This window comes from Prionailurus bengalensis, chromosome C1, assembly GCF_016509475.1.
Source record: "Prionailurus bengalensis isolate Pbe53 chromosome C1, Fcat_Pben_1.1_paternal_pri, whole genome shotgun sequence".
In the NCBI taxonomy this organism is placed as follows: domain Eukaryota; kingdom Metazoa; phylum Chordata; class Mammalia; order Carnivora; family Felidae; genus Prionailurus; species Prionailurus bengalensis.
In genome coordinates this window covers 102645868-102716462 of record NC_057345.1, presented here as the reverse complement: position 1 = coordinate 102716462, position 70595 = coordinate 102645868, and the positions used below count along the sequence as shown (strand labels likewise).

The 70595-nt window shown below is 47.1% G+C and overlaps 2 protein-coding genes across 2 annotated transcripts; one reads left to right on the top strand and one right to left on the bottom strand.

The window, feature by feature from the left end:
• The first annotated feature begins 11330 nt into the window (after positions 1–11330).
• On the top strand, positions 11331–41459 carry ZNF697 (zinc finger protein 697). Its single transcript, XM_043575973.1, has 3 exons — positions 11331–11644; positions 35055–35335; positions 36716–41459. Exons 2-3 carry the CDS (start codon positions 35092–35094, stop codon positions 38140–38142), a joined length of 1671 nt encoding a protein of 556 aa, XP_043431908.1. The 5' UTR covers positions 11331–11644; positions 35055–35091; the 3' UTR covers positions 38143–41459.
• Positions 41460–54368: 12909 nt separating this feature from the next.
• Positions 54369–62547, bottom strand: LOC122481024 (3 beta-hydroxysteroid dehydrogenase/Delta 5-->4-isomerase). Its single transcript, XM_043575974.1, has 4 exons — positions 62396–62547; positions 62050–62269; positions 58037–58201; positions 54369–55548 (listed from the first exon to the last, which is right to left on the bottom strand). Exons 2-4 carry the CDS (start codon positions 62192–62194, stop codon positions 54737–54739), a joined length of 1122 nt encoding a protein of 373 aa, XP_043431909.1. The 5' UTR covers positions 62195–62269; positions 62396–62547; the 3' UTR covers positions 54369–54736.
• Between the last annotated feature and the right edge of the window lie 8048 nt (positions 62548–70595).

The window sequence follows — 70595 nt, the reverse complement described above, 5'->3', positions numbered from 1 at the left end:
GAATGCAGTCCATCAATAGATGAATGGATAAGAAGATGTGGTGCATGCATACGGATGGAATGTTACTCGGCCATAACAAGAATGAGGTCTTGCCATTTACAACAACGTGCAACACGGATGGAGCTAGAGGGCATTATGCTAAGCAAAAGAGGTCAGTAAGAGAAAGAAAAATACCATATGATTTCATCTTTATGTGGAATCTAAAAAACGAAACAAATCGGGGGCATCTGGGTGGCTCAGTCGGTTAAGCATCTGAGTTGGCTCAGGTCATGATCTCACAGTTCGTGGGTTCGAGCCCCGCATCAGGCCTGTGCTGACAGCTCAGAGCCTGGAGCCTGCTTCAGATTCTGTGTCTCCCTCTCTCTCTGCCCCTCCCCTGCTCACGCTCTGTCTCTCTCTCTCTCTCTCAAAAATAAATAAACATTAAAAGAAAGAAAAAACACGAAACAAACAAAAAACCAAACAAACTCTAAAATACAGAGAACAAACTGGTTGTTGCCAGAGGGGAAGTGGGTGGGGGGATGGGTGAAAAAGGTGAAGAGAATTAAGAAGAATGAACTTTGAGTTCTAAAATAAACAGGTAGCGGGGGATAAAAAGTCCAGCACAAGGAATATAGTCAATAATTTGTGATAACGTATGGTGACAGATGGCGACTACATTTGTCACGGTGAGCATCAAGCAATGTACAGAACTGTTGCATCAACATGTTGTGCACCTGAAACTAATACAACATTTTATGTTGGTTATACTTCGGTCTTAGAAAATCGGAATAAAATAGAGTTAGAATGTTCTGTGGCGCAATCTACCAGGACTCTAGGCGTTCGGGGTGGGAAATAGGATAGTGGAAGGAGCAAAAAATTTGGAGTGAAAAACAGACTGTAGGGTAAAAGAACTGAGCCTCAGTCAACAAATTGAGGCCTGGAGGGCAGATAGATGTGGCCCCGGGATCATTTGGCTTCCCTTCAAACTCATATTCTTTAATAAGGACGGCTGGTGATGATCAGTTCCATTAAGAAAAATCAAATCCCAGGGCTCCCTGGGTGGCTCAGTCGGTTAAGCATCGGACTCTTGATTTCATGATCATCAGGTCGTTATCTCATGGTTCGTGAGTTCGAGCACCACGTTAGGCTCTGCACCGGCAGTTCAGAGTCTACTTGGGATTCTCTTTCTCTCCGTCTCTCTCTGCCCCTCCCCGCTTGTTCGCTCTCTCTCAAAATAAACTTTTTAAAAAAATTTAAAAAAAAGAAAAATCAAATCTCTCTTTATGATCAAAGAAAGGGATTTATTTTATGTGCTATCGCAGAGTATTTTACTTATTTGGAATTATCTTTTGTTCGACAGTTTTTCCAGCACCCGTAACTGGAAAGCATTAGTCATTCACACTCACAAAGGCAGAGATAACTTACTTGGAGATAGCTGCAAATCTTGTTCAAGATATGTTTCCTAAGAAAATATTTTTCTTAAATCACTGGGAGAGTAGCAAGACCACTCATGGTATGTGCAAAGTGGCTTTTAATATTTAATCTAAATACCTTGTTGTTCTAATTCCTTAATAGCAATGTACTCACACTTCTCTTGTATAATGAGTATATTTTTTACGTGTCCTTTCTGTTGTTTACTTATTGGCCTCGATACCCATAAAACGGCACATTGCTACAATCTGTTCTCTCTTCAGTTTTCATTTCCCACTACATGCGTCCATGGGAACATGAAGGGATTAAAAATTATATTTGAAAAGATCTCTTATTCTCTGTGCTTTGTCTTACACTGGTTTCAGAATTCGGCTGCCAGCTTCGGGTCTTCTTGGGATTGGGACCAGACTCCAATTACACCAAGAAATGTGCATGTATGTATCACAGAAAAATCTCAACTAAGCTAAATCCACAGACCTAGGAGTCTGTGTTTTTTTTATTTTTTTATTTTATTTTATTTTTTTTTTTTTTTTTTTTTTTTTTTACGTTTCTAACGTTTATTTATTTATTTTTGGGACAGAGAGAGACAGAGCATGAATGGGGGAGGGGCAGAGAGAGAGGGAGACACAGAATCGGAAACAGGCTCCAGGCTCCGAGCCATCAGCCCAGAGCCCGCCGCGGGGCTCGAACTCCCGGACCGCGAGATCGTGACCTGGCTGAAGTCGGACGCTTAACCGACTGCGCCACCCAGGTGCCCCATGTGTTTTTTTTTATTTTTATCCAAGGACACTTACTTCTTGAGTGAAAATAGAAACAATTTACATTTCCTCACTTGTGTTGAGAGTGTTGGTGGAAATCTGATGTAAATGGCACTGAATCTCTGATGAATTCCTGGGGTGTTTCAGTGGCTCCATGGATTGCGGCCCTGGGGCAGCTGACCCTCCTCTCCTGGTCCTTATTTTGTCACCACGCTCATGTCGTGGAAACTCCAAAGCTCAGTTTCCTCCCCTGCATGGAGATAGTATCTATAGCGTCTACCTCATAGGGTCACTTGAAGCTTGGGTGAGGTAATGAATGTGAAAACATTTTTGTACATTGGACAATGTTGGCTTTTTCTAGGCTGTTATCTCGTGAGAGGGGGAGAATGCTAGATTGCTCAAGAAATACTCCAGGAGAATCCGGACCCACGGTACTTCTTGGCTTGTCTAACACTCCTCTTGAACCCATGGTTCAGAATACATAAGTGACTGGAATACTATTGGAAAGAGCAATGTCCTGGAAGGGTGTGAGTCTAGGTCACATCCCCAGTACCACACTGCAGGGGGTTGTATGAATGTGGGCAAATCGCTTACCTTCTTTAGTTTCTTCATCTGTAAGATGAGATGTTTGGACCAAAAAGACTTCGTATATTCTACAAATATGGAAAACCGTGGTTTCAGGCTTCTAAGATACTCAAGATTTGCTGAAATGTACATAGTGCAAGCTCATGGACACGTTTTCTTCACTGAGGGGTCCTCTGGTGTCATATACTAGGCCTGACATAATAGTAGGTGCTCAATAAATACATGTTGAATTTAAGAATGACAGTTCAATTGTAGTAGTAACTGATTTGTAGGGATTGTTTTATAGTTATTTTAATGCAATTCTATTTCTTTCAACAAAGATAAATGGTTAAATATGTAACTTCATGTAGTTAATAAGAAATACTTTCCTGGGGCGCCTGGCTGGCTCAGTCAGTTAAGCATCTGACGTTGGCTGAGGTCATGATCTCACGGCTAGTGAGATCCCCGTGTCAGGCTCTGGGCTGACAGCTCCGAACCTAGAGCCTGCTTCCGATTCTCTGTCTCCCTCTCTCTCTGCCCCTCCCCTGCTCGTGCTCTGTCTCTGTCTCTCTCAAAAAATAAATAAACATTAAAAAAAAAAAGAAATACTTTTCTAAGACATTAAATGAATCCACAAATCCCAAAAATGATTCCAATTTTGGCTTGGAAAAAAAGTCATCATGTCTTGAAAGGGATATAATATTTAAACTCAGGAGTTTCTGGAACCATTGCCTTGTTTATGTGCTTTCTTCTACCACTAAATGCTGAAATCTAAAATGGCTGACTTAACATTTATTCCTCCCCACCCCCACCTTCATTCCCTCATCCTGGCCTCTTTCGGCCTTCCAGGATATTCTGCAATGGGTGCCAAGTTCTTTCTGGGCTCTGCATCTTTGTGCTTAGGATATCTTTGACCCAGAATCACATCCCTCCTTTCCTCTGTCACCTGGCTAACTCCTACTGCCCCCTGTCAAGCTCGGCTTGAAGCTTTTCCAGGAAATGGTTCCTGACCCCTACAACTGGATTAGGTGAACATTTCTCTAATGCAGTGTGTCTGTATCATGTCATTTATCACACTAGATTGTCATTAGGCTGCTAAAGTGAATGGGATAAGTCACAGACACAGAAGCTGTGCTGCTGGGGCTCCAAGCCCAGTAGCAGGGTGAGATGGGGGTTGTCCAGATAATTAAATGATTGACGGATTCCTATATGGAAGAACAAGGCTTGTCACACAGTGTCATATAATGCTTGCTGATTCTAGTGTTAAATATTATTATCTGTTTGGTCAGCTCAAGCCCATAAACTTCAGAGTAGGAACCATATTTTGTTTACTGTGGTGTCCTAGCACCAGTAATGCTCTGTCAATATTTGTTGAATAAATGGATTTTTCTTTTCTGTTTCATTAAAGCCATATTGGGGGACCCTCTTGCCTGATCACAGATGTTAGACCTAGTAATGAAGCCACAAGGATCAAAGAGAAAAGGTGTTGTGTGGGTGGGGGTGTACTTGTCAAGTGGACTGAAGGTTTAATGCAATCATATTCAGAATAGGGAAAAGTTTTACTAACACTTTTGTAAAAGCTGTAACTGGTGGTAAATTACAGGAAAATGAGATGGTGAGGGAAGTGATCACTGATGTTGAGTGTAGACATGAAAAAATAAAGCGGTTAAACCCCACATCTTTGTTTTTTTTAATTATTATTATTTTTTTATTATTTTTTTTTTAATTTTTTTTTCAATGTTTATTTATTTTTGGGACAGAGAAAGACAGAGCATGAACGGGGGAGGGGCAGAGAGAGAGGGAGACACAGAATCGGAAACAGGCTCCAGGCTCTGAGCCATCAGCCCAGAGCCCGACGCGGGGCTCGAACTCCCGGACCGCGAGATCGTGACCTGGCTGAAGTCGGACGCTTAACCGACTGCGCCACCCAGGCGCCCCTATTATTATTTTTTTAAATGTTTTATTTATTTTTGAGACAGAGAGAGACAAAGCATGAGCAGGGGAGGGTCAGAGAGAGAGGGAGACATAGAATCCGGAGCAGGCTCCAGGGTCTGAGCTGTCGGCACAGAGCCCGTCGCGGGGCTTGAACTCAGGAACCGCGAGATCATGACCTGAGCCGAAGTCAGACGCTTAACCGACTGAGCCACCCAGGCGCCCCCACCCCCGTCCCCCCCACATCTTCATTCAACCTATAAGGACTGAGCCATTTTCTTTTCAATGTCTACCCTTTCAGATGTTCTCTTTTATCCAGTCTGTCTCATCCCCCCAGTGCTGTGTCCTGTCCACACTCTTTCATGTAGCTCATACTGTCATTCAGGACCCGGGCCCACAACTAATTAATTTTCTGGCCTGTGTCACTCTGCGGGACTCTCCTGGACCCCGCCCCCCCCCCCGCCCCCTTCCCCCCTCTCCTCTCCCCCCCTCCCTAATTTTTCTGGAGTACAGAAGTGACCGAAATCTATACCTTGGTCTATGTTAACCTAATTTTTCCTGTGACTCACAACTTATTTTCCTCCTCTCCCCACCCTTGAGGGGTAAGAGCTTCCAGGCTATTTGGAGCCCAGCAAGGAAACAAAGTCTTGTGCTCATGCTAGGGGAGACGCTTGTAGGAGGCAGACCATTTTAGAGCTAGCCCTCAGCCAAATTAATCCCCACAAAAGCATCTCCCTTCTCCTCCCTCTACTTCCTTTAATCCCTTAAACACTCTCACTTTTCCCATCCCCAAATTCTCCTCCAGGAAATAAGACAGTCTTCAACATTTGAATACTTTACTCTTTAATGAGATATTCATTTTTACACATTATACTTTAATAGAAAGTTTACTAAAAAAAAAAAAAAAGTATCTAAGAGAAGTTGCCCACAAGTGAACATTAAATGCTCCTCACAGATGCTTAAAACATATTTCTTTATTGGATGCATTCACCAAGCACCTTTTGAGCTCTTGCTGTAAAAGCTGAGTGCTGTGCTAGTCTCTTGGGACAAAACTGTGAATCAGACAGACACAGACTCTGTACTCCCAGAGTTTCCACTCTAGCTGTAGGAGAGAAACAAAACACAGAACAATGTTTATTAAAGTGGTTCAAACATGAAGGAAAACAAAGGACTGAGAGAAACAAGCGGAGTCCGCTGTAGATGGAAGGCTCTGAGAAGGTCTCCACGAGGAGGTGGCAGTTAGGTTTAGTGTGGGAAGTATCCATCCACAAAGAGATTGGGACTGAAGGTGGAAAGCTGGTTCCGAGAAGAGAAGGGAGATCGGCCCTGATGAGGGAATACAAGTTTTTAAACCTGACAAGAAGCAGCGAAAGGCCACCCGCAAACAAAACAAAAATCTAAGGACAAAAAACTAAGCTGCCTGTGACCTATTAGTAAATAAACCAGGTCCCACAAGAAGTGTGAGTGTTGAAAATCTTTTTTTTTTTTTTTCAGTTAATTGATTTTTCAGCAAAAGTACCAATACAAAGATGAGAACATGGCTGATCTCGCCCAAGTCAGGCATTGATGGATCCTTAACGTTCCGGGTCATTTCAACCCTAGAAGGTGGTTAGTTTCCCACACACAGTCCTAACCAGCCTGGATGATGGAATTAGAGAGCCATCAGGGGCAACTACAGGCATCTCCTGAGAAAAAGAACACACGTCACTGACGTGCTGTCCAGGTGAGTACATTCTTGTCTGCTGCTCACCTCCCTCTTTCTTGAAAAACACCAGGAGCCACACTGTAAAGCATTCAAAATCTCCGCGTTTAGTTACAACTATGTCTGTTGAAGAGGTAGACGTCCAATTCAATTAGATAAATAAACAAACACAGGGATGGTTGGGGCTATTTAATCGTTCATATGACTGACAAGTGGGATAGGTTAGGAATGGCTGGATTTAAGAATTCAGATAAACTTCTTTTACTTTCTCTGTCTTTCCCTCCACTCCGCTCTTTTCTCTGTTTTGATGCCACATTCAGGCTACAGCTTCCGGCCTCCAACAGCTTCAGATTTATGTGGTCGTTTCAATTAGCGGCTCCAATGGAGAAAGAGGGCTTCTTCTACCCTAGCTTCAGGCTCAGTTGCCCATCCTGAACCCATCACTGGTCTATGAGATGTGGGAGCACAGCTGGGCCCGCCCCCCCCCCCCCCGCCCCCACCGGGAGCCGAAAGACAAAGAGGTAGAGGTGGGGAAGGTGAAAGGCTCTTCCAGGCAAGACTAAAGTTGAGGGAGGGACAGCTTCTCAGAAGTCAAATGAGGGCATTGTTATAAGTGGAAATGCAAGCTGAGCCATCAAAAAATAATAGCCATGCCTTGGCTTCTCTTCTTCCATACACATGATTTTTAAAATGTCCCCACCTAATAGCATGTAATTGTTATGCACACGCATGAAAATGTACTCGCCCACACTCCAGAGGAGAGAACTTGACTTTAGGTCTGGCTCCTGGTCCCTGACCTTTAAGTGATTTCTATTCTTTCTCATAGCTCATGGTGAAACTACAAATTTGATGATTCCCCACACAGTCGCTGTAAAGTGGCAGAAGGAAAAACAGGCTAACTTCTACCGGAAAACAAAGGCAAGGGGAAAATAATAAGCAGGGAGATTGTCCTATAGGATGCATTCAATTCTGCTAATTAGAAGTAGCAAGGATTACCTGCCAGGAAAGGAATGGAGTTCTTGAAACAACGTAGCTATCGCCACTTTAACTCTCCCAGAAAGATTCTCATGATTTTCATCCATGACCACAACTGTGATGGCAACTGAGGACGGTTTCCATTCTCAGGACTGAACCGCTTTGGCCACCGACTTGTTGGTGTCCCTCAGCAGTGTGGAGCTCATCTATACTCTGAACCCTGGCCTGGAGCTGTCTGTCTTTTAAGGAAACACCTTAGGGTTGATTCACTTTCCAGGCCAACTTGACCTCTGCCTAGGGGCGATTGGAAACAATTAACTGGGATTGAAGACGACTGACAGGTTGGCCTCTCCGTACAAGGCCGTATCCTAGCGGTGAGCTCTTTTAATGGGGGTGACCTGCTTTAGAGCTGTCATTCAGCTGTAATTATTAATAGCACCCCTCACCACATTCCAAACTGTCCCATTTTGGATGATAAATTATACAGTCACCCTACTTAAAATGAGGTTAAGCCTTTCCTTCCTCAGGCAGGGAGGGAACAGCAGGAAGAGTTTGATGCGGACCCTGTACAGTCTTTTTACCATGATCTGAGTTTTTTGCCCTCCTGCCTTTGCTGTTACTCTGGAAAGGGCAGAGAATTTCATGTTTCCAACCTGGCATGGCTTGATATATCTGACTCTTGACCATTTGGGTTTGCCGGCTAGAGTCAGAAAGAACGTCTTTACCCAGGCTCTAATTTCTTCCTCCCTGCTTCCACTGAGGCCAGTTTCAACACTAGCATATCTGGTTCTTCAGAATATTTATAAACACTGCAAACAGTCCAAACCTTCTAAAATGCTGACATATGTCAATCAAGACCTCTACAAGCCCGCCCTTGAAATGCTGAGGGCTGGAGACCTTTGCATTCAGCGTTTTGGCTACCGTATCACAAGGATTTCCAATTCCCCAACCTGGTACCGAGGGTCCTTTCAAGTGTCACCCTTCCTCAATTTAGCCAGGTGCACATTTAATGATCTGCACTGCAACACTCCACACTCAATGGTATAGACCTCTCTTGCCTGCAAGAGATAGAACTTCACTCAAAATAGCTTAAGCCCAAAAGGGAATGTTTTGGCTCATCTAACAAAAAGAAAATCTAGGGTTATCTTGGCTTCAGGCATGATCAAACAGTATCACAAGGATTTGCTTGTGCATGCGTTCTCTCTGTCTCTCTCTGTCTCTGTCTCTGTCTCTCTCGCACACCACCCCTCCCTCTTTCTCAACTCTGCATCCCCTAGTAGCTTATCCTCTATACAGCAATGGAGCAGATTAGCTGGTAGGTGTTGATTACGTACCCATCACTGGAGTGCAGGAGGAGATGGGCTCTGCCCTTCTCTAAACCATAAGGATTAAGATGAAAAGGGGATTATTTCCCCAAAGGGGCTGTTACCAAAAAAAAAAAAAAGAAGGCGGGGGGGGGGTGGGTAGGGAATGGATGCTTGTGAGGGTAAGAAAACAACAGATGTCCACCTTATACTTGAAAGCTTAAAATGTGTAGGCAAATGTCTCCTGGTTCAACTCCCCCTTTGAAAGGTGAGGCTGAGAATAGTTATTCTATCTTAAAGTGAAGGAGGGGGGGAAGGCAAGGGTAAAATATTTGCTTAATTAAAAATTTAAATCCACACACTTAAAAGTTTAGACTTTTCTGAAGCCGCTGCATGCCTTTGGAACCCTTGGTGGAGTCAGAAACTTTGACATCCAGCCTGTAGCAGTGGGGAGCCCTGGTTTCCCTCCCCTCACTCCCTATTACCTCCCCAGAGGGCTAGAAGGGCGGGGGAGGATGCATGACGAGGGAGAAAGGAATGTCATTTCTGCCTGGTCTCAGACTTTGCTGATCTTAGCTGGGAATGTGCAATTTATTAATTTCCATCTCAACATCTTCAGCAATGATATGTAACAGGAATTAGTTAATTCAGCAAGTATTTGCTGAATGCCTGATCTCTTATCCTTTCTCCCTCCTGTCTTCACCCTCTGCCTTCTCTCCTAGTCCTTTCCCATCAGCACTTAAACATCCCCAAGGAGCTCTCATCTTAAAAGCTAAACAGAGCCCACAAACAGAAACTGCCTTCCCCTTAGATCCTTCTCCCTTCCCAGCTACCACTTCTTTATAACCAGATTTCACACACTGAGAGTCCCTAGGTACTATTTGCATTTCCTGGCCTCTCTTGTTCCCTCCTCTGGCCACTGCTGTCCCACTCATGATCTTGCCGGAACAAGAGAGTTTATGGAAAGAGCACCACTCTCTGAGAACAAAACCTCGGCGTTATGGCTTTGTCATAGCACTAGAATACTAGATGGTAATTGTCTGTGTGATGTCAACTGGAGTATGAACTTCCCGAGAGTTAAGACAGAGTTTGCAGTTAGTCAATATCTTACGGCTGAATGTTCACATACGTCTATTGTAGGTATGGTGACTGGCATGTAGGGAGCATTACACAGATCTCTTTTGAAGCAACTAATTAACCTGGGTTGGCAACAAAAGAGAAGGGCAGGTTTGATATGGGATGGAGAGGAGCAAAATTTTAGGGATCTTGAGCTAACTTAGAAATGTAGGAGGAGAATGAGGAGAGTGTGCTATATTAGAAGGAAGGCAGAAAATAGCTTCACCGAGGGCGTAGCAGCAACGTTAAATGCCACGGGGAAGTTTCATCTTTTCAAGTTGAACACTACGAGGGGTCGCTGGATTTGCCAAATGATGATCAATTATCTGTTTTTCCCCTTAGTGGTAGTGGAGGGGGCAATTTCAGGGGGATGTTACCAGATTGCAAACCTTTAGGAAGCTGTAATTTGTAGGGCCTGGCAAATGCGAGGATTGCAGTGAATGCAGCAGGAACCTTGGGGAGGTAGGTGATCCTATCTGCACACTTGTCACAATTTCTACACCTGAAATGGATTCAGCCCATCTTATTATCCCTGTGGTCAAGTGTTCCGAGAGAAAGAGAACGACAGCAGAAAAGAAAAGCGAATGCACTTTTCTTAAAAGTACACGGAGACCCCGGTGCAGTTGTTGTAATTCGTGTGCATTTGAAATGTGAAAGGCCAAGAGGATACACAGGGTGATTATGACCTTCTGATTACCTTTCAAACACACTTCAGAGCATGCTAGAACTCTTCCTTTCCTAGCTCGGTTCATCCCATGCTTCTCACTCCCCTGAAGAGAGAACACAACTTTTCATCATTTAGTCTCCAAGTGGCCCTTCCTTGATTTTTCCCACGAGGTCCCGGATATACAGTTCCAGAACTGGACAGGACTTTATGGAGGATGTTGTAGACTCTGGATAGGCTGCAGGTGGAGTTCTCCGTCCCGAAGCCCCCTCCACAGACGGCCATAGTGGGCACTGCGTCTGTTTGTAGGACCCAGGATACTGACTCCTAAAGGTGAACGAGTAGAAATTCCAGCAACACACGGGGTTTTTACTTGTCTTGGGGCTAATTCACATAATTTGTTTTCAATCGCTTAACTTAATTACTTTTCTTGAAAAGATGCCCGGGACAACGCCAACGTCGGAGGGAGCAAAGTCACCGGGTCAGGATCTGGAAACAATCAGCTCTCACGGTCCGAGGAATGAAGCGCCAAGATTTTAAGGAACCTGCATTCCTGGTGAGCAGTCAAGTTCTTTTAATCCGCTCCCAGCAGGATTCCAGCGGTTTAAAAGACACAAGGAAAAGGAAAAAGAAAATCTGTTGCAAACACAAGTCAACCCGCAGCGAACCCACCCGAAACTTCCTCCTCTCCGAAGAAAAGGCCGCTCCCGCCGCAGAGCGCTCCCGCGTGTACCGCGACGGCTAGGCGGCGGACCACCGCTTAGGGGACCGCAGCCTTGCCGGCGAGCGCGGACCGGGGCGCGCGGACGGGCGCCCCGCGGGGTCGGACGGGGCGGGGCGCGGGGCGCAGGGCGGGGCGGGGCTCAGGGAGCTACGGCCCCGCCGCTCCCTGTCCCGGAGCGCCGCGGGAAGGAGCGAGCGCCGGCGCTCGCGTACCGGGTCCCCCTCCGGCCGGGGCAGCCTCCCGGGCGCCCGCCGCCGTGGTGGCAGGAAGTCCCCGGGAACTACAAATCGAGGCATGCTGGGAACATTCCCCTGCTCCTCCCAGGAAATGTCCTTTGTCCAGCCCTACAGGAAGCCCCAGTGAGGAGTCAGCCGGGCGGGCGGCCAGTCTGCCAGCCAAGCCCGCGGCCGCCGCCGCCGCAGCACAAGGGCAGACGCGCCGCGCGCGGGGCTCCGGCCGGGGCGCGCGCTGCCCTCGCTCCTCGCCGCGCAGGTAGGAGCGTGGCCGCGGCTGGGCTCACGGCCGCCTGGGGATGGGGCTGACCGGGACCCGAGCCGGTCGCCGCGGGGATGGGCTGTGCGCCGGTGAGCGGGTGGCGGAGCGGCTGGGCGAAGTTGTGCCGCGCGCACCGGACCGCTGTCCGCTCCCCCGGGGCGAAGAGGCCCCGCGCGCGTGGCGGGGTGGGGGGAGGCTCTGTCCCCCCCCCCCCCCTCCCGCCCCCGAGCCCAAGCTGAGCTAGCTCCGGGATCTGTGGCGAGGGGCGGGGAGGAGGCGGCCGAGACGCGAGGGAGGAGGCAGCGCTGCGAGAGCTGGTGGGACCGTCCCGCCGACCACCGAAGGGGGCATCCGAGACCCTCGGAAAAACGAAGCCCGGGGAGGAGCTTGGAAGGCAAGGAGAAGGTGAAGGGCTTTGTGTGCAGCTGCGGACAGGGACCGAGTGTGCTTCCCTCCCCTTGTCTGTCTGCGCCCCCAGCCCCACTCGAGGCCGGAGGGGTGGGGGTGGGGCACTCCAAGGAGGGGCAGCGGGTCATCTTGGGTCCTTGCGAAACGCGTTCCTCCTCTTCCCTCTCCGATCAGCCGACTCCCATCAGCGGCTTGGGCTGCCATCAGACTGGGCAGATGGCACAATAAGGATGAGTGGGTGGGGAGATGGGCAGCAGCTCGCCGTCCCGGAGAGTCGCCGTTTAGCTCGGGTGGGCTTCCCAACCCCCGATGTCCATGTGTGCCCGCGGGACGAAGCTGACGCGCTCACCCGAGGATAATGGTGTGAGTGGAGCCATGGGGTGAGTCGCGTGTTGGGAGGACAGGGCGAGTAGGAGGTGGAGGGGGCGCTGGGTGTACCTAACGGCCAGTGCACATTACGGCCAGGCTTCCAGAATCGGGTTACCACTTCCTCTGGGACTTTCCACGATTTTCCTTTTTCCTAACTGTCCCCCTCCCCCCCAGTAATGAATCACCCACCCCTTACTACAAGAGCGCCGGGCTGGATTCAATTTGGTCGTGTGTGCCTCCCTGCCTTTATAGCGGGCCTATGCGACCTTTACCTGTGGGGTGACGCGGGTACGCTGCATCCCCTCTGGCGTTATCCTCGTCCCCGGGGGACTGCGGGTGTGGTGAAGGCGGTTGAATGGTGGCTAGCAAGTTAATAGTCTTCGGGGAGCAAGTTAATAGTCATCCATCCACAGTGATGGATGAGGTGGGCAACTTTGAACGCGGCCCAAGTGCTACTGCTGTATCGGAGCTCGCTTGCCTAAGGGACCTCGGTTTCTCCTTTTCCCCCTTCCCGTCTTTTTTTTTTTTTTTTTTTTTTTTTTGTAAATTCTGTATCCAAATGGTTCCCTCCTCTCTTAACAAACCAACATATGGATATTAGTTAACGTGGAATGTATTTTAAGAGCCAAATGAACCTGTAAAAATGCCACTTGGTGGTGAGACAGGAGCAGCCAAGGCTCCTGGTGAGAAAGATGTGTCGAGGCACAGAGCGCAGCACACTGTTTATAGAGGGTTTGTAGGGGGAACAGACTCTTCACGCTGGTGTCTGTAGGAGAGGTGAACCGTCTGAAGGGAAGAATGGAGCTGGGAAAAACCCAGTTGTCCAGGCTGAGGGCATGGGGATGGCGGATAAAGCGGAAAGGTATGTTTCCGATAAAGCGGAAAGGTATGTTCGTTTGGAAGACGATTTCGAGTTAGAACATTTTGGCAGTGTGTGTGTGTATGTGTGCATGTGCACGTGTATGTGTGTGTTGGCGGTAGAGGCTGTTGTTGGCGGAGAATTTGATGTCAGAAGTTCAGCCGGGCCCCCAGCAGAATAAGGTGGCGCCAGAGTGAACCAAAGTCATAAATGGGAAGCCAGGCCACCCTTTGCCTTACGCACAAAGTAAAACATTGATGGCCTTCAAAAACCACTGGGATCGAGGAGGGGAATGGAGACAAATCAGACTGAGGCAAAGCGGCTGATGTAGCTGCAGTGGGGTGGGAAGGCTGACCTCACTGGAGGCTGTGTGACTAAGGCTGATAAAGTTGCACCACATTTCCTCTCCCTCCCCCCAGAAAGCTTTGGATTTCCTCAAAATCTACATGTTTGCCTAATTTCTAGCATCCATTTAAGGGAAGGAGGAAGGGTAAAAGTTGAGTATAAAGATGATAAATTAAGACAAAGATACTCCCAGCTCATGTGGAGTGGGGAAAAAACCCTCACAAAACTGCAGTGCCATTTAAGAGGTCTGGAGCCTGAAGCTATGCCAGTGTTATGTGGGCTTTTTTTTTTTTTTTTTCCAAACATAGGCTTCACACCCAGTGTGGAGCCCAGTGCCGGGCTTGAACTCACAACCCTGAGATCAAGACCTGAGCTAAGAGTCCAAGGCTTAACCGACTGAGCCACCCTGGCGCCTTTGTGGGCTTTTCTTTGTATCTAAGATGCTGCTTCTTTTCCTTCTTTTTTGCCTTTTTTTTTTTTTAAACCCCCCTTATCAGGTTTCTTAGCACCACATACTATGTAGTGGTAATGTGATCAATAAAGGTATGTCCTTAGTTTGGCATTCAAAACCCGTCACAGTGCTGTGCCCACTTACCTTGATCCTCCACTGGATCCAGAGCACCCCAAATTACCTACCCATCTTGCGGCCAACAGTGCCGGTTCCCAGATGCCACAGATATCCTTCCACCAGTGTGTCTCCACCGGATTAAACTCCATGCTTGTTAGGCATCCCGGCACTGCCTCTGATTATTTTCTGCAAATCCTAGCCCAACTGATAGAGCACCCTTCTGGAAGTCTTCCCAGACTTCCCAGTCAGAATTCATCTCATCCCCGTGGTACTTTGTATCGTTTGGATGACTCACACCTCTGGTCTGTCTTGTGATAGCTGGATGTTCATATTTCTCCCCATCAAACTGTAACCCCCTTGAGGGCAGTGGTCACTCTACCCTGTGCTTTACCTAGCAGTGCAAAACAGGTGTTTATTTGAAAAGCATGAGTAAATGAGGAGTGAGTGAAAGAATGCATATGTCTTTGTTTTAAATATCTATGTATTTGAGAGAAAGAGAGAGGGAGATAGTGGGGGAGGGGGAGAAACAGAAAGAGGGAGACAGAGCATCTGAAGCAGGCTCTGCAGAGTCCAGTTTGGGACTTGAACTCAGAACCAGGAGATCATGACCTGAGCTGAAATCAAGAGCCAGTCGCTTAACCGGCTGAGCCACCTAGGGGTCCCAAGAATGCATATGTCTTAATTTATCTCTTTTCTTCCAAAAAGGGGATGAAGCCTTTCCCATAGACCTGTGAGGATTCATTGCAATTGTGAACCTAAAGCATCTGGTGCATAATAGTCTGGAACTTTTCCTTTTGCTCCTGGATTAAGAGGCCCTAGAAGGATCTATCACCAAGTCTAGTACAAAGACATTCATTAGAAGTTTGTTGAGTAGGTTGTTTGCCAGCCTACGTTTTCAGACTCTTATAGACAGGGTGCAGAATGGATTAATCCCAGGTGAATAATCAGTGACTTTTTGGCTGGCTCCTGGACGGAAGGAAGTAACTGTTCCCTCTCAATTTTGTGAGGGTGAGATGTGCTTTCTAGAAAGCAGCACCACAGAGGCTCTCCTGCTGTTTGGAGTGAAGCCACTGACGTCTGTCATGTTGCTTTGATTTTTTTTTTTTCTAACTTTTTAATGTTTATTTATTTTTGAGAGAGAGAGAGAGACAGAGTGTGAGTGGGGGAGGAGCAGAGAAAGAGGGAGACACAGAAACCGAAGCAGGCTCCAGGCTCTGAGCTGTCAGCACAGAACCTGACACAGGGTTTGAACCCACAAACCGCGAGATCATGACCTGAACCGAAGTCGGACGCTTAACCCACTGAGCCACCCAGGCGCCCCATGTTGCTTTGGTTTTTACAGCCCAAGCTGTCTGCCAGGATTAAAACGTAGTATATACAAGTTACAAGGCAGATCAGACTCTCAGATTTTCCTCCAAGACACTGCAATTTTGTCACCCCTCACTTAGCTCTAACTGGACAGCTTTTCATGCTTGCTTTTCCCTTGATCACAGCAACAGTTACAGTTATTGAACACCTGTGTAGCAACTATCGCACTAGATAATTTCCATGCATTGCCTCCGTCTGATGACTTACCTATTATGATTTCCATTCAAAAACGGAGGAAATGGGAGCTCAGAGGGAAGTTAAAGTAACTTGCTTCAAGTCCCAGATTCCGATCTGGAGGTAGACGGAATTTGGCTCTCTAACTCCCAACCCTGGTCAGAAAGGGTGGATCTTTCCTCACTCTGGGAGAAAACTGCCAGATCTCTCTTCCTTCTTCCTTCACTTCCCAAATTTCCTGCCAGCAACACTGGGTTTTAAGTTCATGCTAGTGGATCTCATTCTGAGAGGTACTGGTTTTTCATAAATTCATTATTCTTATGCCCTTAAACTCCCAGGGCCATCAGCTGGAAAGCTCAGGTTCAGAATCCCTAATAAGACCCTGTAGCACAGAACGGTGCCTCGAATCCTTTTCCCCTCTCTCCCAGCCTATCTGAATTCTTTCTATTCCTCCCTCCGGGCCAAGTCTTACCCCTTCCAAGCAGCCTTTCTTGACACTCCAGGTTACACTCAGCCTCTCCTCTAATTTTCTGCATTGTCTGAAATACCTGAAGGTCAGCGTCTTCCTAATGAAAGCAAACCTGAATAAGCCCCACAGTGGAGGGAATATTTGCGTATTCCCTGCGCATGGCAGGAACCGTGTGTCCAGAACACAACCCAGCGTGGGGTGGCCCTTCAGGAACTGAGCTGAGTCGACCGTAAATTGGTAATGACTGAAAATGCAACAATGCAGGCATGAAACATTATTTGCATGTTGACAGTTTGGAAGAGAGGTCACTGGGATCATGTTCTTGGTTAATTTTCATCCCTTTCACATGACTGCCGCAAGAAATAAACACCTTCTGGAAATATGCCAGAGCCGACCCCTGTATTGCTGAGTTTCATGAGCTTGACTGACATCACTGATAAATGATTATGGTGTTTTATGGATAATGGGGTAGCATGGGCGGGGCCATTGCTTCAGTACCTCCCCCCTTGATGTCATGCCCACCTTCTCCCGTAATCTTATAGGAAGGGCCTTTTTATTGCACATCTGAGAAAATCAGAAGTTTCCCTGCTCCTACAGATATGTTTGGGCTGGGGAAGGTAAGGCTGGGGTGAGGAAGGAAGAGCGTTTGTTTGTTTTTACCTCTGAGAGCAGCATCACTTGTGTGGGGTATAGATTTGGACTTTATTGCGTCCTGTATTGATGGGGATGGTAAAAAAGATCAGCGGCCTCTCCTCTTCGGGTGGAAAAGGCTTTTACTCACCACAAGATCGCATTCATCCCCGAGACCCACTGTGCCTCCTTTTTCCCTGACCTCAAGGCTGTGCAGCACTTTGGAAGCCTGGGTATAAACACAGTGTGCTGTGGGGTGTTTTTAAGCACATGAATCATTTTTTTTTAAATTTTTTTTCAACGTTTTTTATTTATTTTGGGACAGAGAGAGACAGAGCATGAACGGGGGAGGGGCAGAGAGAGAGGGAGACACAGAATCGGAAACAGGATCCAGGCTCCGAGCCATCAGCCCAGAGCCCGACGCGGGGCTCGAACTCACGGACGGCGAGATCGTGACCTGGCTGAAGTCGGACGCTTAACCGACTGTGCCACCCAGGCGCCCCAAGCACATGAATCATTTTAAGGCAACTAGTATAGTTCTTGGGATGCCTGCCTTCGTTCGGCAGTCACTCACTGCGCATCTGTAGGCCAGCAAGTTTTCCAGCGAGGTGTGTGGCTGGGCCACATGTGAGTCCTCAAGTTTCCCTTCCTGCAAAGGGTAAAGTATGCATCCTGTACGTGCTGTAAGTTGCTAAACTACGTGTAGTTAGGGGGAAAGATCCTACCTGTTTCAGAGAGGCATTTTAGGTATATATTGTCTCCTGAGAACTTTATTAGAATCTTACCATGAGTTAGAAAACAGGAGCCATTCTTTCTGGTTTTTATTAATCAGAAATGTGTCACTTTTATCTCAGTGCTGTGCACATTCATGTGGTTAGCATGTCTTTGGTGCTTGAAACACTAAGGCAAAGCACTATTGGAATAACCCATTTCCAGTTGTTGACCACCCCCCCCCCCGTCCTCCCGCCTGCCCCCACCCCTCCCAACACCTAGGAACCTTTGTGTATTTCAAAGAATCACTCTTTTTTCTAGTCTTTTTTATTTTTTTTAATTTATTTTGAGAGAGAGAGAGCAAGCAGAGAAAGAGGGAGCCAGAGAATCCCAAGCAGGCTCCACACTGTCAGTGCAGAGCCTGATGCGGGGCTCGAACTCACGTACCATGAGATCATGACCTCAGCTCAAGTCAACAGTTGGGCGTTTAACTGACTGAGCTACCAGGCGCCCCTTTTTTCTCTTTTTAAAGTAATCTCTCAGGCAGGTATTGACAATAATTTCTGGTAGTAGTAGGTGGTTTTGAAAGCAGTGATTATTTCATTAGAATGTAACCTCCACAAAGCAGAACCCAGTACAGTGGTACCACATGGTAAGTGTTCAGTGACGATTTGTTGAGTGAATGAATGTGTTATCTTTTAAAGTATTTCATTTTGATTCTTTCCTAATATGATGGCATTGCCAATTTCCTACTGTGTGATGTGGCAAAGCATCCATGCTTAAATGTTATATAAGCAAAGGAAATATAGATTGTTTTTTACAAGATGGCCTTTATTTTTTAGAGCGGTTTTATGTTCACAGCAAGGTTGGGCACAAGGTAGAGAGTTCCAGAGTGGCCTCCTGCCCCTACATATGCACAGCCTCCCCATTATCAGCATCGCATACCAGAGCAGTATGTTTGTTAAAAATCCATGAACCTGTATTGACACATCATTATCACCCAAAGTCCACAGTACACGTTAGCATTTGCTCTTGGTGTTGTACATTCCAGGAGTTTTGGCAAATGTATAATGTCATGTATCCACCGTTTTAACATCATGCTGAGTAGTTTCACTGCCCTAGAACGTCCTCTGTGTCTGCCTGTTCATCCCTTTCTCCCCTCTAACTCCTGGCAAACACTGATCTTTTCACCGTCTCCATAGTTCGCTTTTTCAAGAATGTCATAGAGTATGTAGCCTTTTCAGATTGACTTCTTTCACTTAGTAATAGGCACTTAGTTCCCCCCATGGCTTTTCATGACTTTATAGCTCATTTCTTATTACCTCTGAATAATATTCTGTTTTCTGGATGTGCCACAGTTTATCCATCTGTTGAAGGATACCTTGGTTGTTTCCAAGTTTTGGTGATTATGATTAAAGCTGCTGTAAACCTCCATATGCAGGGTTTTATGTGTGGATGTTAAGTTTTCAACTCATTTGCATAAACACCAAGGAGTGAGAATGTTGGACTGTGTGGTATGAAAGGCTCAGTTTTATAAAAAGTTACCCATCTCTCTTCCCAAGTGGCTGTACCATTTCTCATTCCTATCAGCGCTAAGAGAGAGTTCTTGTTCCTCTGCATCATCACCAGCATTTGATGTTGTCAGTGTTCTGAATTTTTTGCCATTCTAATAAATGTGTAGTAGTGTGTTGTTGTTTTAAACTGTAGATCCCTGGTGACGTATCATGTTGAACACCTTTTCATAGGCTTATTTGCCATCTATAGATCTTTGGTAAGGTGTCTGTTTAGAACTGTTGCCCATTTTTATTTTATTTTAAATTTTTTAAAAGAATTTTTTTTTTAATTTTTTTTTTCCAACGTTTATTTATTTTTGGGACAGAGAGAGACAGAGCATGAACGGGGGAGGGGCAGAGAGAGAGGGAGACACAGAATCGGAAACAGGCTCCAGGCTCTGAGCCATCAGCCCAGAGCCCGACGCGGGGCTCGAACTCACAGACCGCGAGATCGTGACCTGGCTGAAGTCGGACGCTTAACTGACTGCGCCACCCAGGCACCCCTAAAAGAATTTTTAAAAAGTTTTTATTTATTTTGAGAGAGAAAGCTCAAATGGGGGAGGAACAGAGAGAGAGAGAGAGAGAGCGAGAGAGAATCCCAAGCAGGCTCTGTATTGTCAGCGCCGACCCCAATGGGAGGCTCGAACTCAGGAATCGCAAGATCATGACCTGAGCTGAAGTTGGACACTTAATGGACTGAGCCACCCAGGTGCCCCTGTTGCCCATTTTTAAATCAAGTAGTTCATTTTCTTGTTGTTAAAAGTTTTAAGGGTTCTTTGTGTGTTTTGGATAACAGGCCTATATGTGATGTGTCTTTTGCAAATATTTGCTCCCAGTCTGTGGCTTGCCTTCTCATTCTCTTGATATATTTTTATATACATGAACTTTTCTTGTTTTTCTCCTTTTGGTGAGTGTACGTGTGCCATATCTATTTTAATGCAAACCCAGCTTACCCCAGAAGTGAGAAATCTCATGTAAAATAAACCTGCAGAAATGTTCCCTCACTTCTTTTTTTTTTTTTTTTTTTTAATAAGGTGAATGTAAATTGAATTTTACTAGACTGTGACCTCAGCCTGGACTAGCTCAGAAGCAGTTGCTGTAAGAACTCCCTTTATTTCTTCCCTGCTCCCAACTAGGTACTTGTATGTATTGATCGAACTGGTAGTTTGGTAAATATTTCTGGTCACCTACTTCCTGTAGAGCATGGACCTTTTTACACACTTCTTGAAGAGCCTCTGTTTGTCCATAGCTTAATTCTGGACTCTTGAGGAAAAGGGGTTTCTAGGCTGATGATTGTATGTAGGTGAGAGAGATAACAAGACTGTAGTAGAAAATGAAAAAACACAAACCCCCTGAAAACGGCCACAGAAGCAGCTTTGGTCTGAACACTTACAATGTTAAATAGACGTTTTCCCCCGTATTTGATTGTGTTTCCTGATGTGCCTCCCCGCTGACCCCCTCCCCAACCAAGCAACTTCTAATGGATGATTGTTAGTCTTTTTCATTCATCATTTAACTTCTGTTCATTCTGGTCCTGCTTTTCCTCCAGGGGTGAGCAGAGAAGCAGCTGTCCCGTCACATTGGCAAGAGTCTAGTAGCATTTCCCACCACGAACACAGACACAGCTGTGTGCCACCTCTGTCCTTTGCAGAGCTGAACTGAGTGTTAAAAGCTTAGAGCGGAGGGGAGGACTCCAACAGGACAATCGGATGCAAACAAGGGTGCTGGCATTTGGCCAAGGGATGAGGGTTCTTTTTCTAGAACATTCTAACTTCTGAAGCTAATCGCTACTTTCTATCATGTCTACTTATTTAGCAGGATAATTAAGCAGGTTTGGCTCTTGGTGCTGACAGGTTATTGGATCCTGTTCGGAGAGCTAGGTAGTTTCCATGGCTCTGCCTTACCTGATGTGATCTTGGCCACATGACTAGATTTCCTGGTCTTGTTAGTCCTTCCTTTTGGGACTGAGGGAGAGAAATAAGGACACCTAATTTTATGCATTTTAAGAAATAATTTGAGGGGTCATTATTGGGGGGGGGGGCGTGGACAACCAAAGTGAGTAAATCAACGTGTTCCCTGTAGGAGCTGGCAGTCGGGAGCTGGTAGGGAGGGAGAGAAAACGAATACGATACAAATTATTGTAATTTTAAAACCGACAGTATTTTAAAAACTAACAGGAGACAGAATAAGATAAGGAAAAGTACCTTAAAGAGTCATACAAAATGAAACAATAGTAATTCTCTCTGAGCATTTAACAATAATCCTATAGGGTACATATACTTGTACCCATTTTGTAGATGATGAAGCCAAGGCTCCAAGAGATAGAGCAACTTGTTTAAGGTTCTAGAGCTAGAGGCTGGATTCATACAGGTGGCGTGGCTCCAGCATCTGAGCTTTTATTACTTCCTACCAGGAAATGCATCATGCTGTTTCTTGAGGAATAGCATGGCAAGAGAGGAAAAACACAGGGTGCCTTCTGGGAGGCTTAAAGCATCAGGGTTTTGCCTGGGGTTAGCCGATTAGAGGTCAGGGAGGGGTAAGAGAATCTTAGGCTACATTGTTGAAGACTTGGAGTTTATGCTTCTCTGAAGACTATGGCAGAGTCTGTCAGGGTTCTGAGCTCCAAATGGAGTGGTAACTATGTTTTAAGATCAATCCAGCAGGTGGTATGTAGGTGCGTGTAACTGGTAAGAGTGTCTATTGCAGTGATCTCGGCCACAGAAAAAAAAGAGGAAAGAAATAAAAGGAAGGGCTCCGAAACTGATTTGATCGAAAGGGGTGAGGAAGGGTCAGACTCCAGGGTTTTGAGCCTGATGAGTAAGAACAGAGAGGCATGGACAGAAATGGGTACTGTGAGGAACTGATTTGTAACAAAGATTTGGGAGAAGAGCTACTGTTTTTTGGTGGAAATTCATTTAGTCTTCACAACAGCCTTTCAAGGTCACTTGTTTTTCTCATTGCAAAGACGAGGAAACTCTGTCTCAAGGAGGTAAGTAACTGTCCTGGGGGATACACTATGTAAGAGGCAAACCGCCGTTTGAAACCAGGTCTGTTGATGCCTCCTGTCCTGTGTCCCGTGTGATGTTCAGGGCAGTGGTATTAATGCTCCTCGGTGTGATGCTTGGTGCATCATTAGAAACGTGGACCTGGAGTGCACATCAGGGGTTGGGGTAAGAGGTTCAAATACTGAGGTCTCTGGGCAGAGGTGTTTCTCTAAAATTAGGGAAAGGGGCTAGATGATTGAGAGGTGAGAGAGAAGAAAGTGTAGACAAGAACCTTGAAGGCTGACTTGTTTGAGGAGTTCAGAAGAGGAGACAAGGTGGGGCACCTGGGTGGCTCAGTCGGTTAAGCGCCCGACTCTTGACCTCAGCTCAGGTCCTGCTTGATCTTATGGTTGGTGAGATAGAGTCCAGGGTTGGGCTCTGCACTGACAGCCAGAGCCTGCTTGCGATCCTTCTCTCCCTTTCTCTGCCCCTCCCCTGCTTTCTCTCTCTCAAAATAAATAAACTTAAAAAAATTAAAAAAATAAAGAGAAGCCAAGGTGGTAAGTGCTCAGGAGGACGGGGACAGTGTAATATGAAACTCAGGAAGGAGAGAATTTCCACGGGACGTGTCTCAGCAGGATTTCTGCAGTCATTTACTGAATCCCTGTTACATATACAAGCACTTTGCGGTGTTGATGGTGTTAACCTTAAACATAAAGGTCAGTTACTTTACCGGTAAAATGGGTTTATTTGGGAAAAACAGAACTGTAACTTGAGACATGCAAGCTTTGGCAAAAGCATAGGTGTGTCCAGCAAGCAAAGGAGAGGAACATTATTTTATGGAGAAGAAGGAGGAAGTGGAAAGAGGTTGTTTTTAATGCAAGTCCAGTGGAGACAAGCCCAAGTCTGGGCTGCTGACCTTCCCATTGGCTGAGTTGCAGGGTAGTTGATTTCTTGCAGGAGATGTAATGTACATCTTTTCCTATTGGGGTCTGTGATTGGAGGTTCTTGCTTTAATTGACTTGAGTAGTAAAGGCCGTTTCTCTTAGCCTCTCCTTCTACCATCCAGACTCCACTTTAGTGAGGTTTCCTTTTATTAATTTGCACAATGGCAAGATCATAGGAGAAGAGACCACTGGATTTGGAAGCTCAGAAATTATAGCTGGTACTGATGTGAGCCTGACTCTCTAAATGTTAGCCATTAATACTATCTGCTGGGATGGCTCACACCTGGGAAGCCTGTGGTTCCCTGGGGAACTGATGTGTGTGGTGATGAAGCACTTTATCAGGTCTCACTGGCCCGGACCCCTCCTTTTCCCAGGAGGCACTGCAGAAGGGAATGTAATATAGTTTGATCGTTGGTTTGGGGCATTTAAAAAACTGTAATGTGAAGAAAAAGTGCCCCTTCTTAGAGTTTCATAATTTGGTAGAAAAATATCTTTTAAAATTCTTGTTAGAATGGAGTGAAGGGCACCTGGGTGGCTCAGTCAGTTGAGTGTCCGACTTCGGCTCAGGTCATGATCTCGCGGTCCGTGAGTTCGAGCCCCGAGCCGGGCTCTGTGCTGACAGCTCAGAGCCTGGAGCCTGCTTTGGATTCTGCATCTCCCTCTCTCTGCCCCTCTCCTGCCCCCCCCCCCCCCATGATGACTTTTCTTTCAGATGCTGTACCAAAGACTTGGAATTATTAACTGTTTACCATAACACTCCATTAACCCAAAGCTAACTCAAATGATTGCTTTCTTTCCTAGCCAACAAGATGTCTGTTTTCTCTAAGAAAAACAGTTAAATCAGAGACCCTTTTTAAGCATCGCACGAAGATAAGTTTGAAGAACACTGTCTGAGGGAAAAATAATTAAATAGAAAAGAAGCAATTAGCAGGAGTCTGGAAGAGAACAGGAAAAATAGGAGGAAGGTAGCATCCGTGATGTGCTGTGTCTGTAAAGCCAGAGCAGTCACCCCACAAATACGACTGAGCCGGCTGGGGAGTGCACTGCAGGGCACATGGAGCTTGAAAGGAATCCCATAACCTGGAGGGCGGTCCCATTTCTACCACCAGCTCCCCACCTTTGTGAATTCAAACAAGCCACTTATTTTCCCTAGTCCTCATTTTCCTCATCAGTAAAAGGAGGGATCCTTTAAAGACATTTTCAGCCAAAAAAATCGTGCTACTGGCTCGTCATCTGTGGATATTGTCTCTTCGGCACAATTTAGCTTGTGGTTGGTCTGTTTCTGCATCGCCTCCCACACAGAGCATGCCAAGCTATTACAGCAGGAGCAAGAAGACGTAAGAGGAAGGAGGGTGAATCTGAGAAACCGTATTGGTGGTGATGGGTCATGTTGGATGAGCGTGCCTGGAACACTTTTTTACTCGCCATGAAGTGTGAGCCAGGATTCCTTATACTGCGGAGTTTTGTGTTCCTCCTAGAATCCTTTTTTTTCACCTGGGTATTTCCAAGTTATTATTTGCAGGCAGGATGACTCTGTGAGCACTTTGAAGATTTGTTAGGAATGAGTTGGCGACTTTGGCCAGATTTTTAGTTCTTTTTCCTTGGAGAAAAGGAGGATTAGCTAACAAAGCACTTTGCGTCCTGGGTAGGTAATGGCTTGATTAATGTGCTTTGACTCACTGCCCAAGTAAGCAGCTGATGGGAGCTATAAACCCAGGGTCAAACTTGTATACATTAGCTACATCCCAGAGAGGCAGTGTGTTGGAGTCTTGAAGAGCAACTTAAGTCCCTCTTAGTGCACCTGCCGTGTAACACAAGTGATTAGGAAGTGAGAAGCAGGCGAGCTAAGTGAGATCCAGGGAGGCCCAGATCATCAGCGTGTTTCAGCCAAGCACTGTCGGCTGCGTGGGGTAGAGTAGAAGGGGGATTAGAACAAAAGTTGCGATGTCAGTGATTGAAGCTCGTGTCTGCCCTTAACTCATGGGTAATTCACTGAACCTTTCTGAGTCCCAAGGCTCATGCTTCTGTAAAATGGTGCTGGACGAGACCAGCAGATTCCCGTCTTGCCAGGTGCCTCGTTCTGCTCTGTCTTCAGCTGACGTTTGTGTCTGTGCTGCCGCCTGATTTGGGATCTGCTGTCAGCACCTTCTCTTCTCCACCAACCCACCAAAACATCCCATGGCGTGTGGGGGTGCAGCGGGCTCTTACACCTCTTCCCCCAGACCACTGTGGACTTCTGAAACACTGTGATAGGCAATGTATCATGGGTCCTCCGTAGTAGTGGTTGATAACAGGGTTTGGTTTTGTTTGCCATAAATTCTTTCAGAGTCCAAGGGAAAGCCATGGGCCTTCTCAGCAGAAGAAAGTTTCTACAGACACATTCACATAAGACTGCAGGGAGGTCATGGACTCCGAAGGCTCTCAGGCTAAGAACCCACGCCCAAGAAAAATACCATTATTCTGCTTCCAAGCTTGTATAGGATGCTGTTCTCTCCAGGAAATGCTAGGGGCCGAAGGTAAAGGGGACATTAGGAAACCCTGAGCCTCACGACTGGCTTGGGGACTGTGGTATTGAAGCAGTGAATGAGCTTGGATGCTACAGTCTCCTTGTTGAGACAAATGCACCACTTCCTGGATGACAGCTGTGTCCTGTGACCAGTTCTGTGTCCCCTTCGCTAAAACGGACAATGTCTGTGAGCTTTTGGTTTCCAGCCTGAAGTGGGAACGTAATACCGTCTAGCTGCTCTCTTTGTGATACAGTGTGAGTAAATTTGCATGGCATTTCTCCGAGAAGGACACTTTCTAAATGTAACAGTTCTCAGCTTGAGCTAGTAAAGTAATTCTGTCCCTGCCAGAGTTCATCTCCTGGAGATCACATTTTCATACGTCACGAGTGTATTAGCTTCCTTTTCACCGACACACACCCTGACCTTTTTCATCCCCTCAGAAGATCGTTCTGGGGACGACCAGTTACCAATGTACTCAGTCTGTTGGATGCTCGTGTCATTTTGTCATTTTGGCTTTTCCGGGGATAAAGCATTCCTCTGGCCGAGTTGTCAGGACCGTGTCCCCTGTCAGGTTTGTCTCCCCTTGGTCTTGGGTGTAAAGTGGCTGGACTAACAATAAGCACCAGCTATGGCAAGATTGTTTTTTGAGTTCCTTGGAAATATAAAAGGTGATGAAAGTGGAAACAGTTTTCTGATGCTATTTTGTATAGAACAGCTATTCTATCATAAGAAGAAAAAAAAAAGCTCAAAATATCAAAGTTAAGTTCCTTTCGTCTCTCCCCTACTGCCTGTCTCCCCAATTCTCAGGGGCTCTATTCAATATTGAGCATCGTAATCAGTCCTGATTTGGCATACTTCGTAAAAGCAGGCTAATCCGTTTGTGGAAGTCACTGATTTTTTTATTACAGTCGGTTCAGCGTTTGAATGAATATAATCAGCCTTAAATTTCAGAAACAAAACGTATGTTTTCCATTTTACAACTTTTTATTAGTAGCTTTCCTGGCAGACACAAAGTAAGCAGAGCGGTGTGATAAAACCACATAGACCGCTCTGCTTCAGCAGTCAGCTGTGATCACTGAAAGGGCGTCTTATTTTTTCTGCATCTCTGCCCACTCCCCTGTATCCTGGACATTTCAAGTGAAGCAAATTCCAGACATACCATTTCACCTGTAAATACTCCAGTATGAATATATTAAAGCTGTAAGAGCTCTTTGTAAATTTATTCCCAATACCAGCACCTTAAAAAAAAAAACAACAAAAAAAGAGAGTAAGTTTCTTGCTATCAAATATCTAATCAGCATTCATGAGTTCCCAGTTGTGTTATAATTTGTTTCTGTACCTTAGTTGACTTGGGATTCAAGTAAGGTCTGAACACTGGTGTTGGTTGAGACATCTCAAGTCTTTTGACTTGGAGGTTTCCTTCTTGTGTATCATTCTTGCTATTTTTGTCATTGTTGGTAAAGAAGCTGGATCATATGTCTCCCATAGTTCCTATGATCTGGGCTTTGCTGATAATGTTATTCTTATTTTTTTAATATTATTTGTTTTTGAGAGAAAGAGAACAGAGCGCAAGTGGGGGAGGGGCAGAGAGAGAGGGAGACACAGAATCCCAAGCAGGCTCCAGGCTTCGAGCTGTCAGCACAGAGTCTGATGCGGGGCTGGAACTCACGAACCGCGAGATCATGACCTGAGCCGAAGTCGGATGCCCAACTGACTGAGCCACCCAGGCGCCACTGATAATGTTATTTTTAAGGAAATAGGAGTCATGCAAGTATGTGATTTTTAAAAACATGTTTTTCAGCCTATGTAACATCTCACTCTGTGCTGAAGACCGTGCAGCTCTAGAGTTTGCAGTTTAATTAGGCAGGAAAATTGAAGCATCAGGAGATGTCTCTACATTTTTCTTCTTGCTTTCTCTGTTGGAAGACGCCTTGGCAAATTGTATGCAGTGGTGTCACTTGCCCACTGCTGAAACGAATGGGGCTGGAACACGCCAGCCCGTCTTCATCGGCAACGCCAAACAGTTATTTTGGGCAGAGAATGGGGAGAGCAGTTTTTCCTGTTGAATCTGTAAGTGGGAAACCGGGGTGATTGAATGTATACATCAAACCCCTTGGTCCCAGTGCTCCTCTCTCGCTGTCTGCATTCTCTTGAGGACTGTTCATTCCAGTGGAAATAGGATCACAGAATCATCTGCGGCGGGGGGGGGGGGGGGGGGGGGGGGGGGAGACTTCCTGGAGTCACCTGGCCCCATCTGGTAACCTTAACCAGGATTCTAGCATCAGCTCTCCAGAACAAAGCTGTTTGTTAACAATTTCCACAGCCCACATTCGCCCACCGTGCCTTCTAAGTCTGCTTTCTCCCTCGTCCTTCAGCGAAACAGATTATTAAATTGTGTCTCTCTCTGCAGTGGGAGTGTGTGCCTGTAAACATATGTGTGTGTCTGTGTAGCTTTTCGGTTAAGATTAATGTTGATTCTTCCCTGCTGTCCTGTATGGTGCCTACACCCAGAGACCCTGTTCAACTATCTGCATATAGGAATATAGGAATGATTTTTTATAAAAAAGAACATGTTTTTAATGGGTGAATTTTGACTTACAATGGGATTATTGTGGACTTTTTTTTTTTAAAGCTGTCGTGTGTTACGATTAATTTTATGCATCAACTTGGCTGAACCAATAGGTACACAGATACTTGATCTAACATTCTGAGTGTTTCTGTGACAGAATTTTGGGATGAGATTAACATTTAAATTGGTAGATTTCAAGCGCCTGGGTGGCTCAGTTAGTTAGGCATCTGATTTCGGCTCAGGTCATGATCTCACAGTTTGTGAGTTCAAGCCCCATGTCGGGCTCTGTGCTGACAGCTCAGAGCCTGGAACCTGCTGCAGATTCTGTGCCTCATTCTCTCTATGCCCCTCCCCTGCTCACTCTCTCTACCTCTCTATCAAAAATAAAATAAACATTAAAAAAAAAACCAAACAAACCTAAAGGCTTATACCTTTAAATGGGTAGATTTTGAGTAAAGCAGATTGCCCTCCATAATATGGATGGGCCTCATCCAATCAGCTGAAGGCCTGAACAGATTTCCCTAAGGAGGACTTCTCCAGCAGACGTGCCTTTGGACTGGAACTGTAGCATCATCTTTTCTGGATCTCCAGTGTGCTGACCCACCCTGTAGATTTTGGACTTACTAGTCTCCAAAATGGGTCAATCCCTTATAGTAACTCTCTTTCTATATACACATCCTGTTGGTTTTGTTTCTCTGGAGAATGCTGACAAATGGTGTGGTGGGGGTGGCGGAGTGGGAGGAGGACAAGTAAGTATATGCCCTGGGTTTATCTGGCTGGCTGTATTTGAAGTGGTGTTTTCTATTAAAGAGATGGGAAGGTCATTGGAGAGGCCATCAGAAAAAATTGAGATTCTCCTGGCCATAACCCTTCTAGCAAACTTTCGATTTTTGACCTCGTCTGTTTCCCTGTCTGAGCCTCACTTTCCTGTCTGTAAAGGAGTTTGAGCTAAGGGGTTTCCAGCTCTAGGATTCCATGAAATACAGGTGTGGAGCATTTGAGCCAGCTGTTGACGAGGTATCCGAAGACAGTTCTGAGGACTTACCAAGTGCAAGATAAGAAAAGAGGCTGAGGCTGTGTACCAGGTAGTGGTCGTGGTACAATGCCAAGCAGAGTGGAGGAAAAATATGAACAGAGGGGATACTCTGTGCATCAGGTAGGACATTCGAATCGGTTAAACGTAAACCATGGACGAGTAAATGCCTGCCTGAGAATCTAGCTTTTGCGACTTCTCGTCTGATGGCGGATGGTCTAATTTTGAGGGCGCTTAGGATCTGTCTCTGAATTGCAGTCATCCTTATTTTTTGCAGCAGGAGTAGGGTGTTGGTGAAGGCTTGACAGCTGTGACAAGCTGAGGCCCCTCTGGCCAAACTGAGGGGCCCCAGCACAACCAACAGACAGGAAATGCCTGACCCCGAGGACATTCATGCTATTCTTGACTAAAGAGATTGGAAGGCGTCTCAGACTAGCTCTGACCACTGGGGTTGTGAATTGATTTCTCTGTGGCCTTGGTGTAAGCCTTTCTCTTTTTTTCAACCCGGGCTTCCCCCTCCAGGTTAAAAAAAAAAAAAAAAAAGCAGTAACCACAAGGAGGAAACCGTATTATTTTAGCTTCTCCTGTCTGGACAGTACTTAGCTGCAGTCATCTTCTGGCTTTCTGTGGGAAATGAATGTTCACCTCATGTGGCAGCCTGCCACTCAGGAGGGTTGGCGTTTTGGGTTGGACAGTCTGGGTGTGTAACTGGGGAAGTCAGCTGCACCCTTTGGATACGGACACCTTGTCCCGCATCACCGGAGGCATCTGTGCAAATGTGGTGGGGTGGATTTCTTTGCCCTTGCCTTCTTGCTGACCGCAGGCTCTCCCGCAAGGCAGCAGGACCCTGCTGGCCATATCCCCTGAGAGGCTGGTGCTAGTTGACTGTTTACTCAGTTGGTGCTGAGGACTGACAAATGATTAACCCCCTGGAATCCCTGGTTAGACCCCAGTTATAGTCATGAGTTCAGCCTTTTGGACCGCAGACTTCAGATTGTTTTTCCAGCATTCTCCCCCCCCCGTCGTCGGGGTGTCTTGGCCCTGCCTCTGCTATGGAAACCCTCCCCAGGGAGCGAGTGGTGTGCAGGGGGCGTGGGAAGTGAAGGCTGGAGGCCTCGGACTGCCGCGGGGGAGGCGGGGAGGCCGGCCAGCCCGCAGGGAGGTAAGGAAGGCACCCTCTAGAGGACTGGGGGACAGGAAAGGCGCTGCAGCCTGGAGGAGGCGGAGTGGGAGCCGCTCCTGGCCCTCCGCCCAGCCGCTTCCTTCCCCTGACATGACAGTCCCGCTGCCCTGGCTCCTGGCCACCTGGCAATGGCCGTGGCACATGACTCCCCCGCCCACTGGACCTGGGAGGGGGAGGTCTGTGCGCAGGCCAGCCCCCTCCGCCTGCCCAGGGCCCCTGGGGGGCCGCGCGCACTCCCCCAGGTTCCTGGGGCTCAGGGCTCAGCACCTGCCAGCACTCCTCCCCCCCCCCATTGGGGCCCCCCCCAAGGCAGGGGGCCAGTCCGAGTCGTTACTCCACCTAGGAGCTACGTCACCTGGAGCTCATCTGCTGAGCCTCGGCATTCTTGACGCATAGAACAGGGTGGGTGACCCTCCATGTCTGCCTCACGGGATCATGGGATTATTGGAGTCAAATGAGCTGCATCGCCCAGCAGGAGACGTCTCACCGCAGGTGCCTGGGAGCACCTCACTCCGCTCCACCCCACCTGCCCTGGCCAGCGGTGGCATGACCCTGTGCCATCCGTGCCAGATGCCCTGGAGAAAGACAGCCAGTGCTTGATCTTTCAGGAAGGTGAGGGAGAGGGGTGTGCTTGTCTGCGCCCCCACCCCCTGCTCCCGGGAAGTTCCCTCAACTCTGTGAAGTGGTGGGCCTCTTGCTTTTGGAGAGGGCTAGGTTTGCATAGAGCCCCAGAGGGGGCCTCTGGGAAAATGTGCCAGTAAACTCCGGGTAAATTCTAATTTCTGTCTGTGCTACTGGCCTCACTTCCTCTTCCCCCAGCTCTTTCCCTCCTTTCCCCCCTTTCCCTCCTTTCCTTCCTTCCCAACATCCTTTATCCCATTTACTTCTACTCTGTAGCATTATCCTCAAATTGATGTGATCAGTCTTTGAAATGGGGTCGAATTTGTGTGGAAGGCACGTGAGCATTTTCGTAGTGATTTTATAGGATAACGAACATTCCCCTTTTTTGAGTGGGGAGGTCTGGGGTAGGAGTAGAGGACATGAAAATATTGCAAGTTCTAAAAGCTAGGATTTGAGCAGCCTTGGCCAAGTTGACTGATCCCATCCTGAAGTGATCTGCACCCAAGAGAAAGGTGTGGGGGGAGGGGGTGGGCATTTGGTGAGTTAACCGCTTGCTGTGCTAGGTGAGGAAACAGGCTGCAGCTGAAAATGTCTAACGAAGCTGACAGGGGTGCCTCGTTGGATTAACTCTCCCGTGTACCGTATGGCAAGCCAGAAGAGGACTCAGGTACATTCAGACCCAGCCTGGCTCCAGAGGGGGCAGATACTTAAAGTCACACAGCACAGTGGCTGTGCTGGCCAAAAACCTGGGCTCTTCCCCATTGCTGCTAGTGCAATGATTAGAAATAGATGCAGAATTAATCTTGTCTGCCTGACTGCTCCCACCATTGCCTGTTTGGTTCCCCCCCCCCCCCCCACCCTACCCTTAAACTTCTAACTCTTCTGCCTGGGAGGAGGCTGTCCCTTACACACAGTGGAAGTCAGGGTTTACTGAGCCATGCACCTCATTCAGCTTGCTTATACATTCTGAATACAGGATCCCTTCTTAACATCCCCAAACCAATATGGAACTGAATCTGCTTCCCTCACCCCTGCTCCCCCAAGCAGCTGGCCCCTCCCTGGTGGTCGTGTCCATAGGGTGGGCTGTTCATTAATAGAGCCTTTAGTTGCCAGGCCAAAGGAAGCTCTGCTTGTAAGACTATACCATTTATTACGTCTCTATGCCTACGGCTTTTACAAATCTTATAGGATATAAGGAACAAATCTAACAGGCCAGGCGGTACCATGCTTGTTCTTACGGGTGCAGAATCTGAGGATGAGCAAGGTTAAGTAACTTGCACTAGCAGAGTAGTGGAGAGGAGAGGATTTGAACCTCGGGCAGTCTAGCCGCACATCTGTCACGGGGCCCTGCTACCCATTCGTTATCCACCCCTTGGCCTTACCCAAGAAAACATGTTGCTAGCTTTTATTTTGAGAATGAATGGGAAAGGAGTTGGAACAAAAAGTGCTTACAGCACTATTGACGGACACTTCAGTTATACTGCAGTGTTTAGATAACGGGTCTAAAGATGAAGTCCTCTCTAGATGGAGACAGACACAACTTCTGTCCTTGTCTTTTTGTGGTTTTTAAAATAACTGTAGTCTTTCCTTTAATGTATTTTGTCACATTAGAGACAAAGTTGGCTTTTTTGCTGATAAAAAAAAATGTATCTTTATTGTACAAAATACAGATGTTCACAAAAAGGAAGAGTGACCCCAAGTGACACACTAGGCTTCTGGCTAAGAAGATGGGCCCTGGAATTCTCTACTGAGGGGCTCAAATCTCTGTGGTGCCCCTGATGACTTATATGACCTTGAGCTAGTCACAGTTTCTGTGCCTGTATCTTTGTCTCCGGAGTTGAAGATCATACCCTTCATCATTGGGTTAAGATTAAATGATGCACAACCCTTACAAGTGGCCAAGAGATGGCTGATTAGCAGCTCAATAAATAATGGTCTGGTTTTCCCCTCTGAACCTGTATATGTGTGTGTAGATATACATATCCTAGTATGCATATACTAATAAAAAATGAGTTTTTTTAAAAGAGCAGCTAGTTTTCACCTAACAATATATCATGACTGCTTTTCCTTACTTCTAAATAGCCTTCTCTGTTATTTGATGGCTGCCTGGGACCCCATGATGTGAGGGCATGAATGGAACTGAATCCATGCAGATTTCCAGGTCTGCTCTAACATTCATGCACTTGCAAATAAATCTGAGTAGATGTTGCACCATGAGTGGTGTTGCTCTAGGTGCCAGGAGCTTCCCACCCTTTTTAGAGCATACCTAATCTTCCCTGTCCTGGTGCAAATGAGGATCTGGGCATGTTCCCTTCAGGAGCTCAGAACTTTCTTCATTCTGAGTGTGGCAGCTGTGAACTTCTATATTCCAGCTCCATCTGGGGAACTCAGCCTCTGCCTCTTTTCCTTTCTCCCGCTTAAATCTATACAAACTATGTTTCTTTGCTTAGTATCTCTGGTATGAATTATCTCTTGGTTCCTGAGAAATCACAAATCAGAAAGTACTCTCATTCTGTGTTTGCTCTGAGGTACTCAGAAGGTCTTGTGTCCTTTTTAAAAGGGTTTAGAGGTGAAATGCTAAACTTCAGCTCAGCAGGGAGCCTGATGTGGGGCTCGATCCCATAACCCTGGGGGCTGAAATCAAGAGTCAGATGCTCAACTGAGCCACCCAGGCGTCCCAGAACCTGCATTTTGAACTGTATATATTCTAAAGGAGCTCAGCAACATTCCTGGACACTGCTGACTGAACATCCTCAGACAAAGCCATTTTCTTATGATGTTTAAGGGACAGGCATGAGTTTTCACTCTAATCTAGGGAGTATATCCTCACCTTTGAGAAAGGATAGAATTTGCTACTTAGGGCAGCGAATCTGCCAAAATTATGGTGGTGCCCCTGTGTCTGAGGTATGCTGGAAACGGCATCAGGACTTCAAGAGAAATAATCTGTGTATTTCATATTAAAAATAGAAATGACAGGTATATTCCCGTGAGGATCAATTTGTAAAAAACTCAAGAGTTATCAATTCCTCTCTACAGTGTTTTCCAAAGCACTTTTGTTAATGTTTCCTTTGGACATCCTCCCTGGGAGAAAGGCTAAGTAGCATTGTCCTCCTTGCACTGATGAGGACACTAAGACACTAAGACAGGTGAACTGACTTGCCTTGGGCCTTGGAGTAAGGCTGGCAAGAGCCTACAAGAACCAGGGTTGCCTTGGGGAAGTCCTCTCAATAGAGGCAGGAAAAGCTCCCAGCCAAGGAAAGAGCCTCTTGCTAGTTCAGATGCTGCTGAGGCATGGAAAGAGCTGGACACTTCAGAGTCTCAGTTTAAGATCTTTGCTGCCTTGAGCTGAGCTGTAGGAGTGATGGATGGCAGGAGCCCATTAGTTTTGGCTCAACTGCTCAGTCTTGGCAAGGGGCCTTTAAACCTGATGTCTAACAAAAGGTTTAGGAATCCGATGTCATTTTCTTCCTGCAGTTCACATGTTGGCCTGTTCTGTGGAGGGGTTACCAACTATGTGAGGGTCATGTTCCTGTTAAGGGCTTTCTACAATTAAAGTATATTATATAAGGCAAAAGATGTAATGAGGCTATAGAGATGGCTTCTGATATAGAGGGTCCCTGCATCTGCCTCCACCCCTAGCTGACCTGCTACAGCTTGAATTATCTTGACTCACTGCTCGTAGGAGAGCGGTAGGTCCTCATTGGTTTAATGAGGTTTTCCTGCTTAGAAGTTAGTCTAAGGCTAACAGGGCCTTCTTTTTGAGCTTTGTTTTCTCAGCTGAAAACTGGGTGCAGCCACCATGAAGGCTAAAAAGCCATGTTGATAGAATAATCTACTTCAGATATGGAAGCAGATTAACCTGTATCCAGCGGGAGTCGGCATGTTAGCCTCAGAGTGCCACTGTTCCTACGCCACCCAGACCAGCCTCTTTTGCACTCAGTTCTGTGCGTCTTAAAATGAGAGGCGGAGCAGAGATTTGCCATCTGGGGCATGGAACTCTACACGTTTTCTTGGACTGTGCCACTGATTTTCATGGAAATCCAAGCCAGATATGGTGAGGGCAGGAGGCCAGACTGACGTGACCTTTATCTGTGTTTTGTCTGGAACAGGGGTCCCTGGTCCCGTCCCTTGTCCTGTTCTTCCCGGATGGAACAAGAAGATAAACAGGGTGTGTGTGAAGCCCAGGACTCAGAAGACGAGGGGATGGGCTCTGATTTTGAGAACTCTGAAGACAGGGAACGGGACCCAGAAGAAACGGGAATGGGCTCTAATCCACAGGATGCACTCAAGAGACAAGACCACCCAGAGCCAAAGATGGGCTCCAACCCACAGGACGCAGCTCTAGGAAGGGACCCAGAGGAGAGGGAACTGGTGTCTGACATCTGCCCAGGTGAGGACGAAGCTGGCATTTCCTTGGAAGTTGTCCCACTCACCATCATTTCTAGCTCCTCTAGAGTTAGAACCAGGGGTGGCATTCGTTGCGGGAGAGTCCTTTAGTGGACACCATTAAACAGATTCGGTGCCACTGAAAGCCTGAGGAACAGCCTCTTCTTGAGTCCAGCCTGAGGTGGGATGTAACTGGTTAACACGGGTGAAGAGGGTAACTCACTGACGCGGCATTTTACAGTATGCAGAACACTGCTATAAATGAACACCTGGAACCACACGAGAGGGAACACAGCTAGGATCAGAACCTACCTCATCAGGGTGTTGGGAGAGTTCAGATGAGTTGTGCATAAAAACTTAGCACAGCACTGAGCAAACAAAGCATGCAGGTGTTTACAGTTACAGTCATCATCTTTGTTTGCAGATAAGTAAACTCAGTGGTAAGTGACTACCCAGGTGCATGTGGATAATGCCCAGAGGGCTCAAGGCCTCTGCTAAGTCCCTTGCTACTCCTGACCTGGAAAGAGTAAGTGCTGGCCCTCCATCCACCCCCTTGGTTCCACCTTTGGGCATTCGTTGCTTCATACTGCCCTGTGCGTGCCTGGGGGACAGAAGTGAACTCAAATACCTTATGGCCAAGACTGTGGAGTTACATTCCTTCCCCTGTGACACATCCTGGACTTCCTGCTGCCCTCCCCTGCAGTGTGCACAAGCACGTGGTCTTTTCATATCCTAGTAAGCTTCCGGAGTGCCCTCTGCTTAGAGATGGCCACCAGAGACGGACAGGTGTACGTTTTGAGTCAGTCTCTAAGCTCTAGGCCCTGCGCTCACTCCCCCTGCCCGGCCTACATAGTAAAGCCCTTAAGTTGGGGTTGGTTGGTGTTCCACCCCAACAAATTATAAAAATCAGCCCATTACCTGGTTAGGACAGGTGGTCTTTTCTTGTGGTTGGCTGGACTGGTCTTGTCTTTGGAGGCCAGGGCCTGGAAACGCATTGGGAGCTGCTAGAGTGAGCCAATCTGTCCCTAGATCCCACAGAGCCCCACCTGCTCAGACTTGACCATTTCAAGCCGACTGTCAGGCCTTCAGATGTGTACCGTGGGTGGGGCCTGGGCCCAGAGACAGCTGCTGGGAGAACTGGCCCCCCAAGGGAACAGGTGAGTGAGCCTTTCCCAGGTTTCAGAGTCCACTCTCAGGTAGGCCTTCCCCAGGAGGTACCAGGTGGGAAAGAGGCTGGAATCGTGGGGGCCCTGGAGAGACAGGCTTGAGAGTACCTGGGGAAGGGGATCACTCCGTGGCCCACACTCTAAGAGGCTGGCCTCCTCTAGGTTTACCTTTGAGTGCCAAGTATGGTCACCCCCCACTGCCACCTTTTCTGTTGCAGAGGGGCTGCTGAGTGAGGAAGAAGGGGCTGCTCTCCGCGAGGAAGAAGATTACCCATCTGGTGTAGCTGAGATGGCGATGTTCCCGGGACTGTCTGAGTCGGACAGCATTTCCCGCAGCCCCCGGGAAGAGGAGGAGGAGGAGGAGAGCGCTGGGGAGAACCCGCTAGACGAGGAGGAGCAGCCGCCCCCTCCCATGCTTCCCTGGCGGCGGCACCTCTCCCTGGGGAGTCGGCACCGGAGCGACAAGCCTGCCCACCGCCGCTTCCGCCGGCTCCACCATCCCATGGCCATGGACCTCGGGGAGCTCGACAGCCTGATGGCCAGCATCATGGACGCGCCCACCATCTGCCCCGACTGCGGGGAGAGCTTCAGCCCCGGCGCCGCCTTCCTGCAGCACCAGCGCATCCACCGCCTGGCCGAGGCCGCCGCCGCCGCCAGCCTGGAGCCCTTCGGCTTCGCGGGCGAGTGCGGCGCGGTAGTGGGGATGGTGGGCGTGGGCGTGGGTGTGGGCGTGGCGGGGGGCTTTGGGGCGGGGCCCGCGCTGGCCCGGCCCCCGCGCGAGAAGCCCTTCCGCTGCGGGGAGTGCGGCAAGGGCTTCAGCCGCAACACCTACCTGACCAATCACCTGCGCCTGCACACGGGCGAGCGGCCCAACCTGTGCGCCGACTGCGGCAAGAGCTTCAGCTGGCGCGCCGACCTGCTCAAGCACCGGCGCCTGCACACGGGCGAGAAGCCCTACCCCTGCCCCGAGTGCGGCGAGGCCTTCAGCCTCAGCTCGCACCTGCTGAGCCACCGGCGCGCGCACGCGGCGGCCAGCGGCGCGGGGGCGGCGGCGCTGCGGCCCTTCGCCTGCGGCGAGTGCGGCAAGGGCTTCGTGCGCCGCTCGCACCTGGCCAACCACCAGCGCATCCACACGGGCGAGAAGCCGCACGGCTGCGGCGAGTGCGGCAAGCGCTTCAGCTGGCGCTCGGACCTGGTGAAGCACCAGCGCGTGCACACGGGCGAGAAGCCCTACATGTGCTCCGAATGCGGCGAGACCTTCAGCGTCAGCTCGCACCTCTTCACGCACAAGCGCACGCACTCGGGCGAGCGGCCCTACGTGTGCCGCGAGTGCGGGAAGGGCTTCGGGCGCAACTCGCACCTGGTGAACCACCTGCGCGTGCACACGGGCGAGAAGCCCTTCCGCTGCGGCCAGTGCGAGAAGCGATTCAGCGACTTCTCGACGCTCACGCAGCACCAGCGCACGCACACGGGCGAGAAGCCCTACACGTGCATCGAGTGCGGCAAGAGCTTCATCCAGAGCTCGCACCTGATCCGCCACCGCCGCATCCACACCGGCAACAAGCCGCACAAGTGTGCCGGCTGCGGCAAGGGCTTCCGCTACAAAACGCACCTCGCGCAACACCAGAAGCTGCACCTGTGTTAGGGCTGGGCCGCAGGGAGGCTGCCCTGGGGATGGGGTGGGGGGAGCATGCAGGGGAATAGATGTTCTGGGGATAGGCCATGTAGAAAGAAATGGGAAGGGGCGGGAGGGGCAATCGGAGAGTGACGGGGGAGTCTTTTGGTTTAGGGAGTCTTGAAGGGGAGGGTTGACTAAGCGTTGTTTGGGGGTGTTATATTTTGCCTGCCTCCTCCCCCAGGAGGGCACGCCTGGGGGAGATGTGCTTGAGCGCGAAGACTTCTTCAGGTGCACGCAGTAGGGGGTGAAGAGCACCGGGGCGGGGTGGGGGGGAGCAGGCGCTTTGAGGACCTTGAAGAAGAGGGGGCGGGGTGGGGGAGTGAACAGGATGGCAGGCAATAGGGTAGGTAGGGTGGTGATGGCCTGTGAAAATCGGGAGAGGGCGTGGTTAGAGTGAGGATTATGGGATAAAATAAAAGGAAGGTATGAATAATTCTATCCTGGTCTCACCGGGCGTTAAGTCAGTGTTGGAACCCTGCCCCCCCAACAGCTGTAGTCCCATGAAAAGTAGACGAAACCTTGTCGATCCTATGGGGGAGGATATTTTATATATTCTTCCCTTCTTTTCTCTGAGCCACAGTTAGCTGCTATTTTGAGGCATCCAGGGGAAACTGGGCAGGAAAGCTACACACTCTGTTTTCAAACGCAACACTGAGGTTTAGAAATGCGTTCGTAACTGGTTTTAAGATGACCTGGGTAAGCTTGGTCCTGCCCCTGGCTCTTTATTACTTCCTTTAAAATAATCTAGCTCCATGCTAGGTCAAGGTGGTCCATGTGGAAGTCCGGTGTGTGCCAAGCCGGGTATTTGAGGTCTCACTTGTGAGATTCTAAGTGCAGGAAAATGAAACAGTCCTGGCTGTGTGTGACTTTTCCTTTCCCAGGTCAACATGATGCTTGTTTCAGACCAGTGACCTGCTACAGAAGTCAACCAGCTCAGAGTTCTGCTAGCCTTACGTGAGAAATCCGGGAAAGCAAATGGTCACATGTTGGGGTGCAAGGCTTCTTTGTCTCATTTGCCTTCACTCTGTATCCAGTGCACCCCTCCCACCTTGGTAGTAATGGAGGAGGGAATAGAACAGCCACCTCTATCCATTTTGATATGGGCTTTTGGTCTGAGTAGAAATTTCTTTTTGTTACACAGGGAGGCACAGTAGAAAGCTTAAGGCTTTACACCAGGAGGGCACAAGCAGGGAGAGGTGTAAATGCAACATTGCCAAATAGCACAAGCAATGAATGTTTTCTGGTTGTTATATGAATGCCAAAACAGCACTTTTATATTTGTAAAGTGCTTTATGCTTTTTAATGATTGTTAGTTGTTTCTCACATCTTTGTGAGGTAGATCAGTATTATGATCGTAGGGAAGGCCTGGGGACAAGAGTACAGCAGGCTGTTCTGAAGAGAGGCTGATGACCGTGGGGATAGGTACGGCCTGACCTTTTGTGCTCTCCAGCTCAGCTGCTAGAAGACAACCTATCATGATTTATGTAATAAAGACACTGAAAATTTTTCTGCTTTATGGAAAACTTAAGGCTAGTCTAGAAGGGCCAAAGATGTCCTTGTTGACAAAGCTGGTCTTTGTCACACAATTAGGGTGTCTTAGGTTTGTTGTATTTCTAGTAGGGCTGTAGTTAGATGACTGTTGAACAGATTTCGGTTACCTGTGCTGAAAATCCCACCCCTGGTTTAGCCTCTAGAAGTTAGAGTTGTGGAAAGCAGTGTTGTTTTCCTCACCAGTGATCGTGAGTTGTCCTGTACCTTTCATGGAAGCATCTTCACAAGCTGTTGGACACACTTGAAGGAGAAGAAGAAAAATTGCAAGATTGTTTTTATGGTTTTAGCAAAGTTTCTGTGGATGCTGGTATTTTATACTTGATCAGTTGTGTTTTAGCCAAGAACCTCTTTGGGTACTGTAGGAAAGCATGTTTCTGTCCTTATGACACTTTCTTAAAAAAGTCTTGAGACTTCTGGGCTTAATGTAATGCCTGTCGATCTTGCCCTCTTAATCAGTTTATTGTCACTTACAAATGCAAATAATACAGATTTTCAAAAGATAGATAATTTTGGAAGACACTAATTCTTTATTTTCTTTTAGTACTCGACAGCACTATGAGCAAAGTAAATGTGCATTATTTATTCTGACTCTTTACTCTGAATACTAAGTGTGTAGGACTCCTCTGAAAAGAATATAGCCAATTTGTAGGTAATCTCATTCCTTTGGGTGTGTGGTTTTTGTTTTTGTTTTTGTTTTCATGTACATCTACCTCTTCCAGCCGTTTTAAGTTCTCTCAAGTTCGTGCCTATGAAATCTCATCTAACTTTTGATTATTCGGGGATTGATTCTCCACTTTATGGGTTATTTGGTGTTTTGCTGCCACTGCACAGTCATCTATATTAGCTAGGTTATGTATGGATGGCTTTCAAGAAAGAGGTCAACAGGGAAAGGAGACTGAAGCTAATATAAAATAACTTAGTGGCAGTGGAAATCTTTGGATTTCATCGACCTCTCTTGGGTACCATGGATAAGAGAGTCAGCTACTCCTTCTGTATCCCTTTTGTGAGCAAATCCCTTAGCAGAAGAAAACAGTCCAGCCACCAACACCCCCACTCTCATGGTGCATTTAAAATGTGATTCCACTCTTAAATTCTTCAGGGAACAGAGCTGCATTAGGTGACTGGAAACGCAGTCAGGAGATTGTTTCTCGTATTTAGTTTGAGAATTGTTTTTCTTCAGCCAGCGCTTGTTAACTGTGGTTCACCCTTAAAAGTGTTACTTTGAAGATTCCTTCCATCAACACATTAATGATGGCGGAGGCAAGTGTATCATTTGTTTCCTGTGGGGAGTTTGGTCAAGTACAGGCTGCTCTTTACTTGGCGAAGCCAGGAGCAGTTTAAATAGGTTAAATGGCTTGACGAAATCTTGAGTTCTGAGTTGGAAAGAGAAGATGAAAAGTTAACCCCTTGAGCCGTGTGGTCTCTTCAGGATCAAGAGCCTTGTACATATGTGAAAAGTACAGATTAAGAACCTGTGTTCATAGACAATCTGAACTGTGTTTCTGAAGTTTGTGCACATTTTCCTTCACTGTAATGTTATTTTACAGCTGTTTGTTAAAATAGTGAATAATTTAATGATCCTGAAAATAACAGTTTTTGTGTGTGTGCTTGTATATGTGAGAACTGCCTTATTTTCAGGTTGTTTTATTTAATGATGGTTCCTTGGACAGCATTCTGGTGTTCAGCCACCAATATGGAGTATTTGTCATTAAATCCATATCAGTCTTTCCCCATGTCATTCTTTTCTTCTTTGTCATCCATTGAATGTCACTCAGATCAGTATATGGAAACTATGTTGGTAGAACAGGGGTCAGCAAACTACCAAACCTAGGCTGCCTCTTTTTGCAAGTAAAAATTTTTGGGTGACAGTCATATCCATACAACCTTGATTACAGATTGTCTGTGGCTGCTTTTGCTCTACAACAGCAAGGTTGAGTCTTTGTCACAGAGGCTGCGTGGCCCACAGTCCTAAAATATTTACTCTCTGGATCTTTACAAACAAACTTTGCTGACTCCTGTGTTATTAGAATGTTCAGGTGGATCCTAGATCATCCTGGAACTGGCTGACGTCTAAATACTCTGCCCATTTTAACCAATAATTCAGCGGGGCACTTCTGTACTAATGGGACTTTGGGGTGTTGGGAGGATGTTAATGCAATGCCACTGGTATCGATATCCAAAGATTTGTGTGTTCATTCCTTGTATGAACCAATCTGGGGCATTTAGGCAGCGGGCAGGGGAAAGTCGGGGTGGGGAGGGGAAGCAGCCTTAGGTCTCACCTCTAATCTATTAAAAGAATATATTCCTGAATCACCTAAGAAAGTATTTTCTTTCCCTCAGCTCTCAGAAATGTAACTTAATGGCTACTGATAATTCAGAATGGAACTTATCAGCTAGACTGGACTCCTACTTAAAATCTTTTTTAGCTGGTTTCTGCCCAACCTCATGGAAACAATGAGACAGCTGTTTGTAAGAAAGGGATTCGCAAGAACTAGAAAAGAGGAAGCGTGAAAAATACCTTACTTTCTTGTAATGATCACAACTACCTCCTTGTGTGTCTGCCGGTCCTTTGCCTGACAGGTCCAGTGAACGCTGGGTCCTAGTTGTGGAGGGGGCTCTCCCTTCTGAGATTGCAACATTCCTCCCTAGGCCTGACTGTTCTGGCTTGAAGCAACCAGTCTAGCTCCTGGTTCCTAGGAACGGGTATTTGAAGTATTTGTCTGGTGCTCTGTGGGGACATAGCAGTGAACCTGGCCTTCTGGGCTATGCCACGAAAGGATGCTCAGCCTGAACTTGCTGTTAGAGCAGGGTTCAGTCTGAGGTCCAGGTGGAGAAAATGTTATCCGGTCAATTTGGAATTCTTTAGGCTTAATTAGTTTAAGATCAGGATTTTCTGAATTTAACCTTAACTACACAGTAGAATTACCTGGAGAGCTTTAAAAACAAACAACCTCCTCCCCCTTCCCCCCCCCGCCCACAAAAACAAACAAACAAACAAACAAACAAACAAAAACCACCAAAAAAACTGGTCCGGAGATTGATTGATTGATTGATTGGTCTGGAGTAAAGTCCAAGGACCTGTAATTTTATAAAGGCTCCCTAGACAACTTTAATGTGCAACCAGGATTGAGCAATCTGTAGGACCATTTAGGCATCTCCTTTCTTTCTTGGCGGTTACAGTAAGTAAAACTGGTAAGCCTCCCATCTCTCCTCTGCCAAGGGGGTATAGAGGCATAGGGCATTGTCAGATGCTGCTGGCTTTGCTGCCTGTCATTCCTGCTAGGCCTGCCTTTCACATGCACCTTCCCCAAATAGATAATAAGTAAGGGCCAGGGGAGTGCCCACATTCACCCTTCATCAGGTAGTGCCAGATAGGCATCACAGGCAGCTGCTGGCCTTCCTTTGTCTTTGCCTGTCATAGACTGCCTGCCTTCCCTTCTTTCCGACCTTCATTCCGCCTCAGCTCACTTAACAAAGCAAAATTCCATTCATTACTCCTTTTCTGAGCTGCCCTTGGCAATCCAGCCGTTTTCTGAATTTTGCTCCTGGAGAGAAAGGGGAGGAGCTCACCCATCGAGTCTCCAGCTTGAACAGACTAGTGCTGGGCTCTTCTTTTTCCTGGTTGGAGCCTCAAGTGTCTGCAGATTACAGTCCCCTGCTGGCCGCCTGTGCTTTCAAGGTCAGCTCTGCTCATGCGAAGCACACTCCAGCGGTTTTCAATTTCCAACCGCCCCACTGGGGTCCAGGCGACTGTTCACAGACTTGTCTGTATCCACCTGCATTGCAGCAGCTGCAGATGCTCAGCTCTGGAAACCAAAGAGCTGGGTTGCAAGGTGTTTCATGTACCAAGCTTCCCTGTGCTTAGGAAAGATTTAAGAAGTGTATCCGTTTATTGGCAGGGCTCCAGCTGGCCTTCCCGTGCAGATATTTGAAGGGGTGTCATGCCCAGCGAAAGGGCTGAACGGTTCCAGACTTCACCAGTTGCTGGAAACTAGGGTAGTCATTTATTCACAGAAGATGCTCCCCTGAGATGCCTTCCCTGACCCACGAGGGCTGGAGTGGTTCTTCCGCAGAGACGTTCCCATAATGTCCGTATTATACACATTTCCTATGGATGGGTGGCTTCCCTGGTGCCCCAAGGCTGTGGCTCATTAAGAGCAGAGACCCTGAGAAGCTCAGTCCATAAGCCTGCTGAGTGCCCTTGTGCTGGAGTAGCGCTTGATGCTGGGGGTATAGGTATGAAAGAGAGAAGCTCACGTGTTGTAACCCTCCAGAACGGTGAAGGAGAAGGCTGGTTTTGTTCACTGCCTAACATCAAACCAGCTTCCTGGTGGAGAATTATTTTGCAAACTGTAAGTGTGACTTGGGATTTGGCCCCTTGTGGGGGAAGGAAGAACTCCATAATGTGGAGTATGGCTTCAGGTATGATGCCTGGGTAAGGTGGTACCTCCAGCAAAGGCTCAGGGTGAAACGGACTCTGCCAAGGACTTGTGCCAGGGTCACTGCCGCTGCAGAGCAGGCAGTGATCCACTTTATCTGGCTTTGGTGGGTGGGAGAAAGAGGCAGTGTGATCTTGGAGAGGCTAATGAAGCAAGGGGCTGCCAAGGGACCTGGCTAGACACTTCTTTTGTCAAGTCTGGTGTTAGAAAGTGGTGAGGAAAGCCAGAATTTTGATACACAAGGACCACCTCCAGGCTTCCTCTGAAGTAGCTCTACTGCTCTCGATTAATGTCAGTGGGCGTAGGAGGGGTCATGGAGTTGACCACTGGCCTGTCTCCTCTCCGATTTCCAGCTCCAGAGGCAGAGGGATGAGGGGATGGGAGGCCATGGCCTTCACTCCTTTCCTGAGGACAGAGGAAGAGAGGAGGAACCGGTCTATCATCCCTTTGAGGGACGGGCAAAGGACGGAGCTCTGGCGTTCGCCAGCTGTGGTCTTGAGGAAGGCTTGGGCTTTTCTGGGCCAGTTTCCTCTTCAAGAGACACCATCTCTATGGACTCTGCCCACTCTAGTGTCTAGTGATTGTAAGAAAGCTTGAACCCTGCTTGGGAAACATCCAAAGCTCAACACAAGAATGGCGTGGGAGCTTGTCTCAGTCCATGTTAGCTTCTGTGGCTCAGGAGGGAGGGGACTCTCCGGTGGGCTCCTGCTCGGTTGGGCCTTGGTCGTCTACATCGGGAAGGGGAGTGTGTCCTGTGCAGATGAGGAACCAGATGCCAATAGGGCTGGGGCAGGGCCAGGGAGCCACTCTCACCTTTGGCTTTGCCCAAGTAAATGTACAGCTGGACGACTGTGTTCTGGTGAAGGTTGGCTGCAGAAGTATGGTGGTGCTGGAAGCCACTTACGATTGCCCAATATCACTGGGATGGACGTGAGAAATGGGCCACGACCTTCATTTTGCAGCTAAAGAAACAGACCGAGAGAAGTAAAGAGAGTTGCCTAATTCTGAAAAGGGCCAAAACGAAAGAGAGCCCAGGTGTTCACCCTTGTTTGCAGAAATGGAAGCTTCTTTTTTTTTTTTTTTTAATGTTTATTTTTGAGAGAGAGAGAGAGCAGGGGAGGGGCAGAAAGAGAAGGAGACACAGAATCCGAAGCAGGCTCCAGGCTCTGAGTTGTCAGCGCAGAGCCTGATGCAGGCTCAAACTCACAAACTGTGAGATCATGACCTGAACTGAGATCAGACGCTCAACCGACTGAGCCACCCAGGCGCCCCTGGAGATAGAAGCTTCTGAAGAGAGAAAATACTGTCTTCTCTTTTTCCCTCCTCTTCCTCCTCCCCCAGCACCGCCCACCCCCCCCCCCCCCCCCACTTTGCCCCGGCAACTTTTGTTCCTGTCCTATGAAGCACCTGCTGTCTCTGTGTAAGACCAGCATTCCACAAGCCGTGCTGGGCTGTATCAGCTCTGCAGAAGGCTCCGGGCAGAAGGCTCGGTGTGCTGGGTAACCCTGCCCTCTGCCCCCTTTCCAAATGTTCTCTCTTATCCCTGTTTCTTTTTCTTTAGCAAATATGTTGGTAGGGCGGCCTCCTGGCTCTGTGCCTTCTTGGCCTCCAGGAGGCGGTATCTCTCCTACCCATTCTGAGCACGGCGCTCACAGGCCAACCCTGGCAGTCGATAGCAGGTCACCAGGACAGGTGGGTATGGAGTCCAGCTTTGTCTTGCTTAGAGGAACGCCTACTAGGACAACCTTCCCTCCACTCCCTAAAATCCCATTTCTTCTGGTCCAGAGTCTCTTTCTTTAAGAACACTGGCTTTCTTCCTTCCTCTACTCCGTAAATGTTGACCGAATGCTTGCTCTGGGCCAGGCGTGGGTTGTCCAAGCAGGGTCCTCACGGAGCCTTCCGGAGTCCACAGTCTAGTTAGGGAGATGGGCAAGTTAATAAGCAACCACCTGGCTGTGACAAGTGCCTTAGCGGAGGGACACATTTTACCTCTCCCTGGAAGGCTGGAGACTTTCTAGGGAAGGCGAAGCCCGAAGCATGAGGACCAGTTCGTTGGGCCAGGGAAGGGTACCAGGGAACAGGAATGTGCTGCAGGCACGAGCGGCCATGGCAGCAGCGTGGTGTGGCCAGAGTATGTTCAGGTGGGTGTTTCAGACGTGTCAGAGGCTACAAAGTAACCCCCCCCCCCCCCAGCCCATGTGCTGTGCTTCTCAAACTCTGTATGTTGCCTGGCCCCAGGTGCCCCTGCTATAAACCTTCCTCTTTTCTTCACCATGGGGATCCTCGTGTGTTCTTGAGGGGCAGAATGGAGACCTACACTCTAGCCCAGCTCTGCTACTGATTTGTCGGCGACCCCGGGAAAATCACTTTACTTCTCAGGCCTCGGTGTTCTCATTTGTGAAGTGAGGAAGAGAAGGCAACCATAGCTAAATGCCGGAGTCTCTAGGGCCTAGTTGAGCTCTGTAGTTTGAACCCCACCAACACTTTGATCTCTCCAGGAGGGGTCAGGGAGCCTTCCAGGTTTACCTGTGATTAGGAGGGGGTTGTTTTGCCTACTGATGAAAGAAATTCTCATTATCAGGATTGGCTGCTTAAATCCCAAGGCTAGGTGCAAAATCAGATGTGGGGGGCCCCCAGGGTAGAGCGGTAAGCCAAGCACAGGGCCCTTGTGACCTTACAAGCCGCGTGCTCATGAAGCGCACTGCTCATAATTGAGCCAGTGGCTTTACAGGCTCCAGCTGGTGCCAGGAGTTTAGATCGTGTGCCCACTGTGCCCGCCCCCTATCACCAGCCCCTATTTTGGAAGATGGGCTGACTCTGCCTGCTCAGGTTCTGTTTCTCGAGGAAAGACTGCAGTTTTAATTAGTGGGGAGCTTCAGGTTTCTAGAACAGACTGGTGACTGTTCCAGAGTTTGCAACTGACCCCAGGGTCCCCTGCCCTCCGGGACAGTGGCCAATCCACTTTTTGTTAGTCTTCCCCTCCCCCTCCGCTGCATCATAATGAGCCTCTCTCTTGCCTTGAAACACCAACTCTGTTCCCTGCTCTTTACCTTTGTGTGGGATCCGTCCCAGGTGAATGGAGGGGGATTCCCTCCAAACTTCTTCAGAGTCCCTGGGTACTTTCAGGAGCACTGCCAGTGACCACTTAAAGTAATCATTTAAGGAATGGGAGATTTTCCCCTCCTCCTCCTCCCCCTCCTCCCCCTCCTTCCCCTCCTCCTCTTCCCCCCTTCTCCTCCTCCCCCCTTTTCCTTCCTCCTTTTCCTATCCCTTCCTCTCCCTCCTCTTCCCCCTCCTCCTCCCTCTCCTCTCCCTCCCCCTCCTCCCCCTCCTCCTCCCTCTTCCTTCTTTTCTGATGAGATTTTCTTCTGAAGTTAGTTTTTTAAAATAGAATATCCTAGTTTTTGTTTTTGTATTTTTAGATTTTATTTATTTATTTTTATTTGAGACAGAGTGTGCACTTGGGGGAGGGGCAGAGAGAGGGGGAGAGAGAGAGAGAGAGAGAGAGAGAGAGAGAGAGAGAGAATTTTAAGTAGGCTCCAAGCTCAGTGCAGAGCCTGACTCAGGGCTCATTCTCACGTACTGTGAGATCATGACCTGAGCTGAAATCAAGAGTCGGACACTCAACTGACTAAGCCACCCCAGGCGTCCCCTTATTTTTGTAGTCTAAAAACTCCCTGGGCATCACGCTGTTTCAGATTGTACATCTAACTTCCAGTCCCCATAAAAACCTTCCCAGTTACGTTCTGCCTTCGTAGGTGACATTCCCTCTCAACGTTTCTTTCAACCACTCACTCCTCGTACCACACAAATGGATTCCTCTCTCTCCCCCACACTCCCAATGTTGCTTGCCCTCTTCCTGGTTCTCACGATGACCCAGCTTCTTCAGGTTTGTTGATTTCTTGAGGTTTGAAATCTTTCCCCTTCCCTGACTCCCTTCCCTCCCCATCTCAGCAATTCAGTTTGTTTGTGTTTTGTCTGTCTGTCTATCTACCCATCCCTCTATCCATCTAACCACCCACCCATCCATCCATCCGTCAGCCCGCGGTCCATCTATGTGCCTGCTTTGTGTCAGGCACAGGTCTTGGCTCTAGGGACACAGAGATGAAATGGTGAGTGGCTGCCCTCAAGGACATGACAGTGTAGTGAGTGAGGCAGAACATAGAAATAATTACCATGCGATTACCTATGCACAGGATGCAGAGATGATACAATGGAAGCTTTGGGTAAGTGAACAAGGACTTGAGAAAGATGTGCTGGCAGGAGCGACGGGCAAGGTGTAAGCAGAAGGGACACAGCTTTAGCACAGGAGTATGTAAAAGCACAACATATGCGGGAAGTCTTGGCCTGTCGTTGGCACATAAAGCTGGACCATCTAGAGAGAGGGCAGGAACTGGTGACCGTTGCATCTGGAGAGGTGGGCAGGGGCTAGATCTTGAAGGGCCTTAGCTGTTACTCTAAGACACTCAGGGTTATCCTAAGGGGTTCCACTGAATGGTTTTCAGGAAAGGAGCCACATGGTCAGAGTCTATGTTGGATGGACAATGACTAAGAGAGTGGATTTCATCGGTGACTCTCTGAGGCAGGGCGGCCAAGCAAGAGACAACGAGGGCCCAAACTAGGCTGTGTTACTGGACAGGGAGAGGACACTGTCAGGAGGCACTCTGGAGGTGAGGTTGGTAGGACTGATTGATAGGCTGGAGGGAGAGTGGGGGAAGGACATCCAGGTTTCTGGCTGGAGAGAGTGGGTGCATAGGAGTGCTGTGACCCTACTCAGGTATTTCTTAAAGTAGTGTCTGCTCTGCCTCAGGCTGGCCTCAGTTGCCCCCTGCATTCCATTTTTGTTAATCCTGCAGAAATCAGACCTTTATTTCTTGCCTAGATTCTTGAGGTATCCTCTTTAAAAAAAATTTTTTTTTAATGTTTATTTATTTTTGAGAGAGACAGAGACAGAGACAGAGACAGAGAGTGAGTGGGGGAGGAGCAGAGTTGAGAGGGAGACACAGAATCCGAAGCAGGCTTCAGGCTCCAAGCTGTCAGCACAGATCCCAATGTGGGGCTTGAACCCACAAACCGTGAGATCATGACCTGAGCCGAAGTCGGACGCTTAACTGACTGAGCCACCCAGGCACCCCTTGAGGTATCCTCTTAATTTCTTCCAGTCCATCCTGCACACTGGTGCCCAAGTCCTCTTCCAGGGACAGCTGAACAAGAATCCTCACTGGCTGCACATTGAAAAATCTCCAAGTTCTTTCGCCTGTCAATATTCATTGCTAGTGGGGACATGAAGACATGGTCTTTGCCCTGAAAGAGTGTAATTTTCCACAGAAGGTGAGGCATATTACACGTAAAGTAGCTAAATGTCAAATGGTCTTTAGAAGGGGAACAGAATTCGTGCTCTGAGGGGAAAGGAGGAAGGAGGCAGAGTTTCCCCTAGAGGTGAATCAAGGTCACCCTGGTCTTTTCCCATTATGTCATTCCAGGTGCGTCTTCCATTCTCCCCTGCACCTGTCCTCTCTGGTCTGTCCACACTGGTCTCATCGTTGCCTGAAAATGACTCCCCTTTCCCACCTCTGTGTCTCGGCAGACTCCCTCTGCCTGGCATACAGGCTCTCCATTTCTGCCCCTTAGAATCCTACCATCTTTCAGTATTCAGCCCAGTGCAAGTGCTTTATTGAGTCCCCTGCCCAGATGGGATCCTCCCGAGGCACATTACCTTTCTGATGGCCTTTGTACATTTCACCGCATACGGTACCTACCGTGTCTCATGCTTTATTGCCCCCACCAGCCTGGGAACAGAGATGGGACACTGGGAGCCTTAGTTGTGGGTCTAGCCCGCAGATGCATTTCATTAGTTCTCATTCTTTTTTAACAATCACAATTCATTTAGTCGAAGAATCACAACTAAGTATCAAACATACAGAAAAGTACAGAATATGCTGTAATGCCCACCCAGGACCCATCACCAAGAAGGAACAGATTGCCTCTAACGCCTCGCTGCCCGCTTTTTGAGAACTAAAATATTACGCGTACGGTTTCGGCACTAGCCCACACATTCCCGGAGCTGGTCTGCACACTGTTTTCAAAATTTAGAATTAGGTGCCAATATTTAGAAATCAAGAGATTTCATATAACGATTGGGAAGGTTTGCTTTCCTCGAAGAGTCAGATCTGGGAACTTGGAGTACATCCCAGGCCCGAATCAGCTGCTGCCTCCCGGAAGCAGAGCGTGGCCTCCTGCACACCACACTCCCACCCCACCCCACCCCCCCATGCCCTGGGTCTCTGGGCTCCAACCTGCTTCACTTACAATGCGGGTGCTGGCTCCTGCAGACATGTAGTCTGATGTCTTCACGTGGACTCCTGGAAGTCACAATGCTTTTTTTTTTTTTATTATTATCACTGGAACTGAACCACTAGCGAGCTGGATGACCTCGAGCAAATTGCGTACCTCTCTGCTTCCATTTCCTCCTGTGTAAAATTAGGGTAGCAAGAGCGCCTGCTTTTGAGTGTTGTTTGAGGGTTATTATATAAAACGTGTAAAGCAATCCCTGGCACCTGATTCTTCTGGCTAGCAGTCCACGAGCTTTTGCCCAAAATCCTAGGGGCTGGATGTGTGTTGAAATTCAGATTTCTTTTAGATTTTAATAAGGTAATAAAGCAATATCATAATTACATAGACCCCCCAAGAGGTTCTGGGCCAGCACCTTGTAACTGAACGCGCTGAAATATCTTTGGGGAAAAAAAAGCACAGATATTCACAAGACATGTGATACAGACTTGCCTCACAATCCTCACAGGAGCTTCCCGGGTATAATCTGGATCTGGTTCCTACCCTCAGAGGAACAGATAAAGAGGCCATCGCTGGGTTCAGTCATGTATGCTGTGCAGGTGTTCTCAACACCACATCATTATCTCAAGGCCGTGTCCTTGGAGCAGCCTCTGGGAGCAGGGAAGGCGAGAAGAGCCCACATTCCAAGGGCAGGGGAGGGGCAGAGAGAGAGGGAGAGACAAAATCTCAGGCAGGCTCTGTGCTCTCAGAGCAGAGCCCGACGCGGGACCAGATCCCATGAACTGTGAGATCACGACCTGAACCGGAAACCAAGAGCTGGAGGCTCAACCGACTGAGCCCCATCCAGGGGACCTCAAAATTTATTTTGAGAGAGAGCAAGAGTGAGAGCGTAGAGGGAGGGCCAGAGACAGAGGGAGAGAGAGAATCTCAAGCAGGCTCCTCGCTGTCAGCACAGAGCCCGATGTGGGGCTCTACCCCACGAACCGTGAGATTGTGACCGGAGCTGAAATCAAGAGTCAGACACTTAACCGACTGAGCCCCCCAGGCGCCCTGGCAGGCATGTCTTTTCGAAGACCCCCTCTAATAGCTTTGTCCATTTCTGGGTGGGCCGGCCTGCCTGGAGCAGTCAGCATGTCTGGGATGGGGAGCCCTGTCTTAATCCAGAGCTGCCCTGCCCTCGCCCCAGTCTCCAGATCTTCCTTGGATATTTGACTTATACTAATGAGAGGAGAAACTGTGAGGTCAGTTTTTGTTATTGTTCTTAGTCTGCTTGTTAATAAAGTAATTGAGAACTTTGTACTTGGGGTGAAACACAGAATGTCTACGTTTCTAAAATTTTTTTTAATGCTTTTTTATTTTTGAGAGAGAGACAGGGAGAGCATGAGCAGGGGAGGGGCAGAGAGAGAGAGAGACACAGAATCCGAAGCAGGCTCCAGGCTCTGTGCTGACGTGGTGCTTGAACTCACGCAACGCAGGATCGTCACCTGAGCCGAAGTTGGATGCTCAACTGACTGAGCCACCCAGGCGCCCCGAGAATGTCTACATTTCTAAAGCAGCTGGTTGAGGTGGCCTTCCTGTCCAGCTCACCCCATCTCACCTCTTCAGGCCCCCTGCCACATGTCTGCTGGCCTTCCACCAGGCCATTCACCCACCTGCTCGCTCCACCTCTACCCTGAGGCCAGCCTTATCAAGTTCACTGTCACATCTGACGCCCTAAGCCATCTAATCTCCCTGGGGTAAACCCTTCTCCACCTGGCAGGCCAGCCTCCTCACTCCCCTTCACCCTCCTCCCCACCCCACCTCCACACTTCACTGTCCTTCCTTAGCACCACTGCTCAGGCTCCTCCCCTGCCTGGACCACCTCACTCTCCTACCCAAGTCCCATCTAGCCTTCGAGGCCTAGCTGAGGCCCCCCCTGCTGTGGGGAGGGGGGCTTTCCCAATAACTTGAGATGAGCTCTGGTCCCTGGACTCACATAAACTCAGTGCTTAACCCGGTGGTTGTACATGCACCTGCACCTTCCTTCACTGTTCACCCTACTCTGTGCTGCATCCAGGTGGGGGGCGGGGGTGGCAGGAAAGGGAAGAGGGGAGGAGGGAGTGGAGAGGGAAGGGAGAGGAGGGGTGGGGAAGGGGAGAGACCTAAAGTTTGTGCATTAGGTCTAAAGGCCGGGAGCCCTCAGTTCTGTGCCCAGTATAAGAATGGCCAACTTCATGGGTCCAAACATTTGAGGCTTTTATGTGTACTCAGCTGGGACCACCAATAGGTCAGAGCCCCTCTCCTCTGCCTCTGCTTACCTTGCGCCCCCCCCACTTTGCCCTTTGGCCACAATGCCCCTTCTCTTCCCTGTGAGAAGTGCCCTGGTGGGTTCATAGATGTGGGATTTCACTAGGCTAAAAACTCACCTGGGGAACCCTTGTCCCAGATCCCACCAACCTTCTTTCTTTCCTTCGCTTGGGGACACTCATATAAAGGTGTGTGCACCTTATAAGAGCTTGGACAGGTGCTGTCCCTTGTGTTCTGGGCAGTGCAGGAAGGCAGGATGGAGTGTTCCATTTCTCACCTAAACCCACTGCATCTCCACGTGCCTCAGCCCTGTGCTGATCCTCTGGCCCTTGGGATTTTGAAGGTGATAGAAACCTGTACCCCAGCCAGAATGTTTTTTTCCCCTTTCTCCTTAGAATGAAAGCATAAGCTATCTCCCTTGTGGTAGTCAAATTCAACTGAAATCATAATCTGTACATTCTCTAGGTAAGAAAGGAGCCACTGGATGTTGGGTGCGACTCTTGCCGTGGCTCTGGTTCATAAAGACAGGCAACAGCCTGGTCTGGAGAGAGGCAGCTGTCACCACCCACACTCCAAGCCCCACGGCCACCTCCTCAGCGCCCCAGGTCATGTGGTCCTCGCCAGTCCTGACGGTGTTTCTTTTGACTATTGGTCCTCTGCTTAGTTCATGACTGTGTCGTCATTCAACTCCCCAAACCTGCCTTGATTGGCCTCCTCTCCTGAGGATAAGGGATGCACAGGCTGGGGCAGGTGAAGGGAAAGGAGAGAGACTTACGGACGTAGAGGGATAAGCTTCCGTCACAGCAGACAGTGTAAGGGAGAGCCAGGGAGAGGGAGAAAGGAGTTCATTCTGGAGGTGTGGGGCGGTCGACCTCTACCTCTTGGGCTGGGTAGGAGATGAAGTTTTAGGGGAGTTCATCATATCTGTTCCCTTTACTTTCCCGAGAACCCATGGTATGGTTTCATTGCATGATTTGAAAGGTTAGATAGCGGCTTTGAATTGCCAGTGTGGCCCACGTACATCCTGGGGGCTAAGGAAACTGGCATTGGCAGGAGAGGCTGGCCACATCTCAGCTTCTCCTTTCCCTGCCCAGGCCACCTGGCAAGGGCTTGCGAACTCTCATGATGCCCCTCAAGGGTTCTTCCTGGTCCTAGGGAGTCTCCTGCACAAGCTGGGTGAGAAGGAGGTGGCCCAGAGGAGCCGGGCTCTCCCAAGAAGCACACTCCAGGGCTCTGTTGCACCGCTGACAAACCCCTCCGCGCCACCCCTGTTCGGCTGCAAATTTTAGGCAGTTCAGGCTTCATGAGTCGGTGGACAGGGGCTGTCAAGTCAGTCTGTCTGGGTTAAGTGGCCTGGTCACTTAGCAGTTGGTGGTCATGATGATCGGGTTTCCTTGTCAATAAAAAGAAGTACTAATCCCTACCTCCTAGTTTTCTGGAGAGGGATTAATGCAGTGACATATGCCGAAACATACTGGTGCTAAGTCGATCTTGACTTCCCCCGCTTCCAAACACTTCTGCCCACCTCTGTTCCATGCTACCTTCCTAAAAAGGACGTAGTGATACCTGGACATGGAAGGGAAAGGAGGAAGGTGTGTGTCCATGTCAACCACAGCGTCCTCCAGATTAGGCATTAAAGCATTTATTACTCTTTTTTCATTGAGCCGTGTGTAGGAATCGGAATTTTTAAAAGTTAAGAAATGTTTCACACGTAACAAAAGGAAACGGAACCGATAGGCAAAACTATTTAGTGAAACAGGCCCGAATAGCTCAGAATCGGCATCGGAGGCTTTCGTCTGTCCTCTGTAGTGTGGGTAGGACAGAGAGCTTCTGGTTCGGCCAGGGATGGGGAAGGGTTACCATCTTGTAAAGGAAGGTGGCCATCTTGGAAATGGGAGGCAGTAGGACCCAGGCTTGTGCCCTTGTTTCTTTCTGTGGGAAGCCAGAGCGGGAGAGCCTGAAAGACCTCCCTCTCCGTCCTTGGCACCCCCAGATCAGTGAGTCTTTGTTTTTAGGGACTTCTTGTGCTCTTTCACTATGGAGCCAATCCACTCCATGGTCTTTTGCTTTGCTTCCTCCCAGCTGAAGAGTGGCTCATACCCCAGGTCCCGCTGAGCTTTCTTATAGGAGAAGGTAAACACACTATTTAACAATGTCACCGTGTGGCGGTTAAAGGGGGGTTGGTATTTGTAAATTGGACTGAGTAGGAAGCTCACTATTTCCAGCAGGAAGGCAAGCCAGTACTCCAGAAATAGAGGAAGGCTCATTCTGGACTCAAGGGATAAGCCCCATTCTTTGCTCAAACTGTAATTGAGGTTATCATAGCTTTGGTGAGGTGTGTCATCTGAGATATAATAGAACTGTCCTCCAACTCTGGGGGCCTTCTTGGGGTCCTGTAGGGCCCTCGAGGCCAGAATGTGAGCCCAGGCCACGTTGCCTACATAGACAGGGTTGGCTATGGAGAATTTGCTGCTCTGTTTGATGATCCCATTGTTCCTCAGGGCCTTGTATATATGGTTATAAAGGAATATGCTTCCTTCCCCATAGATATACATGGGCCTTAAGGCACAAGTGTGCAAGGTGCCACCATTTTTAAGAGCCCACCCATTAGCAGCCAGCACAGCTTTCTCCGCAAGTTTTTTGCTGTATGGATACGAAGTGGACCATGTGGATTCGAGATGTTCGTCTTCATGGCCGTTCTGGATGATCTCCCTGTAGGAGTTGGGCCCAGCCACCTCTATGGTGCTGGTATAGATGAAGATTGGCACACTCGCCTGGACACAGGCTTCCAAAAGGAGCTGGGTACCTGCCCATGGGGAACATGCAGTCAGTGTCAACAAATAACTCACAGGGCCAGCCATGCCCACGGACCATGTCCACCCCCTAACCCACAAGTGAGGTAGTTATTGTAGATCAGGAGTGTACTCCTCTGTGTCTCTGGCTAAGATCTGACTATGCTAGAGCCATAGATAAAATGCAAAACTGCAAAAATGAAAACAAACCAACATTTGGGTTCTGGAGAGCAAGAATTTCTAGGCTTTTGGATTTCCTGGACCTGTGTGTGTACTTTTAATTTTGGAAAAGGACAGAGGGTTGCCGTTTTATGTTTTGTTGAGTAAAGGCATTACAAAAATGATCACTTATCCTTCCCACTTCATTAAAAACAGGTTTTTTTTTTTTTTTAAGTTTATTTTATTTTTGGGACAGAGAGAGACAGAGCATGAACGGGGGAGGGGCAGAGAGAGAGGGAGACACAGAATCGGAAACAGGCTCCAGGCTCTGAGCCATCAGCCCAGAGCCTGACGCGGGGCTCGAACTCATGGACCGCGAGATCGTGACCTGGCTGAAGTCGGACGCTTAACCGACTGCGCCACCCAGGCGCCCCAAAAACAGGTTATTTTAAGTATAACGTTATTAGGAGGCCATACTCTCAGAACATGGACTAGAATTTTACCTAATCCTGACTGAGTAATCCTTACAAAGGCCACCCCTAATTCTGGCTGTGACTTCTTTGACCCAGGTCTGAAAAGCGGACGTGATAAACCTTCCTTTTCCTTGGCATTCCTGAGCCGGCACCGGCTCTCTCTGGGCAGCCTGGTGGAGAACGGGAAAGAGGAGTGTGCCCTCTGCTGGTTAATACCTATACCAGGAGGATCTTGCAGAATCCCTCTGGCTGGGGGAGGTGACGCAGGCATCATTCCCATAAGGAAGGAATTTCCCCGGCAAAGCATCGTTTTTCTTTTTCTTTCTTTCTTCCTTCCTTCTTCCTTCCTTCCTTCCTTCCTTCCTTCCTTCCTTCCTTCCTTCCTTTTCTTTCTTTCTTTCTTTCTTTCTTTCTTTCTTTCTTTGTTTCTTTCTATTAAAAAAATACCCTTCAAGGTCTTTGTGCAATTTGATTTTCTAGAGAGACAGCCTTATTTAAAAAAAAAAAATCAAATCTAGAGGCTGAGAGAATTACAGGCTAATTTATCTGCAAAGGGGGAAATGACCATTCCTATGAAGTATTTTCTAAACCTGGGAGTGACATTGGTTTTAATTCACTGATACTGCTAACACTTGTCAGTGATTTCAAATCCCCTCTTGTTGTGAGCCCTGGAGAGCAGGAGTTAGGCGAGAGGGGCTAAAAAGGAAAAGTTGGGTAATATAGCACCCTCCTTGCAGCGTGGGAGTGGTGAGGGTGTGGGTAAGTAGAAATGAGAAAGGGTCTTTTTTGAGATTGTGCTTCTTTAGGCTGGAGATCCTAAAGCCATGAGTTGCTTTAGAAAAGGAACCTCTGAGTAGACTAATGACTAACTTTGTAGAGCAGGGCATAGAAGCCAGATAGGATTGGGGATTGGAGTGCTCTGGTCCTAGAGAAACTGCATCCAGGGATCGGAAGGATAATATCACGTGCCAGGCTAATAAGGGATTTACACTAATCCCTTAAACAAATGTGTCTGGATCTAAAGGAGATTGGAAAGCCATAAATCAGAAAGAGCCACCAGCCAGGCATTTAAGGGATGAGGATCTAAGAAGGGTGTACTTTGCGCACCTGGCTAGAAACTACCCTTTAATAGGAGACCCAGCAGTGAGCTGAAGAAGTACTATTATGGATAAGGGAAGGCTGGTACCATTAAGAAATATCACGGGAAGGCCAGTGCTGGGTAATTCTGTCCTGTCAGACTGCTGTGAACTTGCTTTGCTAGGTCTCTTGAGAGGAATCCTTCTCTGAGGTAAGCAGGAAGGTGCTAGATATTCTCATTATGCTTGGCGATCCTGCACAGGAGTCCTGCCTGAAGGAAACTGGCCCAGAGCTACGGCCCATCGCTCATAATGGACATGGGGGCCCTTCATATCACAGAGCTCTTTGGTCTCGGCCTCACTGGGTGACCGCCAACTTAGAGTCACACAGAAGGGCTGAAATGATGACCAGGGAGGCACTTGTAAGGTCTAATTCTAGCCCAGGGGAGGTAGGAGGTGGTTGGATAGCAAGAGTTTAAGGTCGGAATGGAGTCGATGTTTGAGTAGAGCTACAGTAAGAAGAGCCTGTGTGGCCTTTGGAGACACACAGGTGTGGGTGTAAATTCTAGCTCTCCTACTCAGGGGGACTTGACAAGTTACTTAGCCCTTCTCAGCCCTGGTTTCCTCATCTAAAAACTGGGGATAACAGCCTTGCATCTCTCAGTGGTGATAAGAAAAAGCAGTTGGCACGGGCTCAGCAGGTGCTCAGGGATGGGGGCTTCCCCTCCCCTCCTGTTCTCTTTTCTGAGCCTCACTTGCCCACATCATCCCATATCCTCCCTGGGGTACTTTACCCTTCAGATTGACATTCATGATGGTTTCTCGGTGAACGACATCTAAGAAGTCAATGATACAGGCGGTGTGGATGATGACTGAGGTGTCCTGGCAGGCCTTCTTCAAGCACTGTTCATCCAGAATGTCTCCTTCCAGAATGGTCAGCTTGATCTTGCTCTGGAGCTCTGGGTGAACATGAGTCAGGTCATTGGAAGTCTTTTGGGATCTGGAAGTTTCCTGATACAGGTGGCATTTACCCAGGTCTCAGGACAGGTACATTGAGGGGAGGGTGGGGATAGGGGGCAAATCCACAGAAGGAACAAGTAACCAAAGGCACAGAAATCAGGATGTGTAACATTTATTGGGATAGAGCAAACATCTGTTTCCACCCCATTTTATTCCAAAAAAAAAAAAAAAAAAAAAAGGAATTTGAGCAGTGAGGGATCAACTGCACCTGGGACAAAAATTATTAAAGTGATTCATGGGAAATTCATAAAATTCATTAAGGAGAGTAGGGTGATTATGAAGAATGGATTTATATCCACTCCTCCTCTTATGAGGAAAGAATTGGAATTTAATTCTGTAGGGAATAAGGAATCATGTACGGGTTTGGAACAAGAAGAGAAAGAAGCCAATAGAGTGGTGGTGTAGGAAGGTAACCCTGGCTGCAGTATATAAAATGGATTGGTGTGGTACATCTAAAAGAGAGCAGGGCATTCGAGAGATGAATCAGAATGTCTGCACCAAACTTCAGATGAGACGGACTGGAACCAGGGCTCCCACAGAGGGAGCAGGGTCAGGGAGAGATAGGCAGGGTTGACTTTCCAGACCTTACCCAGACAGGTCCTGGTTCTTATTGGAGATAGGCTAAGAGGAAGAGGTTTTGTTAGAGTCAATGTTAGCCTGAGTATTTCCTGCTTGGGTGACCAGGATAGTGGAGCCATTGACAGGGAACGCTTTGTCAGATATCATCTAAAGCAGGTATCGTTGCTGCAAATGACTCAGCTGCCGAGGAACTAGCATTCTGACCATCTAGCCAAGGGCAGTGGATAAACCCATGGGATAAACATGGCACTGCATACAGTTTGGGTAAATTGCCCACATTTACTTTGTGCTTTCTCCTTTGTACACAACTTGTACAGTTGTCTGGTTTTTTCCTTCGCAGCTATCTCATGACAAAGATACTCTGATTTCCACTATACAGGCAAGGAAACTGAGGCTGAGGCAGGTTAAGGGGCAGGTCTAAGTCACACTTCTAGTGAAGACTCAAGCCTGCCCGCTGCCTTCAAGCTTTGCTCTCTTCCCCCTGTCACCCAAATGCAGGATTAGCACTTTTTTTTTCCTGAGGCAGATTAAGGATAAGTCTATGTATATACATATGTGTGTATGTGTGTATTTAAAGGATAAGGCAACTTAACTGAAATTGGCAATGGAGACCAGAGAACAGTGAGGGAGAGAAATTCAGAGTGAAAAACTCAGGGCTGAGAAATTTCCTTCCTGGGTTACAACTTGGAGGAACCATCTGCTCTGCTTAAGCCTCTGCCAAATTTGCTCTGCGACACCTCCTCCCGCCCCTTCCCTTTTCAGGCAACTCCAAGACTCCCCGAAGAGGAAGAAAGCAGAGGAAAAGCTGCTGGCGATCAGTGGGAATTTTGTGTCTCCACTTCTGCCTTTCCCCCTCCTTTCCTCTGCCTCTTCTTTGCTGCTGACTTCCACAGGCTGGCTCCGAGGAATTGACAAGTTGAGGGGGGAGAGGCCCAAAGCCAGTAGAAAGGGCTCTTACCCTATTAGCTTGGAGGGGCGCAGAGACACCAGCAGAGGGCGCTGCGGCCGTGTTGGTGGGAGCGGCACAGCTCGCGCCCTCTCCGAGGCTCTGTGAACTTGAGAAGTATTTTGCTAGACTGAATAGACAGTTGCTTATGCGGTGCGGGCTGCGCTGTAGGGAGACCTAAGAGAAGCTACTAGACAAACTAGTGGTTAAAAGCACAGCCGCTGAAGCTAGACCTTCTGGGTTCAGTTTCAGCTTTGCTATTTTTCAGCTGTGGGACCCTGAACACCTTAGCCTTGACTGTGTATGGGCTGAATGTTGGTGTCCTCCCACATTCAAGCGTTGAGATCCTAATGCCACCGCGACGGTGTTAGGAGATAGGGCCTTCGGAAGGCGATCGGGTCATGGGGGTTTAACCCTTATGAATGGGATCAGTATTCTGATAAAAGATCCCGGAGAGAGATCCCTCCCCCTTTGTACGATGTGATAACACGGCAAGATGGCACAGGCTATGAGCCAGGAAGAGAGCTCCCACCAGAACATGACCCTGCTTTGCTCTTGGGCTTCTAGCCCCCGGAATTGTGAGAAATAAATTGGGTTTAAGCCACCCGGCCTATGGTGTATTGTTATAGCAGCCTTGACAGGACAAAGATGCCTTTCTGTGCCTGCTTTCCCATCTTTTTTTTTTTTTTTTTTTTTAAGCTTATTTATTTCTTCTGAGAGAGACAGAGACAGCGCAAGTGGGGGAGAAGCAGAGAGAGAGGGAGAGAGAGACAGTCCCAAGCCGGCTCTGTGCTGGCAGCACAGAGTCCAAGGCGGAGGCTCAAACCCATGAAACTGTGGGATCATGACCTGAGTTAAAACCAGAGTCGGAAGCTCAACTGACCGAGCCACCCAGGCGGCCCTGCCTGCCTTCTCATCTCTAAAAAGAGGAGGACGATATTACCTATCCCACAGGGGTGTCACGAGGAGCAAACTAGCTGGAACATGTAGCACATCGAGCACAGGGCCTGGCACGGAAAAACCACTGTAAGGCTTCTCCCCTGTGATCTTGACAGAGGCCCCGGCCCATCTCTGACACCACGTGACTTGTCACCCTGGGAGACTGCTTCTCTAGGTTAAACGTCGCCTGTTTGGGGCATCAGCTGTCAGACCGTAAGTATTGCTGAGACATAAGGGTTACACCCAGTCGATGTTGATCATGTATGTTCCTGTGTGTTCACCAGAGACACCGTTGCGGCAGAGGGTAGAGGAAATAGGACATCTGAGACATTCAGAGCACAGGAAAGACAAGGAGAGTGACGGGCACCGTCTGGGAGGGCGGGGAGGGGGGACAGGGGCCTCTGCGATGAGGCTCTACTCTGAGCCCTGCCTTCCATTAATCAGAGGGCCTCGGTAAGTTGCTTTACCTTTACCTCGATTTCCTCATCGTCCTGTGGGGTGAGACCCCTTTCCTACCTTCCTCTCAGGGTTGTTTTGAGGATCTGGAGGGGTGAAATAGGTCTTATAAATCTAGCTTTTGCATTTGCTCCAGGGTCAGCAATCTGGGAAAAGAGCAGAGCAGTGAGGTTGTCCAGCAAATGCTGCAGCCACTTTTCTCGTGGTGATGAGTGGAGACAAAAGGTAAAAAGAGATGTTCAGGGAATCCACAAGAGGAATCTGCACTCTGTCTCTGGCTCCCTCGTTGCACGCTGTGTGTCCTCCCTACCTCTCTCCCTCTCTGTCTCTCTGTGTCTCTGTCTGTCTGTCTCTCTCTCTCTCTCACACACACACACACACACACACACTCAGCTTCACCTTCACTTCCTTTCATTTCACCTTCACTGGCAATGCTAAATGAAGCCACAGAAGGACCAGGACAACCAAGAGCCACGGGGACCCACTGCTGGAGTCTCTGGGTTAATGGTGCTCGTTTGCCCTTTGCAGATGCTGCAAAGTCTGAAATCTTCAGAACATTAAAGAGTTGTTGACAAGGGAGAGAACTGATACATGATTTTATAAATGAGAAGAAAAGAGACCTAGAGGCCAAAGTGGCTGACCTACGGTCATTCCTCTCTAGTTCTGGATCAGAGTCAGACCCAGTCTCCTGATAGCCTTGTATCTCTTACACTACACCACTTGTGTTTTCCTTTCCGATGACTTTGGACCCGGGATTAGCCTTGATTTAGCTATCACTTTCCTTGATTTGCTAGACAACCACTCTCTCCCCACACGTACCCAGGGGTTAAGATGGAGCTACCCACCCATGAACCCAAGTTCACTTACTAGAAAATTCCTCCCGCAATTCTGGGCTGAAGACTTTGTCCAGTGCCCGGATCTCCTGTAGGTCCTTCTCCTCCACCAACAAACGCACGATTCTCTGACCCAGAAACCCTCCTGCCCCTGTCACAAGGCAGATCCACCCAGTCATGGTCAAACCGGGGTATCAAGAAGCACTCTCCAGGAATCAGAAACACTGGGGAGCAGATTAGATTACAGCGTGATCCTGGAGAAGGCCAGAAAGAGAGATCAAGTAGTTACAGGTTTACAAAAAAAATTTTGTTCCCTCCACTTTATTTCTGCAAAACGCCCATGCCCGGGAATAGTTGAAAGAAAATGAGAAAGCTCTAACCTGTTAGATGGTTGGAAGCCAGTTGAAAGAGCCTGGGTTCTGGTCCCCTTATGTCCCAAAGGCAGGATTGGAGTTTTATACACTCTTGTTTCTGGCTCAGCCTGTTCACCTTGAACTCTTACCACATACCCATTGCTCATGCCTCCTGCAGGGTCCCTCCTCCCTAAAAAGTGCTGACCTTTAACATAGCTCTCATTCTTCCAAGGCACAGGAAGCAGGCTTCAGGGCCACGGTGTGATAAAGGCTGGGTCCTCCCTGTAACAAGACATCCGGTGGTCCATGCCAGCTGTCTGGGATGCACAATCTGTGGATTTAAATGAAGAGAAGAAATCTGCCAGCACAATGGCAATTTTTGCCTTGTGCAGCAAATACATCTGGGAGAAAATCTACTATAGTCCATTATCTCCTCTCTCAGAGTGCCATTTGAAATGTTACTGTCTTGTAAAGTGTAGACATTTGCATTTGGTGGCAGCTCCAGACACCGAGTTGTATGGGAAATGACTTTCTTTCCAACCCCACTATCCAGAACCTCAATTTTGATTTCCCCTTGGAGAGCTCTGGGTTTATGAGGGAAGATCACCATTGAAGGGAAGCTATCTAGTGGTAGCTGTCTAGTTCTATGATCCGGATAATGAGAATAGGGATCCGTAGCTCTGGTCACTGTGGATCTTATGGTCATTTGCGGTCAGCCTGCATTTTGGTTGCAAAACCACTCTTAGCAGAGTCCTAAACTCAAGACACTATGGATGCTTTTGAAGCCTGCGCCCCAGAGATGCCCCAGTACCACCACCAAAAGCTCCTCAAGACATTGCCTCTTCTCTACTTTAAAAAATTGAGGTGTAATTTACATGCATGAAAACGTCCAGGTCTTAAGGGTTAGTTCAATGAAGCGTGACAATTATGTACACACCACTGTCACCATTACCCAAGACAACCTCCAGAACATTTCCTTCACCCTCGAAAAGTTCTTTCTTGCCCCTATCTAGTCAATTCCCACCTTCCACCCTGCCTGCAATCTACCCCAGAAGCAATGATTTTCTGATTTTTAGTTACGATAGATGCTCTCCCATTTTTTCTCCTAAAGTCTTTATGGTTCTGGATATACACTTAAATATAGAATCCATGTGAAATTAAATTTTCTGTGTGGATTTCATTTACTGTTGTATTTCTCTATTGTTTGTCTCTTTTCTATTTCATCTGTTTCTTTTATTTATTTGCTCCCTTTTGTTTGCCTTGGGTTCAATTTACTCTTGATTTTCAAGGTTCTTAAGGTCAAAGCTAGATTATTGACTTTATCCCTTTTTTGTGTGTGACTATTGTCACTTAAAGAATAAATTTCTCTGTAAGTACTTACTGTGCCAGCCACATACAACAATTTTGATGTATTAGATTTCTATCATCATTCAGGTAAAAAGATTTTCTAATTTATCTGTGATTTCCTCTTTAACACATGAGTTGTTCTGAAGTATGTTGTTTAATTTCTAAAACTGGGTATTTTCTAAATATCTTGTTTTTACTGACATCTAATTTAATACTATTGTGGTATGATTTTCACTCTTAGATATTTATGGAAACTTGTTTTGAAGTCCAGCATATGGTCCTGGTGAAAACAGCACATGCACTTGAAGAGAATGTTTTCTTAAGTTGTTGGGAGAAATGTGGGGTGCCTGGGTGGCTCAGTCGGTTAAGCGTCCAACCTCAGCTCCAACTTCGGCTCAGGTCACGATCTCACAGTTCATGGGTTCGAGCCCCACACTGGGCTCTGTGCTGATAGCTCAGAGCCTGGAGCCCACTTCTGATTCTATGTCTCCCTCTCTCTCTGCCCCTCCGCCACATGTGCTCTGTGTCTCTCTGTCTCAAAAATAAATTTAAAAAACATTTTAAAAAAAGATATTGGGAGAAATGCCCTACAATGATTGGGTTTGACACCCTCCTCTGAGTCTCTCTTTTTCCTTGTGTTGTGGACATTCTCCTCTTCTTACTTGAGACCTGAATCCTCGTGCTGCAAACACATTTGCCTAGGGAAGGTTGACTGTAGTCACAGAGTTGTAGCAGCTTGGTCTCTGAAGCTGTCGGCACTAGCTAAACGCCCCTCGGTGTTGCCGAGACCTGTGGAGCCCTACTTGAGGCCACCAAGGTGCATCATACCTCTTTGCCTAGCAGAGTGATGTTCTAAGCGAACCATGCACATCCCCATCTCCTTCAGGACCGGGGAATTCATTCCCCCAGCTGTTGGGAGGGTTGGAGGCTGGCAGAAGTCAGCTAGTGTCTTCTGGAAATTGCTTTCAGCCAAAGAGCCAATAGGACGAGACTTTAGAGTCTCTGAGTGGAACCAATATAAATTCTATAGAAAATAAGAAATAAATAAAGGGGAAGGCAGATGGGGCCCACAATATCACATTTCTTTTATTTCCAAACAGCTTTATTGAGATATAATTTACAAGCCATAAAATCCACTTGTTTTAAGTGTATAATTCAACTATTTTAAATAAAATTATGGGCTTGTGTAACCATCACCCCAGTCCTGTTTTGGAACCATTCTATCACCCCCAGAATACCTATTGTGTCCTTTAGCAACCACTCCTCATTCCTACTCTTCAGCTCTAGGAACCTCGAATTGACTTTCTGATTCTATAAATTTGCCTTTTCAGGACATCCTATGAATGGAGTCATGCAATATATGGTCTTTTGCATCTGGCTTGTTTTACTTAGCATCATATACTTTTGAGATTCATCTCTGTCGTGGCATGTATCAGTATTTCATTCTTTTTAGGTGCTGAGTACTATTCCATTGTATGCGTATACCACATTTTGTTTAGTGATAGGCCACTTGATGAATAATTGGAGTTCTCCCACTTTTTGGGCTATTACACTCCTGGATCACTTTAGGACAGTTATATTCCTTATGCCATCTATAGAGGTAAATTTGGGAAACGGAAGCATACAATAGTATTTGAAGTCACAGGATTAGATGAAATATACAAAAGAGTATATTCATGGATAAAAGGAAAAACTGCAGAACTGAATCCTGGGACAGACGTAACAACACTTAGAGGTTGAACAGAAGAGGAGGGGCCAGCTAAGGAGACTGAACAGGAAGGGTGTGAAGCAGGAAGAAAATTCGAAGGGTATGCCACTATGAAAGTCAAGTGTAGAAAGTGTTTCAAGAGGGGAAGTGTGGTCGGTTATACTGGATGTTTCAAAGGCATCAAATGCAATGACAAAAAGAATTGACCTTTGGTTTTGGCAACATACAGTTCATAATTAACTTGGTAAGAGCAATTTCTATTAAGTTGTGTTGAAAGTCCTCCTGGAGTGTGTTGTACTGAAAATCCAACTGGAGTGCATTGAGTCCAAAAGTAGTTAAGAGAATGACTACAAAACAATGGTACCACCACACACACACACACACACACACACACACACACACCAAACAACAAACAGACAGACAGACAAACAGACAAACCCACCTGTTCAAGGAGTTGTGAAGATCTCACTAAAAACATGTTAAAGCCAGTGGGGTCAAGAGTTTGTTGTGGTGGTGGTTACACTGTTTTGAAAATGGGCTGTTCCCTTCATTGCTGAATCCTTAACACCTAGCACGGTGTATGGCACATAGTAGATGTTCAAAAACTGTTGAGTGTTTGAACTGAATGAAGTATCTATGCCTTATATATCTTTATGTTCCTATAAGAAATAGCACAATAGCCAACACATAATAGGAACTTAATTAATGTTTGCTGAATGAATGAACGAATGAATGAAAGCATACATGAACAATCAGGGACTCTGAAATGTCTCAGGGCTTTTGAAAACCTTATGGACTAACAGGTGAAAGGAGATAGAAGAGAGCAGTGACCACAGAAATAAATGTACTAGAAAGCTTCCCATATTAATGTGCCTCCCTGGATTTACCTGTCTGTTTCTCCAGTGTCAGAGGTAATGATTTGCCTTGTATGCTCCCCTCTCTTGCAGATCCAAGAAGAGTTCTTGATTTTTCAGTCTGTTCAGCTTTTTCATCTGTTGTCAGGATGGAGTTGTGACCTCCAAACTCCTTAGATGTGGAACCTACCTGTATTATCTCATTTAATTTCCAAAATAAACTTTGTTTTTAGGACATGTTTGAGATCACGGCAAAAGGGAGCAGAAAGCACAAAGAATTCCCATGTACACGTGCATGCATACCTGGTCCGTTATCAACATCCTGCACCAGCGTGGCAACTTTGTTACAATCAGTGAAGCTGCATCTTGTGTTAACACTTAGCCCATAACTCACATTAGAGTTCACTCTTGGTGGTATCCATTCCATGGCTTATGACAAATGCATAGTGACATGCTTCTACTATTCCAATATCATATAGAACAGTTTCACTGAAAGTGAAACAGTTTCACTGAAAGTTCTCAGAACAGTTTCACTGAAAGTTCTCTGAAAGTTCAGTGAAACAGTTTCACTGAAAGTTCTCTATGCTGCACCTAAGCCATCCCTGCCTCTCCCCTAATGCTTGGCAACCGCTGACCTTTTTACTACTGTGTTTATAGTTTTGCCTTTCTCAGAATGCCATGTTGGAATAATATGGGCACGCTTTTGGATTGGCTTCTTTCACTTAGTAACATGCATTTAAGATTTCTCCATGTCTATTCATGGCTTGGTGAGCCATTTCTCTTTAGCTCTGAACAATATTCCGTTGTGTGGATGTACCTCATTTTATCCATTCACCTACTAAAGAACATCTTGGTTGCTCCCAAATTTTGTTGATTATGAATAAAGCTCCTACAGATATTCACATGCAGTTGTGTGTGTGTGTGTGTGTGTGTGTGTGTGTGTAAGTTTTCTACTTATTTGGGTACAAACCAAGGAGCACAACTGCTGGGTTTCATGGTATGAGTATGTTTGGTTTTATAAGAAACTGCCAAACTCCCTTCCAAATTGGTTGTGTCATTTTGCATTCCTACCACTAACGGTAAGCATTCCTGTTGCTCTACATCCTCATCAACATTTGGGGTTGTCAGTGGTTGGGATTTTCTGCCAATGTAATTGTATGAAGTAGTGTCCTGTTGTTCTAATTTGTAGCTCCCTAATGACATATGATGTGGAGCATCATTCCATATGCTTATTTGCTATCTCTATGTCTTCTTTGGTGAAGTGTCTGTTCAGGTCTTTTGCTCATTTTAAAATCAGGTTCTTTTTTAAAAATTTTTAACGTTTATTTATTATTGAGAGACAGAAAGGCACAGAGTGTGAGCAGGGGAGGGGACAGAGAGAGGGGGAGACACAGAATCTGAAGCAGGCTCCAGGCTCTGAGCTGTCAGCACAGAGCCTGACGTGGGGCTCAAACTCACAAACTATGAGATCATGACCTGAGCCGAAGTCGGTTTCCTAACCAGCTGAGCCACCCAGGCACCCCCAGGTTATTCATCTTCTTATTGACTTTTAATGGTTCTTTGTGGGATGCCTGAGTGACTCAGTCGGTTAAACATCTGACTCTTGATTTCATCTCAGGTCATGATCTCATGGTACGTGAGTTTGAACTCCACACTGGTCTCTGTGCTGACAGCATGGAGCCTACTTATTCTCTCTCCCTCTTTCTCTGCCCCTTCCCTGCTCATACTCTCTCTCTCTCTCAAAAGTAAAATAAATAAACGTGATATGTATAGAAAAGAGTTCTTTATAAATTTTGGATAACATTCCTTATCAGATATGGATTTTGTCTTCTTATTCTCTTGACAATTTCTTTCTCAGAGAAGAAGTTTTTAATTTTAATGAAGTCCACATTATCAATTATTTCTTTCATGGATTGTGCCTTTGGTGTTGTATCTAAAAAGCCATTGCCATACCCAAAGTCACCTGGGTTGTCTCCTGTGTTATGTTCCAAGAATTTTTTAGTTTTGTATTTTACATTTAGGTCTATGATCCGTTCTGAGTTAACATTTCTGTGAAAGGTATAAAGTCAGTGTCTAGATTCTTTTTTTTTTTTCATGTGGATGTCAAGTTGTTCTGTCGCTATTTGTTTAAGAGACAATCTTTGCTCTTTTGTCAAAGATCAGTTGACTATATTTATGTGGATTTATTTCTGGGCTCTTTATTCTGTTCCATGATAATCTATTTATTTATTCTTTCACCTATGTACACTGTCTTGATTACTGTAGACTTATAGTAAGTCTTGGAGTTGGATAGTGACAATACTACAACTTTTTTCTTCTCCTTTAGTGTTGTGTTGGCTATTCTGGGTCTTTTGACTATCCATATAAACTTTAGAATCAGTTTATCAATATCCACAAAATAACTTACTGGGATTTTTATTGGAATTGTATTGAATCTATAAATCAAGTTGGAAAGAATTGATGTCTTAACATATTGGGTCTTCTTATGTATAACATGAAACATCTTTCCATTTATTTAGTTTCTCTGATTTCTTTACTGAGAATTTTGTAGTTTTCCTTATATCTGGTACCCATTTTGTTAGATTTATACCTAAGTATTTACTTTTCTTGGGTGCTAATGTGAATGGTATCGTGTTTTTACTTCCAAATTCCACTTGCTCATTACTGATATAGAAGAAGGTGATTGACTTGTTGTTAACCTTATGTCCAGTAGTCCTGTTATAATTGCTTATTAGTTCTAAGGAGACTTTTTTGTGTGTGTCTTTTTTTTGATTTTCTACTTAGACAAATGTCATTTGGAAACAAAGACAGTTTTATTTATTCCCTCCTACTCTGTACACATTTTATTTCTTTTTCATGTCTTTTTACTTAGGACTTTCAGTATCATGTTGAAAAGGGATGGTGAAAGGGGACATTCTTGCCTTGTTCCTGATCTTAGCGAGACAGCTTTGAATTGCTCATCATTAAGTGTGATGGTAGCTGTAGGTTCTTTGTAGATGTTCTTTATCAAGTTGAGGAAGTTCCCCTCTATTTCTCATTTGCTGAGAGTTTTATTATGAATGGGTATTAGACTTTGTCAGATGCTTTTTCTGCATACAATTACATTATCACTGGATTTTTCTTCTTTAGCCTATAAATGTGATGGATTACATTAAATGATTTTTGAATATTGAACCAGCTTTGCACACTTGAGATAAATCCCATTTGGTTGTGGTGTATAATTATTTTTATACACTGTTGAATTTGATTTGAATTTGAATGTTGAATTTGATTTGCTAATATTTTATTGAGTATTTTTGAATTTGAATATGATTGTTGGTTTGCTAATATTTTATTGAGGATTTTTGCATCTATGTTTTGAGAGATATTGAGCTGTAGTTTCCTTTTCTTGTGATGTCTTTGTCTGGTTCTGGTATTAGAGTAATGCAGGTCTCAGAATGACTTAGGACATATTCCTTTCGTGTCTATCTTCTGGAAGAGATTATAGAGAATTCATATAATTTCTTCCTTAAATGTTTGGTATAATGCACCAGTGAACCCATCTGGACCTGGAGCTTTCTGTTTTGGGAGGTTATTAATTATTGATTCAATTTCTTCAATAGATATAGGCCTATTCAGATTGTCTATTTTGTCTTGTGTGACTTTGACAGATTGTGTTTTTTTAATTGAAGTATAGTTGACATACAGTGTTATATTAGTTTTAAGTGTACAACATAGTGATTTGACAATTCTATACATGCAATGATCGCCACACCACAGTAAGTGTAATTACCATCTGCTACCATACACAATTATTATAATATTATTGACTGTATTCCTCATGCTGTACTTTTCATCCTGTGACTTATTTATTTTATAACCATTTAATCTCCTTCACCTATTTTGCCCCTCCCCCCACCCCTTTCCCTCTGGCAACCACCAGTTTGTTCTCTGTATTTATAAGTCATTTCTGATTTTGTTTGTCTGTTTCTTTTGTTTTTTAGATTACACATATAAGTGAAATCATACAATATTTGTCTTTCTCAGTCTGACTTATTTCACTTAGCATAATAACCTCTAGGTTTCCATGTTGTGACTGGCAAGATTCATTCCTTTTTATGGCTGAGTAACATTCCATTGTGTGTAAATACCACATCTTCTTTATGCATTCACCTATCAGTGGACACTTAGGTTGCTTCCATATCTAGACCATTGTAAATGCTTCAGTAAACATAGGGGTACATATATTTTTTCAAAGTAGTGTTTTTATTTTCTTTGGGTAAATACTCACTAGTGAAATTATTGTGTAACATACTTTAATTTTTAATTTTTTGAGGAA

Excerpts from the sequence above, each read along its gene's own strand:
- ZNF697 (XM_043575973.1), top strand. The coding sequence starts at position 35,092 with ATGGAACAAGAAGATAAACAGGGTGTGTGTGAAGCCCAGGACTCAGAA. Across the intron at positions 35,336-36,715 it reads GGTGTCTGACATCTGCCCAG|AGGGGCTGCTGAGTGAGGAA; the intron begins GTGAGGACGAAG and ends TTTCTGTTGCAG.
- LOC122481024 (XM_043575974.1), bottom strand. The coding sequence starts at position 62,194 with ATGACTGGGTGGATCTGCCTTGTGACAGGGGCAGGAGGGTTTCTGGGT. Across the intron at positions 58,202-62,049 it reads ATTGCGGGAGGAATTTTCTA|AGCTCCAGAGCAAGATCAAG; the intron begins GTAAGTGAACTT and ends ATGTTCACCCAG. Across the intron at positions 55,549-58,036 it reads CATGAATGTCAATCTGAAGG|GTACCCAGCTCCTTTTGGAA; the intron begins GTAAAGTACCCC and ends CCCCATGGGCAG.